Genomic DNA, 72,089 nt, shown 5'->3' on the forward strand with positions numbered 1-72,089 from the left:
TAACAAAACAAAACAAAAAAGAAATTATATTCTTTTCATTTCTGGTTGTTTACAGTGGGGTTTTGCAGTGAAATGGGAATTTTTATCACGGGAGATTTTTTGGTGTCGATAACAAATTTTATTGAATGTGAAAATTTGCGAAATTTTTTTGAAAAAATATTTTTGTTTTTATTAATTTTTGAAATGTAGATTTTGTTGTTTTTTGATTAAAAATTCACAATTTTTTGATTAATTTATTATAACTTGAAAATAAAAATCGTTTAAATAATATTTTTTTTAAATTTTAAATAGAGAATTTTAATAAAAAATATTTTCTTAATTTTTATTTTCAATATTGTAAATTTAAATTTTTAATCAAGTTAAATTATTTTTTTTATAATTCATGAATTATTAAAGTTTTACATTTAAAAATTTTTGAGTACAATAATTTACGAATTTAAATATCTTTCAAATTTTTAATTTTAAAATTTTAATTTTTTAATAAATTTAACATGTTTAAAATATTAAATTTTCAATCTTAATAAATTTTTTACATTTAAATATTCAAAACATTTCCATTTTCTAAATTTGATAATTTACAAATTAATGCATTTTTAAATTTTATTTTATTTTTCAAATCAAATTTTTAGGCAGTTATTAAAGTTTTCAATTTTAAATATTTAAATTTTAACTTTTTTTGAATTATTAAATTTTTCAAAAACTTTTATAAATTTTCATATAAAAAATTTGTTGAATTTTAAAATTTTAATTGAATTTTAAAATCTTGTTGAAATTTTAAATTTTTTTTTTAAATTTTTCAATTTTGACATTTGATTTTTGATATTTTTTTAGAAATTTTAAAAAAATTCCAGAATTTTCAAATTTTGTTAAGTTTTTTTTTGTTCAAAAATTCAATTTTTTTTACTAATTTTTAATTCTTAGAATTTTCAAATTTATTTAGGTAGGTAATTAAAATTTTCCAAGTAGGAAAAAATTTCAAAATTTAGGCCTAAATTTCTAAAAAAAAATTGCAATTTTCAAGCCTAGAACCCCTAGCCGTACACAACAAATCAAACTGATGCTGATGATGGTGATAAAAGGAGGACTTACTTCTTATTCCTCCTTTCGATACACAATATTTTATTTTTCTTTAGAAAATATATTTATACAATATATATACACAAAGTATAGCGTAAAAAATCATGATTCAATGTGTATTTATTTGCTTTTTATTTAATTCAATTTTCGTTAAGCACACGAAATTGAGTAAACATTTCGCAAAACATATAACATAATACATAAACGAGAGGAGTGAAAAATTCTTTTTTTATTCCATATATTTCGTGAAATTGTTCGAAGAAAAATTCAAGTTGAGTAAATTTGAGCATTCGTGCATACTACATAGTGCAAATATATGTATAAAAAATTTCATTTTCTCGTTATTCTTTTTAAAAAAAGAAATAATAATGTTAATAATGGTAAGATTTGTCTTGAGTTATGCATGCAGCAGCTCAAGGATCGGAAGTTGTTGAGTTGCAAAGTTTTTCAACGCTTCAGGATTTACACATTTGAATTTTAAAATATCGCTGCTGAACTTGCTTGTTATATGTAGATTTAAAAGGATTTTTTTGAGATTTGAGGAAGGAAAATAGAGTTTATGGAAATTGTATTTGAGGAAAATCAAGCTGAAAATTCAATTTAAGTAAACTTGATTTGGAAATTTCTGTTCAAATAGATTTTTAGTATTTAAAATTATTATTTTTTTTTTTATTCAAAATTAAACTGAATAGTTTGAAATGATTCAGAAGTGATGCTAAAATATAAGAATAAAGATACAAAATATTGTAAAAAATATCCAAAATATTGTCAAAAAGATTCAAAAAATTCAGTACAAAAATTTAAGAAAATGATGCAAAATATTATGTAAAAAGATGCAAAATATTGTCAAAAAGATGCAAAATATTGTCAAAAAAGATGCAAAATATTGTCAAAAAACGAGTGTCATCGACAGATATCCATACATCGTAAATAATTTAGATTAAAATTAAGTTTCATTTTTTAACGTATTTTTGAGATTCAAATTTTAACGATTTTACAAAATTTAAATTGAGTTTTTGATTTTGTGTGTGTGAAAAAGTAGAAAATTATTTATTTAATTTATTTAGTGGATTTAAGATTGATTAATCAAATGACATTATAGTATAAAAGTAATGTGAAGTATTGAGAATCTATAGTGAATCGAAAATTAATGAGAACATTTATAATTTTAGTGAATTTGAGATTTTAAAAGTTTGTTTACAAAAAAGATTGGCGCAAAATTGAAGATAATAATTTATACCTGGTATGAATTGCTTTTAAACTGTTAAAGAATGATTGTAATTTGATTAATTTATATTATGTATATTTTAACTATAGTTTCGTGATCAGTTGTAATATTAGAGATTAATTTATGTCACATTAGTTCTCGACGGCTAAACTGTTTGTAAGTGACAATTTATTTATAATTAAGACACAATTTTTATTTTATATTTTCCATAGGAAATTTTATTCCGTTCAACAAATTGTCAATAAATTTTTGTCAACATTAAGCTTGAATTTGCAGTTTTTATTGGGGAATCAAAATACAGCTGAAGCCGCCGTGACATAAGATAAAATTTCAAACAATTTTACTGGAACTGGAAGTGAAGTTGCTGTAGACTGAAATTCAAGATACATTGAAAGATCCAGACAACAAGATGAGCACCAGCAGGAAGAATAAATTGTGTTCTGAATGTCAGAGCATTGACGTTAGCGTAGTTTGTGCAATAGTCGAATGCAAAAGAGAATTTTGTAGTAATTGTGCTGGAATTGATACGAATGAATCAACATTAGACAAATGGGTGTGTCAACGTTGTGCAGGATTCTTGAAATCTGAGAGGACATTAAGAAGTGCTGCCAAGAATAGACCAGAACAAGCATTTGCGCCGCGTCAATTGAAATTCGATAATTCCAAGGCCACTAAGAAAGAACACACACGACTTCAAGTAAAGGGCAATGATGATGAAAATAAGAAACTGAAAGAGGAACTTGAAGAGACCAAAAGGCAACTGGAACTTATTCAACAACAACTCAAGGTTCAAAAGCATGATGAACAGTTCCATGATGGCGATCCAATAATTGCTGAAACACCAAAACGAACGACAGCCCAGTTGAATGTCAATGATAGACAGTTTGTGATGGAACAAACTGATGATGCAACAAGTGCACAAGTTATTGAACCAACGAAAGATGATCCAGCGGCAAATATTGTCAAATATCTGGCAGATGCAATTCGTATGTTGCAACCGAATGTACCTGTCAATACGGTGCATAATGGATATGATTATGACGAGCAATTGAAGTTAACCATGATACGTGCTTCGCTGCCCGACTTACCGACGTTCAGTGGTACATTTGAAGAATGGCCATTATTTGAGCGAATTTATAACACCACAACTGAGACTGGAAGGTACACAGAAGAGCTGAATCATTTAAGGCTGATTAAATGTTTGGATGGTGAAGCAAAAGTCGAATGTCGACTACTTTTGAATGGAATGGCAGGTGGAACTGCTATAATGAACCACCTTAAATCTGTGTATGGAGATCCAGAGAAAATATTGACACGCCAAGTTAAAAGGTTGTTGAAGATGCGAGCTCCGAAGGACTTAGAAAAGTATCAATTGAAGGAATTTGTTTGTGAACTGGAGTCATTCGTCATCAATGCTGAAAGTTTTGAAAGAGCTGATTACTTGTGTCAACCATCGATTATTGATCAATTAGTTTTCAAACTACGTGATAGACATCGAGATGCTTGGGGTGCAATGAAACTCGCCAATCAGAATGTGAATCTGAAAGACTTGTGGAAATATTTGGCGGAGAGATTGAAAGATGCTTCAGCACAGCCACCGACTGAATCTTATGAGTATCGAGCAGGAGATTCAAGAAGAATGCACACACATCGTGAAGAACGATTTGAATGTTTGAAATGCAAGAGTTCATCGCAAGACTTGCAACATTGTGGTGATTTCAAGAATCTGATGTTGGCTGACAAGAAGAATTTTTTGCGTTCGAGAGGATTATGCAATTGTTGTTTGAAGCAAGGGCATCGTTGGAAAGATTGCAAGACAAAGAGGATGTGCAATATTGATAATTGTAGGGAATTTCATCATCGAGTATTGCATTTGAAATCACAATCCAGTAATGTTAATTGTGAAGCTGAAAGGGAATTCAAGCATTCAGAGCCGGTAATTCGAGTTGGATCTTCATCACAGCCAAATCCAGCAGAATCAGAGAGATCGAATTATCACAAATCAAGTTCAGTGATGTATAAGATCTTGCCTGTAGTATTGCACGGCAACAATGGAGAGCTAATTGAGACTTATGCCTTCTTAGACGACGGATCTTCAGTCACATTGCTTGATAGAGAGCTTTATGAGAAATTAAATGTGAAGGGTGTTCATAGGCCATTGAATTTAAGATGGACTAGCGGCATATGCAGAGAAGAAAGTGAATCGTACATTTTTGATTGTCAAGTATCCAGAGGAGAACGAGGAAAGAAATTTCCATTGAACGGAGTGAGAACTGTTGAACAACTTGACTTAGCATCGCAAACTGTAGTGGCAACTGAGTTGCAAGAACGATTTAAGCACTTGAGAGGAGTTCCATTGCCAAGTTTCAAAAATGCACAACCAAAGTTGCTGATTGGATTGAAGAACGTTTCATTTTTAACCAGCATGTCATGCATTAATGGTGCTGATGATGAACCTGTTGCTATTAAGACGAAATTAGGCTGGACTGTATTTGGTACTTCAAACGACGCATTAGACAATTGCGCTGTTCATAAAATATTGGATGAGGAACGATTGATGTCAATTAGATGCAATGAGACATATGTTGGAACAACAAGGAATGAACCAATGGCTGTTGATGATTTAAAGGTCATGCAAGTGAACGAAGATATTGTACTTTCTGATAATGGATCGATGGGAATGAGAAGATTGATAGATCTTGATAAGTGTTTAGAACGAACATCTAAATTGAGAAGCTGTTCAATTGAGAAATTTGACAAGCTTCAAGCTAAAGGCTATGTGAGAACGATGAATGAACTCATAAATGAGAATAAGTTCTCGATGAGAACTCGTCGCGTGTATGAAGCTGCTGCAAAGAATCGCAAGAAGATTCCAGACGCTGTCGATGAATCGAATATTAGAGAATTGACCACGCATGAAACGTTAGCATCAAAACGAGTCATGAGATTACAAGAAGGATGGAGGAATTGTGCCAGTGGAATAAGGATGATTTTGAACATGTTATATCGTGGTGCACAGCATTTGACAAAAGTATTTATCAAACGCTATGACATTGATGTGATTATAAATCCAACAATGATTAGTAGCTTGCGGATGGAAAGATTGAGAAACAAGCAGTTCATTATTTTATTTTAGCTGTATTGAATATTAAGTATTAGAAGGTTTTCTTCAGTAGATCAGAACAAAACGGAAGGGAGCATGTCATCGACAGATATCCATACATCGTAAATAATTTAGATTAAAATTAAGTTTCATTTTTTAACGTATTTTTGAGATTCAAATTTTAACGAATTTACAAAATTTAAATTGAGTTTTTGATTTTGTGTGTGTGAAAAAGTAGAAAATTATTTATTTAATTTATTTAGTGGATTTAAGATTGATTAATCAAACGACATTATAGTATAAAAGTAATGTGAAGTATTGAGAATCTATAGTGAATCGAAAATTAATGAGAACATTTATAATTTTAGTGAATTTGAGATTTTAAAAGTTTGTTTACAAAAAAGATTGGCGCAAAATTGAAGATAATAATTTATACCTGGTATGAATTGCTTTTAAACTGTTAAAGAATGATTGTAATTTGATTAATTTATATTATGTATATTTTAACTATAGTTTCGTGATCAGTTGTAATATTAGAGATTAATTTATGTCACATTAGTTCTCGACGGCTAAACTGTTTGTAAGTGACAATTTATTTATAATTAAGACACAATTTTTATTTTATATTTTCCATAGGAAATTTTATTCCGTTCAACAAATTGTCAATAAATTTTTGTCAACATTAAGCTTGAATTTGCAGTTTTTATTGGGGAATCAAAATACAGCTGAAGCCGCCGTGACAACGAGGTAAAAACGATGCTAAAATTTGTTAAAAAGATGCAAATTATTGTCAAAATGTTGCAAAATATAGTCAAAAAGATGCAAATTATTGTCAAAATGATGCAAATTATTGGCAAAATGATGCAAAATATTGTCAAAAAAAGGAAAATATTGTCAAAAAAGATGCAAAATATTGTCAAAAAACGAGGTAAATTTGTTGAAAAGATGCACATTTTTGTCAAATAGATGCAAATTATTGTCAAAAAGATGCAAATTATTGTCAAAAAAGATGCAAAATTTTGTCAAAAATGATGCAAATTATTGTAAACAAGATGCAATGTATTGTCAAAAAATGATGCAAAATATTGTCAAAAAAGATGCAAATTATTGTCAAAAAGATGCAAATTATTGTCAAAAAAGGATGTAAAATATTGTGGAAATGATGCAAAATGTTGTCAAATTCAAAATATTTTGAAAAAGCTCCAAAAGTTGAAGCAAAGTCAGATGCAAAATAGAAGAATGATGCAGAATTCAAAAAGAATTGATGCTAAAGCAGTAAAAACCTATAATAATGAAGCAAAATTCTAAAACAGATGATCAAACCTAATATAAAAGTAACAAAAATTGACTTTTGCGATAAATGACATATTAATAAAATATCATCTAAACTTGTTTAAAATTTCATATTTCTATCCAATCACCAAAGTGAAGAGCCAATTTTTAATAAAAAAAAGAGAGACACAACTCAGCTCAGCTCAAACAAGATATTAAAAATTTACAAGCAAACTTCCATTCCTCTCCATCGAGTTACTTTTACTCTGTAAAAGATCGTTTAAATGCCAAAAACTTGACAGCACATGTAGTGAATAGTAGAGTAGTTGCTAAATATGCTCTAGGCATCGAGCTGCTCATGAGTTCACTTCTGGTATAAGTAATAATAATAGATAATAGTAATACTCAACAGAGATATTTAATGTCAAACTAAAATATTATGTTATGTGACCTTTCCATCCCGAAAATAAAGCAACAGAAATAATGAAATGAGAAGTGAAGATGATGAAAAGTTAAAGATAAGCATAACATGCAATAATTTTGCAGACATTATTCGATTTTTAAAGCTTGTAAAACATCAGTACTGTATATATTTTAAATGAAAATCACTTTCGTGGCGAAACACCTTCTTCGTCAGCTTAAAGCTGTCGCTCTATGCACAACATGCCATGTCATGGGAAAGAGAGAACTGTATGGATATGGATATGAGATAACAATATGCAAACTTTCACGCGCTTGAAAAAACAGTCAAACAAAAGAATTATGACTTCGTTGGCTCCATAAGCCCATTCAGCAGAAGCAGCAGCAGCATCAACATGAGCTAAATTCGCTATTATCATCATACAGGTATATTTAAATCTTTAGCAATTACTTTTATGAAAAAAAAAAGATGTATGGAACCTCTTTTTCTCTCTCTGCTGTTGCAACAGTAGACTCCGGCAATATCCAGTGCATATATTATGCGTAAGAATTGCAAAAATTATAAATTATTTATTAAAAAATTAAATTATAACGCGGCACACAGCGCATTTCCTTTCTTTATGCTTCTTTCTTCTTTTTTATTCAGCTCTTTTTTTTACGAATCTTCAACATAAAACATAAAATAAATGCTTGAGAGTGCCAATGGGATGTGGTAGGTATGATTACATATTTTGCTACAATGGTGAGCTCAGTGACAGGAGATGGAGCAGAATTTAGCATCAAAAATGAGTTCAGTGAAAAAAAAGGACGCAGAACAGTTTTGCTTCAAAAGCGAGTTCAGTGAAAAAAATGAGGCAGAAGAACTTAGCTTCAAAAGTGACTTCAGTGAAAAAATTAAGCAGAATAATTTCGCTTCAAAAGTGACTTCAGTGACAAAAGATGCAGAAAAATTAAGCTTCAAAAGTGACTTCAGTGACAAAAGATGCTGGAAAAATTTGTTCAAAAGTGACTTTAGTGACAAAAGACACAAGAAAATTTTGCATCAAAAGTGACTTCAGTGAAAAAATGATGCAAAAAAGCTTAGCTTCAAAAGTGACTTCAGTGACAAAAGATGTAGAAGAATTTCGCTTCAAAAGTGACTTCAGTGACAAAAGATGCAGAAGAATTTTGCTTCAAAAGTGATTTCAGTGACAAAAGATACAGAAAAATTTGCCCTAATATGTGAGTTTAGTGAACTAGATTAAGAATGCCTCAAATGCCACTGAAAAAAATATGCAATCCAATTTCTACAACTCAACAAAAGTCTTAGCAATCACATAAAAATCCCAACAATTTCACTGCTACCGGCACACCCCGACATCAAAAAAAATAAAAATAAAAATATTCATCCATGCAAGCATGTTTCTCAAGGTAAAATATCGATGTGGCATTGAATAATGCTCGCACATATATGTACACACATATGAATTGTATGAAAGAAAGAATGTTCAATTAAGAAGCATCAAGACAGAGAATATGCATAAAGAAAATAAAAAAAGAATCATCAAAGGCCCGTTTAACTTACTAAAGGATTCACAACATGTTATACGCTCACAACATGCTGCTGCCTTCATCTCTTCTTTCAGCTTATGCTTATTTTTTTTGTTAATAAATAAAAATATAAATAAAATAAAAAAAAAATGCATTCATAAAGAATGGTAAGCACAAGAGTTAAAGGAATCGTTTAATGTCTCAAACAATATTCATAATGTTAACCGCACAGACAAAAAAAAAAATATTTTTATTGCTACTTCTTTTCCTCTCCTGCACTATTGCTACTCATTTCATATTTAGCTTGTTTGCCTTTATATAGTTCGCAATTGTGCAATTCTTAAGCGCATAATGCAAATATCATTGCAGGTCTTTTAATAAACTATGTTGTTCTTGTCTATAGAGATTTGTCTGCTTTTGTTTCTGTGTGCAGCAGAAAGCAGATTTTTTATGACTACAGCAATAAGTTCATATTATTTTGTGCAGAAGTCATCATGTGAATATGCCTGAAGGATTTTTATTTTATGGTAAAGATTTTTGAGATTTTGGCTATGTTTGCTTTGTGAGAAAATATTGCAATTTATGTGGTGTGCTTGGATGGATGGTGGTTCATATTGATGGTAGTTTGGCTATATGTTCTGTTAAATGAGATTTGGTGGTGATGTGTATTGGTATTTTTGGTATGGTTAAGGTAATTTTATCTTGAACAATAAGTGTTCAAGTGGCTCTAAAATGGCGTCTTGTTAGCCACTTTTATTTCAATTTCTATGTTCTGGTCTCAATGTTTTTGGTTTAAATGATGTTGTCTTTGTTGGATTTACAGTATGTTCCAGAAGTATTACCTGTGCAGAAAGCACTATATAGAGAAGAAGTATTAAATAAGCATTATGCCACGCTTCCAAAAACCCACGTTAGCTCAGTTGGTAAGAGCACTTAAAATGTGAATCGAAAGAGCGTGGGTTCGATTCTCAATCGAGTTATAGTTGTGAGAAAGTAGTTTAGGTCGATTAATTGACTCAAAATCCAACACCAGACAGGCATGGATCTAGCAAGGATTCGATTTAAATCCGGCACAAGGCTAGAGCCATCCCGACCTAGGGCAGGATGCCGAATTAAAATCGAATCCAGCACCAAGTCAGAGCCACGACCTTGAGCAGGGCACCGAATTCAATCCAAATCTTTCACCAAATCAGAGTCAACTCAGCCTGGAGTCGGATTTGTGATTTATAAATCGTTTCAAAGAACTCATGGAAAGAAGCTGTCGATAGAGATATTATCTCACTTGGAATTGGTGATTGGCAAGCGATAGCCAGCGTTATAGCCCGGAACAGAGACCTGTTCAATCGCTTTATTAACGCCCTACGATTCACAGTGGATCAATAGGAACCGATCATCATCATCATCAAGCGGTAGCCAGCGATAGAGCGGACTGAGGGAGGTCATGGATCACACTTGATCTGTACGGAAAGCGAAGTAAGTAAGTAAATAAATCGTTTCGTGCTATTCTGGTAGTAAAGTTCCGAACAGTAGATTCTGGCCTTGAATGGTCATATAAGAGATGTCACAATGTTTGTAAGTTCAAAAACCAGAAGTTGCATAGTAAAAGTCTAATTATGTCTTATTATGTCTGCTGCGCGGGCTGTAGATACAAAACAATTAAAAGACAGCACTAAAATCAATGCTTAAACTTTCTGCAAGTTAACCTTGACTTCCAATAATTTATAACATCTTTCAACAAAGTAAGGAATTCCTTAGAATTATCTTGAAGATAACAAAGTTCCCGCTAAACTCATCCAGCTCTCATATTAATTAAACGCCAGCATGAGGCATAACATTAAGTTAGTTAATTTCATGTAAATCATCATACATTATTGCAGAGCCATCCATACCTTCATGCCTGAATAATAAATAAACAATCCTGATAATCACAAGATAATCATCAAATTTATTAAATGCGCTATCATATTTCCTAATTAGTCTTAAGTCTAAGTTAAAAAATCACCACAACTTGTTCTGTGCTCTTTCCGTTCCTACATTTATGAATAAATGCTGTCGACAATCGACGAGGTCTTTCGCTTAAATTGCCATTTATACACTACTCTATTCATAATAAAAAAATATTGAGCTTATGCGAACGATATGCATGTATATACATGAAACAAAAAAGCAAACAAGAACAAGCTCGTCGAGAGCAAACGAGTGCACCAGGCACAAGAGAGCAAATAAAATGTATTTAATATTAAAATAAATGTTTATGAAAACCGAGAACTATACCGAGACTATAACGTTTAAAAATGAAAATGAAATCAATATCAACAATAAATAATGTTGCAAAAACAACAACAAAAAATATTATTTATATTTTGCAGCCTCACTCGACATGTGCTCTAACAAAGAAAAACACAGGAACAAGTCGAGGGATTTTTTTTTCTGTTAAAATAAAAACTTTATTTAAAATGAGCAAATTGAATTTTTTTTTGTGCCGTTTCAATTTCGTGGTGAATGAAATGTTGTCAGCATTAAGAGATCGCACAATGTGTTATTAGCATTCCATTCCTTCCTCATTTCTTTTCTTTTTTCTCGCTTACTTTTTTTGCTCCACTGTGTTCATTTACTTCACTGAATGCCACAAAAATGACAAATTCATAACATTTAGTTGCGCCTACATGAATGTATGTTGCGCTTGCTTAAAAATTCCTACTGTCTTACACCGTTTATGGGATGATGATTGAGTTTTTGGTATGAGGATGTGATATGTCCGATTGGTTGCGTTATGGGATGTTAGTTGAATTGAATTTTTAACGGATTTGTCGATTTCAAAATTGAACGACTTTGCAAATTCAAATTTTAACGGTTTTGTAAAATTCATATTTAATCCGTTTTGTATGATTCAAATTGTAACGGTTTTGCAAAATTCAAATTTATTCAGTTTCAAATCATTCAAATCGCAACGGTTTTGTAAAATTCATATTTAATTAATTTTGTATGATTTATATTGTAACAATTTTGTAACATTCAAATTTAACCAATTTTGTAAGATTCAAAATTTAACGGATTTATAAAATTCAAATTTTAACATTTTCGTAAAATGCAAATTTCAACAGTTCTATAAGATTCAAATTTTAACGTTTATGTAAAATTCAAATATAATCAGTTTTGTAAAATTTAAATTCAGACAGTTTTGTTACAATTAAAAGTCTAACTTTATAACTGTTGCTAATCTATTTAAATATCAACTTCTTGAATGTTTGAATGTTTAATGTCATACATTATACCTTATTCAATACAGAAGCTAGTGCAACGACCATGAGAAAGAAATGAAAAAAATCTTAATAGATAGATTATGCATGTACATATCACACGGGCAAGAACGGGTCATTTTATGAAGCAAATATTTCTTATTCTGCATAAAATGCCTTTATTAATTCACCCATGTACAGCATTTACTGAATATATAAAAATATAGACATAAATGCAATGATGTTATTATCCAGCCTTTATAGATTGAAAAATATTAATTTAACTTAACAAGTTAATAATGTATGAGAAAATCGCACCGGCATTTTAAAATCAGTCTATTTATGGATTTTTAATTACAATGTGAAAAAGAAATTAATTAGCGAGATTTTATGAGATATAAAGTGTGTAATTGTGTGTAGATTAGCCATATAGTGAGTTTTGTTGTTGTTGTTTTGTTTTGAGTGTTTCCGACTGAACTCTGCGTAAATGTTTGTAATTTTTCCATAGGCATGAATTAATTAAATGCTTTACAGAATATATACAACATGTGTATTAGCACTTCTGTATTCAAAAAGGGGTAATCTATTCATTTGAGTTGTAGTGCGATAAACTCTGATTTAGTTTTTTAGTTGCAAATTCTAATTAATTGTTTAAAATTCAGCAGTTTTAATAATTTTGAATTTTTAAAAATTCTGTAAAATTTGAATTCTTAATGGATTTGTTGAATTTGAATTTTTTGCGGTTTTGAAAAATTTGAATTCTTAACGATTTTGTAGAATTTGAATTTTTTGTAATCTTGTAAAATTTGAATTTTCAACAGTTTTGTAGAGTTTATAATTTTTACGAGTTTGTAAAATTCGAATTTTAAACAGTTTTGTGGAATTTGATTTTCTTAAGATTTTGTAAAATTTGAAATGTTAACAGTTTTGTAAAATTTGAAATATTTAAGATTTTGTAAAATTTCAATTTTTACAATTTGTTGAATTTGAATTTTAAACGGTTTTATACAATTTGAATTTTAAACGGTTTTGTAAAATTTAACTTTTTAACAATTTTGTAGAATTTGAATTTTTAACGGTTTTGTAATATTTGAAAATTCAACGGTTTTGTAAAATTAGAACTTTTAATGATTTTGTAGCATTTAAGTTGTTAATTTTTTTGTAGAATTTGAATATTTTTAGGTTTTGTAACAATTTGAATTTTAAACAGTTTTGTAAAATTTAAACTTTTAATCGATTTTGTAGAATTTGACTTTTCAACGGTTTTGTAAGATTTGAATTTGAAGCAATTTTGCAGTATATTAAATTTTCAACAGTTTTTTGGGAGATTTCAACGATTTTGTAGAATTTAAACTCAAATTTCAACGATTTTCATTAATTATTTCATCTTCATGTCCGGCATTGATTTACAAAAACATGAAATAAAGTTTCACATGCTCCGAAAACGATTGTCTTGCATGGACTCGACACATTATATGCATATTATATGATTGTCTTGCATGGACTCGACACATTATATGCATATTATATGCATATTATCTGCATATTATCTGTATATTATCTGCATATTATATGCATATTCTGTGCATATTATGTACATATTATGTGCATATTTTGTGTATATAATATGCACATAATATGCACATAATATGCACAAATATGCACATAATATACACATTTCTCTTTCAAAATTTCTAAAAAAAAATTAAAATAGGTGGATCATCTTAACTGGATGTTATGATCACAGACTTTCTGGATCTTACTATTATGTACATAATGTTACTGGTGGTCCACTGGATCTTGCTATTATGGTCAAATAATTTCATTATCTTAACTGGATCTTATTATTAAGGACCTAACATTAAAAATGTTCACTAAAATTTAATAATAAGTTAGTAAGATGAATGTTTATTAACTTTTATTATAAGTATTCGAAAGCCTCAGTAATCAGTTACTAAAATTTTGTATGAAAATTTTTTCTCTAGACATGCTTTTTACTGTACTTTACAAACAGTAAGGAGCTTGTGGAGGACTTAAATCCAGAGTTGGCAGGACTTTAAAGTGGAGAGAAAAAAAAAAAATTTGTATGGGACTTTACGGACTCCCAAAGTCCCAAAGTCCGGACTTTTGGGACTTTTAAAGTCCGGACTCCAAAGTCCTGCCAACTCTGCTTAAATCTGATCATATCACAAGGTTTATGAAGAAAGGGAACATTTGACACCATTTGTATCGCATAAACGAATTTAAATTTTATATGACTTTGAATGAAAACTAATCTTCATGGTTGTACCAGTCATTTATGAGTACGATTGTGAAGTATATAAAATGTACTAAAACCTTACTAATTTTGCATTTTGTGATTAGAAACCTATAACAGCTTAAAATGTCAAAAAAATTTAATAACATTTTTTAAGAATTTTATTAAAATTTAGTAAACTAAAATAAATAACATTTCAATAACTTTATTCATCTATATTATAAACACCCAATTCCTCTGCTGATACAAGAACGGAATCCATGTGAAGCCTTTTTGTGAAGCCATGTGAAGCCGAAAATTCGTATATACACAAAATGTGCACAAAATATGCAAAAAATATGCACGAAATATGCACAAAATATGCACGAAATATGCACAAAATATGCACATTATATGTACGAAATATGCACATTATATGTACGAACTTTGGGCTAAACTATACTTTTCTGGACCCGCATATTTTATGCGCGATTTCTTCGAAATTTTTTAATGAAAATATAAAATATATACTTCACAAGAAGATATTTCTTCATAAATTTTTTGTAAAAGGAAAAATTATAGTGGATACCTTAAAATTTCCTCCTGTGAAGTATATAATATCCTCTTGTGAAGTATATAATATCCTCTTCTGAAGTATATAATTTCATACAAAATTTCGAAAGAAATATCCTCTTGTGAAGTATATAGTCTCATACAAATTTTTTGATGTAATAATGAATATTAACTTTAAATCTATTCTTTAATTTGTGAAAAAATAAAAAGTAAAATTTCTTGATATTTATTATAATTAAAATAAAATATCAAATAAATATTTATACATCTATATATATGAAAATTTACCATCACTCGAATATGAATTAATTTGTATTAATGGCGCAACGGTTATAGTTAGTGGTTTTGTAACATAAGGTTATGGGTTCAAGTCTTGGCATGAGCGAATTTTTTTTTTTGATAAATTATGAAAAGTTTTCTACAGAACTTCTGTCGACGTAAAAAGTCACTCCCATCATAACATCCAGTTAAGATGATCCACCTATTTTGATTTTTTTTTTGGAAATTTTGAAAGAGAAATGTGTATATTATGTGCATATTTGTGCATATTATGTGCATATTATGTGCATATTATATACACAAAATATGCACATAATATGTACATAATATGCACAGAATATGCATATAATATGCAGATAATATACAGATAATATGCAGATAATATGCATATAATGTGCATATAATGTGTCGAGTCCATGCAATTCTCCCATGTATCACATCACTTTAATACGTAGAAAGCCACAAAATTATTCAATTAATTACACATCAATAGCTTCTGGCAACAGATTTTCTTCTATGCTTAATTCCTCTATATGCACTTGACATTCATCTTCTTCTTCCCATTTTCATTTCTTTTAAATATATAATAAAATATTATTGCAGAAATGTTTTGGTATGACATCTGGTCAATTTAACATCAACATTGTCACTTTTACTTGTGACATGATGTTTGATGTGTAAGAGCAAAACCACTTGATCATTTAATGCGATTTTAATTTTATTACTTCACATTCATTCTGCTTGTTGTTTCTGTACACTTTTTTTACTTTTTTTACTTTTTTTTTTTGCTTACATGTCTCTTCATTTAATTCTCTTCTTCTGTTTCTTTATTTCTTTTACTAAATGACTTGATGCCTAGCTTTAAGATGGAATAAGAGGAAGAAGAAGAAGGAGCTGGATTAAAATGTGTCTTGGATAATGAAGGAACTAAACGCATTGAGAGTATTTTACCTAAGAACTTGAATGAAAATTTCAAATTTTTGAGAACCGTTGAATTTTGAATTTTTACAAGCCGTTAAAATTTGAATTTTTTAAAATCATTAAAATTTGAATTTTTAAGAATCATTGAAATTTGAACTTTTAATTAACGTTAGATTTAAAAATTTTCAAACTCCAAAAATTGAATTTTTAAAAACTGATAAATTTTGAAATTTTTGAAATTCCATATTTTTTAAACCCTTATAAATTGAATTTTCAAAAACTGTTAGAATTTGAATTTTTAAAAATACTTAAAATTTGAATTTTATAAATGCCAATAAAATTTGATTTTTCAAGAATTATTGAAATTTAAACTTTTAATAACCGTTTTATTTTGAATTTTTAAAAACCAAAAAAAATTAAATTTTTGAAAATTGTTAAATTTTAGATTTTTCAAACTCCAAAAATCGAATTTTTAAAAACTGATAAATTTAGAATTTTTGACAATTGTTAAATTTTGAAACCCGTTAAATTTTGAATCTTTGAGAAACGGTCAATTAGAATTTTTGAAAAACTTAAAATATGGATTTTTGAAAACAATTGAATTTTGAATTTTTGAGAAACGTTAAATGAATATCGTAGAAACGTCAAAATTTGAATTTCGAAAACCCGTCTAGTTTTGAATTATTCAATACCATTAAATTTTGAATTCTTGAAAAGAAATAAATTTTGAATTTTTGGAAACCGTTAATTTTTGAATTTTTGATTTTTTTAAATTTGAATTTTTAAAAACCGTTAAATTTTAAATTTTTAAGAACTAATTAAATTTGAATTTTTCAAAATCGTCAAATTTCGAATTTTCTAACACCGTTAAATTTAGAATTATACAAAACTATTAAATTTTGAATTTTGAAGAACAATTAAATTTTGAATTTTAGAAATCCGTTCTATTTTAACTTTTTGGAAACCGTTAAAATTTGAATTTTTTGAAACTGTTACGTTGAATTTTTGAAAATTACTCAAAATTTGAATTTTTGAAAACCGTTGAATTCTAAATTTTAGAACGCCTTTAAAATTTGAATTTTTAAAAACCGTTAAAATTCATGAATTATCAATAAAAACTTAATTACATAGTCATAGCACCAAACTGACAATTCACAGCTTCCTCTCCACATAAATATTTGCACACATAAAACCTTATGCATTGGCATTCATTCAAAGATAATATTTACCTCTGCACGATGCATCATCATTATAAGAAATTAAAAGAAACTAAATCTTGTTTTATCATCAACTCGTCATCTTGACACATTCCACCATCGCTTGGTCATTCTAAGTAAGAATAATTTTTTTTCTACCTCTTCTTATTCAGCCTTAATATTATGTGTATGGGATGCAGTTGCAAAATCGATCGTTGGATTGATGCATTTTGTCCTTATTGGGGCTACTGAATTATTCAATATTTATTAATATATGATGATGATGAAGTCCCATTGCATCTCTAAATGGTGTTTGAGTGTTACTGTTTTTGGATTATTGATTATTTGAGGTGTGAAGTGGCTATTGAGTATATTTAGTGATTATTTATTTGCGAATTTTTGACTGTTTTATGGGAGAATTACTGAATTAAATATTATTTATTGTTTGGATGAGATTAAGGATTTTTTAGGTGGACAAGTGGTTACTGTTATTTTAAGAATGTTGAATTGATTTGGGTATTTCAATTTATTATTGAATTTTTAGGGAAACAGAGGCATGCAGAGGCCATTTTCATGAGTATTTCATATTACTACTCGTACTTAGTTTGCTGACCGTACAGATCTCCAGTGATCTATAGCTTTTCTCAGTTGACGTCTTAAACTGGCTCTATTTCTGGCTGCCTTTTGCAAATTGCCAATACCAAGTTCTACACTGTTTGAATCGACAGTCTCCTTTCAAGAAAAAGCGGCAGTATTTCATCACATGGAATAATTAATAAGCGATGGTCGGCAATAGATGCATTATTAAGTGCTATCGGAAAGCGGCTAAAGGTTGATCTTCTTCAAGTAATAACTGCATCTTAGAGATCGCGAGAAAGACTGGAGAAGTCTTCGATAGAATATTTTGAAGGATATAGCTGTCTTTAGACACTCCTAACCAAGGAAGAAAGAAAGTAAGAAGAATCAACCTCTGGCTCATGATTAATGTTCATGTGAAGCCTAGTTATATAGACAGCACTTCCGAGCGACACACTAAACCGAGCAACTATATTATTAACACTAAATGGAGTCCACGTATATTTTTGGTGTCTATATGGTTGCTAAACGGAGGCGACTTTCATTTGGTATTAGTAAAAGAGGTTTAGCGAAGCCTTAAAAACTCCGTGATAGAGACCTTTTTATTTGTGTTGCTCGGGACACTATATAATGAATTAAGATATCAGATTCTGATCGGAATCGAACCCTAGTCCTCACAATAAATGCAGATATCCAGTCTATTACCTAATCACTCAACCATAGATGCGTTACCCTAACTCGGGCAAAATCACCTTCAAAAATGACTAGATACCCCCAGATTCTATCCTTTTTCCAGACACCACAGTAGCTAAAATGCCAAGAATCTTCAGAACACATATTTAATAAAAATTAAAGACCAACCGATCAGAACTGTCGTAATAAAAATTTAAATATTTTATTGAAAAATTATTAAAATTATCTCGACACCAAAGCCATTCAATTAATTTTATATTTTTTCCATAAAAAAATGCGTCCATTTCAACCATTCCCGAGTGAAATTCCCTTCATTATTCAATTATATATTATACGCATTATTATTATTATACGTTAAATATAATACATCATGATATTGGAGAAAATGTGAGGCTTAAGCACTTTTGAAAAACTTTGAATATAATGCTTAATATCACTTCTTATATTTTTTTATATGATGTGAAATGTTCATGCGGTAAAACTGGTTTAATTTGTCGCCCGTTCTCATTCTGTCCTGTCTTATTCTGCAATAATAAAATAAAAAATTATATTCTACCATATATGAAGGAAGAATGAGAAAAAGAACTGCAATTTGAGCTTGCTTCTCTTATGGAATGAATTTACATTAAATAATTAAATATTCTGAGGCATAAATGAGAGGAAAGAGACACACAGGCAGTCATCAGTAGTAGTTCTGATGGAATTGAAATTCGAAGAGAAAGAAGTAAGAACTTTGTGTGATCTGAAATAATGGAAAAGGATTAATTTTAATGTGTTCACATGTCACCTTCAAATGGATAACTTTTTTTCTGTCCGAGCAGTACAGGGTGTTCGTTAAGAAGCTGGTAAGTTGACGTCACTTACAGATAAGTGAGCATACTTATCTTAATGAGCGTACTCATGAGTATACTTAATTAATATAATTGAACATGCTCAATTTTTTAGGCACATTCATGAGTATGCTCTTTGTCTGTTCGGACATATGAACGGTAAGACGTAAAATTGTCCTCTCGACGCCGAGACGGCTAATTTCGATTCATTTTTAAATGGCCAAAATTGAGGTTCACTGCATTGTGCATTTTCCAAATTTGAAAAGGACCAACCTTATGAGCTGGAGACATTGTGATCAATAATTTATTGGACTACACCCTTTAGAACTCCATTTACACTTGGAAGCTCTGTATATTGCAAAGACACGAGGACATCCTAAGACTTTATGTATGTAGACCTGCAGTCCCCTGCAATGCACCAAGTTACACCTAGCAGTTTTCGAATCAACAATGAAACCTCGGATTAAAGACTTCCTATGTAGGCTAAAGACAGTAAACTGATAAAAGCGTCGTCAAAGAAGTGATTCTGTACCCAATTTAAACTCTAGGTCAGCGATGGGCAACCTGTGTGCCATAGTTTGCCGCCAAAAGTTCCTAGAAATCCCTATAGTCTTACCGAGTGCAGTGGTCTGCCTCATCAATGATCTGAATAGCCAAAGATTTTTTTTTCACCACAATGTGCTGCTCGGGTATCTTTTTTTTTCCTCCATCTCTCTCACTCACTCATTCACTTCGTCTTCTTCGTTTTTATTTTATTTTTAATCTCGTCATTTGGCACATCTCACACATCACATATCGGAAACAAAACCAGATATTGTGGTTGACGATGAGGTTATAGACACTTTCGTTTCAATATATGATGTAAAATGTGTTTATATATATGTAGACATGGGAGAAAGATGTAGAGGAAAGAATTTAATATAAAATGGAAATCAATTTATAATAAAATAAAATAAAAAAAATATTCGAATAATGACAAAAAAATTTTTATATTTCTAGCACACCCAGACTACCTCATAACTCAGAGTGTTATCAGATTAGTTTTTATATAAATATCGGCATTTATTCCTCTTAGTTCTTTTAAATTTAAAAGAGAATTTTTTGCAATAGATGAGAATACAGCTGAAAAATTGACAATGGATGTTGTTAGGAAATGCTGTGCAGGGGTGGCATTTTGGTGAATTTTGTCCCTTTTGTATCCCTCAAAGCTATCTTGAATACCTTAAATAATTTAATGGCTTTTCGGTGAATTTTATTGACCTTATTTGACATGAAAAAGGTTTGAAAAATTTGAATAGGAATTTGTAGACTAGTTATTGGTATTTATTGGGACATTTTCAGGCTTTGGATAGAATTTTATTATTGGAATTTTAAATCAGGATGGATTTAAAGGGTAGTTTCATGAATTTTCGGGTATAGTCACTTTTAATGGTGATATAGTGTCTAATAATGATGTGGGAGGTCAAAGAACTTATCGATGGAGACGGATACTTACTTAATTAGGTGGACGTGCTGATCAGCTGTGATCTATATTCTTTCATAGTTGCAATACTTGAAGTCGACTTGGATTATGTATGGAATAAGCGACTATAAAATTCAAGTCGACTTCGAGTTCTGCTTAGTTCATGCCTGAAGCTGACTTTATCGCTGGCTGCCCTTTGCCGATTACCAATACCAATATCAAGAGTTCTATGACCGCACTCGAGTTCTTTTAAAGGCTGTTAATAGGTATAATATTTTACTTTTATTAGCACTAATAATTGACAAGCGGTAGTCAGCCTCAGGCGATATGTTAATTTTCATTGACTAAGGTAACGTTCGGAAATTACGAAATGCTAAAACTTGCATTTTTATGGCACTTGTTCCTCATTATAATGCTTTATAGCAAAACTATGAACTTACATGGCGAATTTGTGACTCTACTGCTTACTTCCTTTATTCACTGATCGTACACATCATTTGTGATTCATAGCCTCCCTCAGATGACGTCTTAAGCTGGAGCTTTCACTGGCTTCTGTTGCCAATTATCAATACCGGCTTCTCATGCCGACTCTCGAACTCTGGATCGGTGTTGCAATAATTATGTACCGAAGTACTAAGCTATTCCGCCATCGAGCTACTTCGAATCACCGGCTTCCCTAAGCGTTACATAATTTCCGTACATTCCCCAACCTGATGACTAATGAGCAACTTCCACATTCCTTCCTAAAACTTCCCTAAAATTCCCCAAAAAACAATAAAAATATCCATTAATTTAAATTCAAAATCCTCAAATCTCATCAACAACTCCAAATCACCAAAGCCTCCCATCCCATCACCAAATCTCCAATAAAACAAAAGCAAAAGAAATCAATAATCTACATCGATTTGAGAGATGATGCCTAATTACATTTGAATATTTTTGCCATTCATTTAATATTGATCAACCTTATGCTGCCTTATGAGTAAAATGCGATAAAATGTGAATTTTTTTTCGTACATAAATGGAACCTAATATCAATTTATACACCCCCATGCTCATCATTTGTCGTCACTTAGAGTTCGAAGTGGAAATGAAAATTCATTTTGATTCTATTTTCCACATCTGATGATGATTATGATGATGATGACGATGGTTTATATTGATGAGTTTGGATTTTACGGAAAAATAAAATAAAAAGTAGTTCAACTTCCAACAGTCTTATTTTTTATTTTTGTTGGTGGCGTTCATGCTCATTGAAAATTCTAAGCCAAATTCATATTTTATGCTAATCGTTGTGAAATATATATAAAAATGTAAACCAAGTTGAATGTCAGTCAGTGTTTATCAGAAAGGTGAAATAAGAAGGAAAAAGGAGAAAGATTTTTTGTTTAGAAATTATATTCTGGCATGGAATGTTGGCGGTTAAGGCGCATATGTTGACTTGTTTGAGCTATTGATCTTACAAGCATTGGTTCTATCTTAGCTAATTATATTACAATATTCAGCATTTTCAGTATAGCAGATACCAATAGAGATGCTGTTGGAATGGGGTTCCTGTAATATGCATACAATATGTCCAAAATTGCAGTAGTAAGGGATGAAACAGAAGATGTATAATTTAAACACGACACTTTGCCATTTAGTCGAATAACCCCCCAATAGCTCAGTGGTCGGAACATGCAACTGCAAACAGTAGGTTATGGGTTCGATTTCCACTTCGGACTCCATTATTCGAAATTTTACTTTTCTTGTAAGATCAACAGAGATACTTTGTACCATCTAAAGTTATGCTTATTGGGATCGAAATCGGGACATCCAAGAATTTCCCGATCCAGAAAAATCGCGGATCCCATAAAATTCTAAAAGTCGAGACCGGGATTTCGAGAAAGCAAAGCTGAAGTGTCAGCACTTCTGAAAAAATGTACATTTTAAAATGCAGGATTCGAACCTGAGTCAACTGACCGATTGCTCTAGTAAACCACTTAGTGGTATTCAAACTAAGTTACTAAGAACGTTTAAGACTGTAACCTTCTAAAATAGCATTGTAACTGTATTTTGTAGGAATTCTTAATACTTTGATGAATTGCCTTCTTAAGTCTTAAACAATGCATTTATTACTATTTTAAGTATGAAACTCTGCACAATTGTTTCTATGGAAATATTCAGCATAGATCAAGTATTTTATATTGAAAGTAATGTACAGCAATCCTGGAACGTTGAAATGTCCGAAATTCCGGAACTAAACCCACTTGACTCTGTCTTGAGACCAGATTCAAAAGAATCAAAGTTAGGGCCAAAGTCACACTGTCCTGAAGCTGGATTATCACATATTTCTAGACCATTCATTTTGAGGAAGCATACCCAATATCTAGATTCTAGACCAATAGTCAAAACGTCCACCACAACGCACTCTTTCATCAAAAAGAAGCCAAGAAAAAAAATATATAATAAAAAATTGTGCGCATTAATTTAAATATTTCTCGTTATAGCCCCGTAAAAAAGTCTCTGAATGAAGACATAACAACAGCAACAACATCAGCAGCCGTATCAGAAGTAAAGCGGCAGTGCGGCAGCACAACAAATATCATGAGAGAGATATAATGACGAGAAGAACGATATTAATTTTGAATGGGCACATATATACATGTATATGCATACAAATATGTATTTTATGTTATTGGCAAGGTTGAAAATACGAATTGTGATAAAAGTCGAGCACTGTTTTATTGATATTATGGTCTTTTAATGAATTAAAGAGAGACCATTCGATTATAACTTCCATTCAAATGTCAATTCACTGCCAATGCTCATAAGTTTTACTCTTTTTTTTAAAAAAAAAAGTAGCAAAAATTATTATTATTTTTTATAATGCAAATGTCTTTTGATTTTCTAGAGCAGGTACTCACTTCAGCTCATTTCTTCTTTTCCTTTTTATACATTTCCGGTTAACTTTTAATAACACAACAATTGTCTTGTCTTTGTTACCCATAAATGCAGTTAAATGCACGCGTTTTCTTGTTCTTTTTTTCTTGCTTTTTGTTTTACTTTATGTTCTCTTGCTGTTGCCGTTTACTTACTTACTACTTATATTTTTTTAATTTTGATAAACAGTTAAGGGGTCATCCTTAAATTAGGTTACATTCTTAAGAATTGTGGGGGTTTGAAGCTGTTCAGGACTATTTAAGCAGTTCAAATTAAGATTTTCGTGTTCGAGATTGAAACTTACCAGAATTACCTTATAGTCACTGTGACCATCTTGGTATAATTTTCGTTAATGATTTCGATCTCGATGTCGGACTCGCTTCGGTTTTCGTTTCGGATTCGGTTTGGGTCTCGGTTTCGAACTCGGTTTTGGTCTCGGTTTCAGTTTCGAACTCGGTTTCGGACTCGGTTTCGGTTTCAGTTTCGAACTCAGTTTCGAACTCGGTTTCGAACTCGAACTCAGTTTCGGTCTCTATTTCGGTTTCAGTTTCGGACTTGATTTCGGACTCTATTTCGGTCTCTATTTCGGTTTCGGTTTCGGACTCGATTTCGGTCTCAGTTTCGGTCTCAATTTAGGACTCGTTTTCGGACTCGCTTTCGGACTCAGTTTCGGCTTCGGTTTCGGTCTCGATTTCGGACTTGATTTCGGTCTTGCTTTCGGACTCGATTTTGGACTTTGTTTCGGACTCAGTTTCGGAATCGGTTTCGGACACGGTTTCGGACTCAGTTTCAGTCTCGATTTCGGACTCGGTTTCGGACTCAGTTTTGGACTCGATTTCGGACTCAATTTCGGTCATGTTTTCGGTTTCGTACACTTACAATGGACCCAACAAATGCCCAGACCCCAATCATCAGCTACACCATTAAACGACACATCATTTCCAAACAATCCATAATTTTTACAACCAGCCACCAACCTAAAGAATTAAATTCAAATGCATTGAAATAAATAAAAATTGAGAATCGGAATTCAAATGGTAAAATAGCAATTTTTATTGAGGAAGAATTTGACATTTGTCGATTAAATGAACTTTAAAGAATTGTTTGAAAATTGGTTGAGTGCATAAAAGTTGCTGATGTGGAAACATTTAGTTCATGAATTCATGTTGATTTATAGAATTTTTTGGAAGAACTTTAAAATCATAATAATTTATGAGAGTTGAAGTAAGCACATATGGAAGGGGTATGGGAATATAAATTGTGAGAATAGCACTTAGTAGCTATTTGATGTTGAAAATGTTTGTCACTGTTGATGCACTAGTAATCGAGATTGGATATTTAAGCTGAAAAGATAGATGGACTTAGGGAATATAATTCAAGCATTTTATGCTAAGATCAGAGTTGTCCAAACTGTGTGCCACTAAATGCAATTTTTCACATGTCGTAGAGAAGGACGCAGAGCAACAGCACAAGAATCTAGAAGTAGTAGCCGTTTTGACCAAGAACAGAAACTAAGTCATCCGCTTAATTAATGTCTTACGACTCACAGTGAATAAATACGCGCTAATCATCACATGTCGTATATGGTTTCGGTCGTGGCTCATGACTCCATGAGACAATAAATGTTGCACATCGCTTGCTTAGGTCCTGATGAATTGAACCTATTAGTATACTATGTCGGGCGCGACACCTGCATGACACACTACCGAAGAAGAGTTATGCTGCTTTTTAACAGCACCTTAACAGAAATTACCAGTGATATATGCTAAATGGGAGTCTCGATGGCCATAATATAGGCACTAAGCCAACTTTAGGTTGCCATTTCGATAGACAAAAATGAAGAAGGCTCCGTTAAGCCTCTTTTACTAATACAAAATGTAAGAAGCATCATGTGGAGGCCAACTGACGTCCAAATGCCAAACCGACGTGTCTTCCATTTGGTACTAATAAAAGAAGCTTAACGGAACCATCTTCATTTCTGTTGATCGGGCATGTTGGTGTAAAATTGTCAAAATTACGTGAAACTGTTCTGATGGCACCTTGACGGGAATTTGATGACCGATTGCAAGTCAATTCTTTAGGTGGTTTGGTACCAAAGACCTCAGTGCTACATATGCAGTTTGAAACATAGTATAATCTAAAATAGTATCTGTACGACGTCAATTCATCGAAGATTCATCCAGAATAGTTGAGTATACAACCTGAAATTCCATAGTAATTCCTAACACACCCAACTTTTTGATATGATTCCATTTCAATGCTCAATATTCAGAATCACAAATGAATTCACAAAATTCATTTTCCCAAAAAAAAAGTTACATAACATAGAAAGCATAAGGCTTCCTTTTCATCCAACCAACAATTGAAGCATCATTGAAGCTTATTTTTGTGTTACAAAAACTGATCTAAATTTCAACAAAAAAAAGACAGCCATGATTAAAGCTATTGATTCACAAATAGATTTATTCAAATTATCTAAAAATATTTTTTTTTTTGCAAACTATTCAATTCCTCCTTCATTGTTCTGCATTTCCTTTTGTTAATCTCAAACAAAAACCACTGACTTGAATTGAATATTTTTTTTATTGCAATTGAGCATTTCAATTAATTTCCTGATCAGTCATGCAATTCGGAACAACTGTACTTGATACTATTGTACTAGTTTTACATCTTGTAATAAATTGTGCTGCACATAATGGATATTTTTAGGACATTTTGTGAATTGAGTCTTTAAAAATGGAGATAACAATTGCAAGTACTTGTTCTTAATGTAGACTATAGAAGCCAAAACAAAAGAACTTGTGCACCTTAATAAATTATATTAAAAAATATTCATATGAGTTCCCCCTACCCGAAAACCTATATTTCATGATATTTTATGAACCATTTCTTGCACTTCATTCACATTATAATAAAATTTTATTTTTATGATTTTTTTATAATTTGAAACTTTTTTTATTTTTACTGAATTGAGCTTCTATGCATATATATTTTATTTTATTCTAATGCCAACCACAACAATGCGAACAATAATAAAATATAATTATTATATCATTGTATCTACATCTCATTCTATTTTAAAGTTCTTTTGATATTCTAACCGTATTAATTGAGTTTATGACTGGAACGTCGGTTGTCTATCAATGGGATTTGAATCTGATATTTGTTATTGACGTCTTGGGGTAATGAAATTGTGGTTTGGAATGGTTTGGAATGCCATAGGGATATCCTGTGAGGGTTTGTCTCTCAAATTCAATCTATGACTACACTATAGTAAACTCTAGACATATATTGAATGTACTCGAGCATTTGACCTAAATGATGTATTCCTAAAGATTATGATACTGCTTTGATAGTCCAAGTTTGAAGCTTAGAGCTTAAGATAAGGCTGGGTCGTATCCTGATTGATATATTTGGGTCAACCTCTCATATTTTTTTTAATCCTGGCAAACTCACTCATTTGGTGAATACCTTATAGTATACTTTATGGTGGAGATAATGAATAGGTGTAGTGAAGATGCATGGTATGTGATGGTAGAGGTAGGATAGATGTAGGGTAAATGGAGAATCGGTGTAGAAAAGATGTAGAGCAGAAGTATGGTAGGAGTAGGATAGGAGTAGGATAGGAGTAGGATAGGAGTAGGATAGGAGTAGGATAGGAGTAGGATAGGAGTAGGATAGGAGTAGGATAGGAGTAGGATAGGAGTAGGATAATTATTGAGTATGTGTTCTGAATGTGTAGATGTATACCGAGATTCCAGCCAATGGAGTAGGATGTATTCAGCCAAACTCAGCAACTTATCCCATCCTATCTAGTCTATTGTCTTTAGTAACACTTGCAAATTTGAATTTTAAACTACCAAATAATAAGAAAATAAGCCACAGAATCTATCGACGGTTAGAATACACATCTAGAAACAAAGCCATCTTCATTAAAACTTATCGTATGTTTCTATAGTAGCAACAACTTTACCACACATACAATACAATATACAATTTCAAAACGAGAATTAATGCTAGACAATGTGCAACATCTTAAATATATGTTGTATAATGATAATGAAAATGAATATAGCAATAATAAAAGGAAAGAAAAAAAGGTGAAAACAATTTCTCTCATTCTAAGCTCATACACAGTCGTACATTCGTCTATACAAAGTGTGGATGGTTTGTCTTTTTTTATTCTGATAATAATTCTATCATTATATTGTACTGTTATCTTCAACACATAATATTTTATTTTTATTATCATGAATGTGAGCATTTTTTATGATATTTTCTTCCATTTCTGTTGATTCTAAACTCTTTTATATATGTATTTATTTATATTTTACAATTGCTTCTGCCGGATTTTACTCTTTCTTTGGAACAAGTTATGATGGCAATTTTAGAAGTATTTTAATTTTAATAGATGTGTAATTTATTTTTAAAGATGTATGGATATTAATAGAGTATGTTTGTCATAATTTAGATGATTTGGATTTATTTAGATAGCAGTGGTATGAACTGGGGATGATTAGGAAGCGTTACAGAATCTAGCAACAAATATTAGAATCTGTGGACAAATTAATATAAATTGAGCAAAAGTAGACTAATCTCAGTAACTATGGACAAATACTGATCAACAGTAGACAAAAAAGCCTGTAAAATTAACAACAGTAGACAAGAACTGATCAACAGTTGATAAATCTGAGCTACAGTAGACGAAAATTGAGCAAAAATAGATTAATTTGACTAACTATAGACAAATACTGAGCAACAATAGACAAAACCTAATCTAAGCTGATTAAACTGACCGAGAGTAGATGAAAAATGAGCAAAAAAATTAATTAAGCAACTGTAGACAACAAATTGAGCAAGAGTAGACAAAATTGAGTAGTTTTAGACAAAAATTGAGCAATTTTGGACAAAAAAAGCATGTTAAATTGAGCAAGTATACAAAAATTTACCAAAAATAGAAATAAATTGAACTACAGTAGACACAACTGAGCAAAAGCAGACAAAAACTGTTTAAAACTGAACTACAATTAACAAAAATTGATGAACAGGATATAAAAAAGCAAAAGAAGACAAAAATTGAGCAAAATCAGACAAAATTCAGTATCCGCAGGAAAAAACTTAGCAACAAAAAACAAATAGCCGTGTAAAACTGAGCAACAATAGACAAAAATTGATAAACAGTAAATAAAGCAGCAAAAGGATTCAAAAAAAAACAATTTAACATAAAAATTGAGCAACAATAAACAAGAACTGAGCAACAGTAGACAAGAACTGAGCCACAGTAAACAAAACTGAGCAACAGTAGATAAGAACTGAACAACAATAAACAAAACTGAGCAACAGTAGACAAGAACTGAGTAACAGTAGACAAGAACTGAGCAACAGTAGACAAGAACTGAGCAACAGTAGACAAAACTGAGCAACAGTAAACAAAACAAAGTAGAACTAAGCTCAATAACTAAGCAAATGCAGCTAATTTTCTGGATCTTTAATTATTTTGCACATCAAACTCCCAACACTGACTTGGAATGGTACCTCCAACAGCGGCAATTTTCCATGAGTTCTATGATTACCCTTGAGCAATCGCTAGATCTATAAAATAGAATTTAAAGACCACATTTAATGAAGCTTCCCAAAGGCATCAACTTTATGCTCAAATTAAATCCATCGTCAAGACATACCGGCCAATACCAAAAAGATCGCTAAACTCAAAAGTGCATTAAAAAAAGTCTCATCTTTATGCTCTCATCTCCAGCTAACGAACAAATGATTATGAAAGTTTTATAGTTTTTATGTCGCTATGAATAAAAAAAGAAGAAGAAGAAGACAAAAAATAACAAACAAACTAACTAGCTATCTATATAGCATGAAAGATAATGGCACTCAAACATGGCATACGTAAGGCCATTATAGATATTGAATGTAGGTAACAATACATAAATATATAAAAATAAGCAAAATGCTATGCATTTGACTTTGTTTCTCTCCTTTTGTATGGATATACTTTTGATAACGAACGAGAATGTAATAAAATAACCATTTCTATTTATTTCCTTAGACTCTCTTTTTTTACTATTTTAGGGTTTATGGGTACAGAAACAAAAAAAAATTGTAACTCTCTGTTGATGATGATGATATTTATCGATTTATTCGACTTTCTTAATCTACACAAAAAAAACAACACAAAATTGTTATGGGACTATACATTAAATTGATTTAAGTAGATTGTTTATGGGGACATTCAAAAAATTTCCTATTTTAAAAATGGAAACAACAACAAAAAAAGAGTCACAATGGCTAATGGAACGACAAAAAAGATGAAATTTAAAAGAATTTTATTGGATTTTAATTCGTTTTTAGTGAGAAATGGAATCTTTTTTTTATATCGGCGAGTATTTAAATGCGAAATGTGCTGTATTTTATTGGAAGCTATTGGTATTGAGAGAAAGGAGTCGATTTTGTAAGATGAAAATTGTGGGAATGATAGGCCCATTGGGTAAGATATTGAGGAAGAGATTTAGATAATTTGATTTGGATTGAGTTCAATTTTGATCAGTTTTGGGATTTTGAAAACTTATTTGAATTGCGATGTGTAGATTTAGTTTGCTTAAAGCAGCATACTAGGTCAATTAAGGGGTTTTCTTAGTGGGATTGAGATCGATACATACCAAAGAATCTGGAGAACTAAGACTACCTACTAAGACTTATGTAACCAGAAGATAATGTTTTAAAGACGTATTTTGATGTCGTTATACAAGTTGTGGACAACAAGTAATGTGCCGTAGCATACGAAATTTTATAGAAATGCCATGAACCGTATTACGTTCCTGGCTTTGGTCAAGGCTTACAACTAAGGTGTACCATAAACAAAGTCGAACTGTTTGCTGGAGTGACTCGAATGCATATTGGCTTCATTATTCAGGACTTAGTCAGAGGTAGACCAAAAAGTTCATGGTATTGCTGTGTGAGCAACGATACAAAAGTGGTGGGACGATACAAAAGAAACTGGCAGAAGTTATCTAGAGTCAGATCAAGCTTTCGACGAATTCAAATGGGCCCCCGTGCGCCTTCGCCAAGGAAGTAAGTAAGTAAGTCAGTTCAATGCTGACTCAGTGATCATGGGTTCGAGACTCGGCATAGGCTTAATTGTATGAAAGTTATCAAAAATTTAATCATTCCTAAAATCATCCATAATAACCTTAATAGGCTAAGAATATGCCTTCTAGGAACAGAATGTCCACTACAATACTTAGTTCCTACAGGTCTCTTTGTGTTTTAGATATTAACCCCGTTATCCCTAATATATCCCCTAGTACTTATAGTAGCACCCCAAGTATAGCAAATATCCCTTGTATACCTAACACCTCACCCCTATAGTGCCTATAGCACATCAGTAATCCTCTAGCATTTCAAACATTCCACATAAATTCCATAAATTAAGCATCAAATTCACATAAAAATTTGCAAATGTCAACAAAAAAATGCACCATTTTTAGCACGAAATCCATATTCATTCCATCAAATAAGGGTCAAGTTCAGAGCATTTCCCTCTCATATTGCCCATATTTTAGCAACATGACCGCAATCTGCTCAACCTTTGACTTTGTGCTCATCTCAAATTTCTCACATAAATTACGAAAATCCACTTAAAACAAGATGCAAATTCCTCACTAAAAGTATCAATTTTTGAGCTCCTTCACAAAAAGGACAAAACAGATCAAAAAATATAAATTCTCAAATTACAAAAGGAAAAAATTTGTTCTCGTTCAAAGAAAATTAAAATCTGGCCTTCAAATTCCATAAGCTAAAATTTCACAATAAATTTCTTGTTGTAACAGTTTGCCTTTCTTTTTTCCGTTTGATTATTTTCGGAATTTTCAATTACATCTTATGAAAGGCTGAGTGGGGGTTGTGTGGAATTGATGTCTGTAAGGTTTTGGATGTTCTTGGAATTTGGGTTGCTGGTAGAAAAATTCACAATTTTGGACAGATCCCGAAGCCGACTATAATTTTGTATAGAGCCGAGTCGACTTGAGTTGACTGTTTTATGCAAAATTCAAGTCGATTTCGAGTTCAACCATTCTCTTTTTCAGATTGGTTGACAATGAGGATTGAACTGTTGTTCTCACTAAGCAGAGGATTGCTGATTTTAGCAATGTTTTTAGACACTTGGTATGACCAACTTGCCATCCTTACACATGTGAGAATCCGTTTACAAATGACTTCATAGTTAAGATTTTCTATAGCTGCATAAATATCAAAATGTTCTAGATTCTGAGGTGGATTCAGACGGATGTTATAATATACATTATGGCATGATATGGTTCAGCTCATATAGAATCTTGGTATGGTAGACTTCGAGTAACAAGACGAGATTTTTATCCCCAGATCCCCCAACATTTTCTCGATCTTAATCCCATTTTGATCTCGAAAATTTGTCGAAAAAGACATAACCTTCAAATAACCTTAAGTGTGTCTATATCAGTACATTTGGAACCAAACTTTCCGATAATGTTATGACTCGGCGTAGGCGCATCATCGGAAAGATAGACTCAGATGTATATCTAGTGTTATAAATTGGTTCAACTATTATGTATCATACCGTATGCGTCGTTATCAGCATCCGTTCCAGTTAAAAAGATATTGATCTTTGGCACTATGCATGCAACCACTATGTACGCCCAAGAGCTCGTTGAATTACTGTGTGAACATCGGTGCCAAAATGCTGAAAATTAGAAAGTAGCAGAAGTTATCTAATGACAGATCCTGCCTTCAACGGACTCTAAATACGTCAATGGGCTTACAAGCGCTTTGCCCAGGAAGTAAAGAAGTAAGAATGTAGCCAAAAAATTGTCATTTACTGTTTAAAAAAATCCAATTCTTAATAAGAAAACAGCCCCAAAATTCCATACCATGCTTGACGTCATAACCAAACAACCTCCACAGCAAGGACAGCAAAATATGCTTGGCTGAATAGGAAAAAGATCTTCAGCTGTGCGACAATTTAATCACCATTCAATATAACAGAGTTTCTTTTTTATTCAATTGCACGATAAAAAAAGAAGGCAGCATAAAATGGCAAGCGATTCTGCCAAATGTTTCCAAAAGGTCTAAATGGATATTATCATTACACAAACTTTACTTCTCTCACTGTTTTTGAAAACTTTTATTTTTTTAATTCTACAGTACTTTATGAAAAAAAACTTCAAAAATTGGTTCCATCAGATTTTATGATTTTTGTTGCTTTGTTCCGTGCTTCTTAAAGCTAATTATAGTCAATAATTTTCGTTTCGTTTTCTTTTACAAATGAAATCATAACTGTATTACTATTATTTCTTTCTATTTAGATTCTTTTGCATCTACAGTCGCGAGGTTAATGCTGATTAATTTCCATAGACAGCTGCAATCATTTACTTCAACATAAAAATGAAAATATAAAATTTTTTAAATCAAAAAATATTTATTAATATTTTGTTTTCGTGATGAAAAATATTAATGCATAAATCTCTTTTACTCATATTAAGGTTTGCAGAGTTGAAGGTTTGGGGTTAACAGAAGTGGATTCTGCAAAAAAATTAGCAACCGATCTAAAACATAATTGTTCCATTTAATTTACATTTACTAGGATTTGAACCTTAAATTTCGTCAATTTCTCTGTTCTTGAACTCACTAACTTAACTTAGAGCTGGAAAATTTCTTAAATATTTTACGAAAATTAGCCTTTAGCCCACCAGATCCAGAAAACTCAGAGCTGTACATAAGCAATACACAACTAAGATCTAATGACTCATTCACTTATTATGTTCGCTTCTTTACTTACTTTCTAGGCTGGGTCGCACGTAGGTCCATTGCTGCATGGAAAGAACGCCTAAAGTCGACTTTATCCTTCTAGAATTTCTACCAGTTTGGAATGTTAAGGACTTTAGTGTAGTACACACCAAATCCAGGAATTCGCTCTTTATTGAAAATAAATTTACAATAATTTGGATAATAATCTAAAAATGATTTATGAAATGATCAAAAAACAGTGGTGGGCAGCCTTATAATTTGCGCGGCACTATGGTGGTAAGCCGCAACTGAAACTGCACACGGCATAAGATTCATGACATTTCCAAAGTCTTTTTACGCCACACTAGGTTGCCTCGACTCACAAATCGTCTACTCCGAACCAAATTTCAGATTTTTTGTTTAACTTAATAAGTTAAATTATGATAAAGGATGATAATAAGGATGACTTTTCCGGAAATACGTTCTTGATAAACGATATTAAAAAATGTAAAAAAAATAGTGTAGAATTCTGTTCATGTATCCAATCGTTTTATTTCAGAATTTGGGATTTGAACCCTCAATCACTGGGTTAATACAAGAATATTGTCCAGCTTTTACCATTGTGATCAAATTTAATTTAAAATCTAGTCACAATTCTAGCAAATTCTTATTATATTCAGTAGCCCTAATAGTCGATGAGCATACTCACCTGAATGATTGTTCGCTCATAAGCCTGTTCAATTAGTATAGTCGACCATGTTCAATTTTATAAGCTGACTTATAAGCATTCTTCTTGCCAGTTCGGGTAATCATCTTTTTAAATATCCCAAAACCACCAACCCTGCCAACATACTCATTTTAAGAATAATGAAGCTTAATTTTTCAAAATAAAAATAATGCAAAAAATTAATTTATGTATTTATGCGCAGCATTATGAAAATGAACATATCAAATTACAAGTGCAGCATCTTTAATACAAGACTCGAACAAAATAATTTAATAATTTTTAATAAACATAAACGTGTTACGAGCATCAAAAGATGTGCAGACCAACCAATTCATAAAGATACAAAAAAAAGTGTGTGTAGAAGAAATTGCCGCATGCTAAAAATATTTCATTTCTCTTTTTTTTCATCTATGTACAGCACGTTCGTAAAGGAGAAGCAGCAGCAGCAGAAAATAAATAAATATACGAGCAGATGTTACATTCAATAGATATTTTCACCTAATGTGACTATCTAAATAGCCTTAAAAATATTGATATTCATTCATTATTAAAGTTGACATACTCTCTGCTGTCGTTTCTCCTTTAACAAGGCATCAAACAATAAAAATCTCAACATAAGGCATTGTCAATTGTATTTTTGTGGTTTATTTCTCCTCTTTTTACATTTTTACATTCTATTCAGTCATTCAATGACTAATAAATTTAATGAATTTGCAAAAAAAGAATCAAAAACACACATATTAAAATGCATGCATGGACAGCAGGATATCACGCTGAATATAATAAATACATTGACAATTATCAGACATGATTTGTTTCAAACCCAGTCTAAATATATATCTCTAACTGTGACAAATTGCAAAAAAAAAAAAATTTGTGGCCATACAAAACATTTGTGTTAATTTTATGAGTTCCTTTCCGAACTGGGGGCATGTGTGTGTGTGTGTGCTCATGTTTCCGTAGATGATTTTTGTGAATAGAAAAGTTTTTTCGAGTGGAAAATTTTTAGGTCCAATTTAGGAAGTAACTGTTGATATAATATTCTCTGTTCCTTTTCAGATGATGATGATAATGATGAAATTAATTTTGATAAAATGAGTTTTAATGAAAAAAGAATGATAAGGATGTTTTTAGGACAATTTTAATTGATAGATGGGACATGAGAGGGTTGTGATGGATGTGGAATGGAATTGAGATGTTTATTAATAGTGAGAAAATGGAATTAAGTAATTGATAGTGTATTTGATGGCAATTTTTGACTGAAATGTTTTTTAACGGAAATCTTATTTTTAAATTTTGTAAAATGATTTATTTGGAACCAACATATTGTTGGTTCATAAGGAAAACAACGTCAAGCTGAATATCAATGTGGACAGACTCAAGCAGAGGCAACAATATTTCAACGGAAATTTTAGATTTAATTTTGTAGAATGACTTGATTGTAGCGAACTTCATGCTGGGCATTTTTGAATTTTTTAACGGTTTTTGATACATTTTTAATGCTTTTGATATTTTTACTAATTTTTCAACTGTCTTAATAGCACAAAAGGCCAACAACTTCAGTCCAAGGTTGAATAGGTTCATCCTGAGGTTAATGTAGTACCAGTGTTACCCTAATTCGGTACAATAGGGCATAATTTTTTTTATATTCTAGATTTTTTGTAATTTACGGTAAGTTTAAATATTATTCGAGTTTTGTCTTGATTTCTAACTAGTTTCACGGACAAAAAATCGAATCGCGACGACATAAGTAGCTCTTAAAACACTATGCATAAAGGACAAATACAAACCTGTCTACAAGAGATAGATTTTGCTTTATTTTAGGATTCTTACAGTTCCTTATTGAAAATTATATTAGTAATTTCAATATTCAGTCAACATCTCATCACTTACTTACTTACTTTGCTATTCGATCAAAACTGTTGACCAAGACCTTCCTTAGACGTCTCCTAATGTTGACACTATCCCCTAACAGGCAAAGAGACCCTTTTTATGGTCGGTGATAGTCTTTCCGTGACTTAAAAGCATGATTTTTCCCTAAAAGGGATCGCTAATTATCGTCTGCCAATCACCGATACCAAACGTAATACTATCTCTCAATATCTCATCCAAATCTTCATAATATTCCTTAAAACATCCTCAAAACCCAACCAAAATCTTCAAAAACTTCCCTTCAAGCTAAAATCAACAATATTCCAACAACAACTGGACTTATAAAATTTTAATCCCAACCCCCTCACAAAACAAAAAAAAAGAATAAATAAATGAAATGAGACAGGACAATGAGATACAGCAAATTCAAATATCCTCCCTACTTTTCCTCTCCTGTCTCATTTTTAGCCATAATATATTAATTGAATCAAATTAAACAAAATCCATTGTTTGCATTTTGCTAATCTTTCCCCCTTATTTTAACATAAATACGAGAAATTTTTTTTTTCTGTTCCTTTATTTCCATCCGTGTTTTAATGTTAAATATTTCCCTATTTATCCTACTGACTGCAACATCCCATCACATCACATTACTGTACCGTCCATAAAACACATGTATATTTCATTTCATTTCGGTTAGTGTTTTTCGAACGAAAGCATAAAGGAACAAAATAAAAAAATTATTTTTTTTAACATGTCATTTTCATGAAAATTATATTCAATAGGCAAGAAAAATTTGCTCGTCTGGAAATTTTCACTATTTTCTCTTTCTCTTTCCTTTCCTCTATTATTTTGCTTTAATTGTCCATTAAGCAATTGGACATTTTTCAACCTTACTGAATGAAAATCAATATCATTTACACGACCGAAAAATATGTTCCTGTTAATGAATTAATTCAATCATTGGGTGAGCTTGCTTGATGAGACCTTTTCTATGTCTTTTTACGCTCTAATTTTCCAATTTTATGGATTTTGGCACATTATTCTATATTTTAAGAATGTGGAAGAAGATGGAACAATTAAAGACGTTTATGTTTGAGTTTAAGGAGAGTTTTGAGCGCAGTTTCTAAAATAGATGGTGAGGGAGATGATGTCTGTTTGTGCTAATTAAGGCTTATACTGGATTAGAGAACAGGGATGCACTTGTTATTAGGGATTGGGTAATGGTTGCTAGCGATATTGTCTAATGAAGCTGGCTGATGGATTAGAATTGATTTTTACTGCAAAAGTAGTAAGCATACCCTGATTAGATGTCAATCATAAATGATGTCAAACTATAAGGGGGTTCTGATATTAATTTTCTTTAAGCTTGTCAATCATTATTTTGATTGGATTTTGAATCAAACTTCATAATTATAGTGTTGTAGATCGTACAATAAATACTCATTGAAGTCACTTTTGGACTATATGGAGTCGAGTCGTCTTGAATAGGCCTATCCCATACAAAATCCGAGTCAACTCGGAACACTGGATATTAATGCTAGGGTTTGGAACCTGAGATAGGAATTATCCTGTCCATCTTGGCACAATTCAATTATTTCAATCCATCAAAGTTGGAACTTAATGTTGGTATACTTATCAATGTAATTCTTGACTATAAAAATTAAAGAAAGATAATTTTCCCAATAATTTGTTCCGAATGGGAGTCGAACCCACGTCCTATTCCTTCCGGTAGTATGCTTTAGTATGCTCTTACCACTAAGCTATCGAACTTGTTTGGAATGCTTTGCAAAATACCAATTTATACTATTATTCTTGTCTGTAAGTTTCTAGACAGTATGTATTGTAGATATTTATTTCTGATCCCACTATAAATTGTAGGAGCTGAATGCAGATGTCTGGCGTACCCTCACTCGTTGAATAATCATTAGCCGCAAAACGCCTTAGAGCAGTTCTGTATCTCAATTATCTTAGTCAGGTATGCAAAACTGACACTTGTGACAGACCAAAATCATACAATTTCTTAATAATTTGTATGGTTTTGTAAGAAATTTATCAAAAATTTGTACGGTTTTTGACTGTCACAGGTGCCTGTTTTGCAACTCTAATCGAAATAGTTAAAGGTTGTTGTTTTCAATACAGATATTTACCGCTACTTTGCTTTGGAAACTCCAGCTAACATCCTAGTCAACTCAACATCCTAGTCACCAACTTCAAGCCCATTAAAATGCGATAGCATGACCAGATGCTGACATTGTCCACATCTCTCCTACAAAAACCAGCTAAAAGGAAATGAAGGAGAATTTTTTTTGTAAGCTGTAAAGATAATGAATTAAATATTTAACTGTGCAAAGGCAATAAAATGAAGCACATTTACTTTTTCGTATGAAAATAAAAGAAAGGAAAATTAAATTTAATTACCTCCATCCTCCATCGTCCAATTTTGAATTTCCACTATGGTATTTGTGTCTGTGTGTGGATGTGAATGGTGTTGGCCAAATATGTGGAAACGGTTAGCCACTCTCAATATAAGGACATTAAAGGAGACGATGGAAGTACTGTGAAGAATAAAACAAATCACAAACACACACACACATACAGACATACAGACACAAAAAGGAAAAGCAAAGTGAATCTCCTTAATGAAAATTATTGTCAATTTTTCGATACATTAAGCAATCAACTGCTTTTTACAGCCATTATAATGAACGAAGTGGAAATCGGAAGGGTATACAGATGCACAATTTACTATTTTTAATGTAAGTGAAATATTTTATAGCTATTCGGATGAATTAACATCGAACAGAGTGAATTACGACACTAGACGACACAGCAAAGTGATAAGAAATTGAAAAATTATCTTCTGGACTTTTTATTATTATGCTTCATGGTGATATTTTTATTGTTTATGATGTTAATGATTCAAAGTTTGCGGAAATCAATATTTGGAAGGGAAAATGAGTCGTATCTGATGGGCCTTTTGAGTCATTAATCTTTGATGCGAAATAATAATAAAAATATAAAGTTTGAACACAGAAGTTATATCAATTTATGAGGGTATCGCTTCCAACTTTGCCAAGAAAGGTCAAAATTTTTGTATAATTGTATTGGTTTTGATTACTTTAAGGATGTTATAGACAATTAATGTTTGGAGGATGGTTCATGTTGCGGATTTTTTTAAAGGAACATAAATAGCTGTGGGTATGGGATGCTTCATAAGTGATGACTGATGTTCTAAGGAATATCGTGATGACCTTCTACGATAACGGCCCGGATTAATGTTTTCCCAGAGTTTGAGGTCAATTCGGATTTTTTATGGACTTATGTCGAATTGAGTCAAGAATTTCATACAAAATTCGAGTGAACTTTGAGCTCTATTTGATCTTAAAGAATGTCATTAAGTGAAACAGACTGTAATTAGTATGACATTGATTAGACAGTCAAGTCGGATTTAGGTTCGTTTTCGTTGTTCCAGACTTTAGTTTAGTTGCATTTCTTGGAACCTTTTGTCAAATAAACTCCAATACGGAGTTAGGACATTTGTCCACTGCGATTTGCCTGCTAGTACATTTGCCCTCTTGTATATTAGCTCACTCCCGAGTGGACAGGCATCTAGTTAAAGACTTGCCATTTACTTGCTTATCAATGGCTGGTTACTTTCCAATAAACTAGCCTATGTAACTAACCGTATCTGAGACTAATGACATTTTTGGAACGTTCCATTTAACTAGACATATGTACAGTACTTATGTATAGTTAATGTCTAGTTAACCATAACCATTTAACGTACATGAAAAAATCAAATTTTGCTTAGTAATTTTATTTGTGGATAATGAAGACATTTATTAATTTAATTATTTTGGAAAAATCAGAATTACACGTTCGTAGCTGGAATAAAAACATTTTAGCAAGTCACATAGTAACTAACTGTTGCACTTTGGCAAAAGTCGTTAAGTGCACACCATTCATTGTATATAAATGTATTAAAAAAATTCCAGAAAAAAAATTGCTCTTATAAAAGTGATTTCTGATTGCTCTTGTGAAGTATATGGTTTCACACAAATTTCTATTTGCAATTTCTGCTTGCACTTGTGAAGTATATGGTTTCAAACAAATTTCTTTAGAAATCAACTTTCCATGTGTCAAGTTAAAGTCTCGTTAATGTCTTGTTACGTTGTCGTGTATATTTTTGGCGAAATAAATGGCTAGTTGAATGGTGTCTAATAGTAGACATTAACTAGCTGTGTCCACTCGGGACTGGTATATTATCCTACTGACTAAGGGGGCTACAGACAGAAATACCATCAAAAGAATGGTTCGGATCTCTTTATAATCTGTAGATCTATACTTGAGCAGTCAACCTCTTTGGACAAACTCGATGCATATGTCGCGACGATCTTAAAAGCCCGAACAGTTTACTTTTTTATCTAATTCATAGATTGACATCACTTACAAACGAAGCCTATTTGAACAATTTCCAATAAAGCTCTTTAAATTAAAGGACGCGGATGTCATAATGAAAATTTGTATCTTTAATGAAGATTCATTCGAGGAAATATGTTTTAATTCAGGTCGGTAATTTTATAGGTCACTCAGATGCTCAATGTTGAGTTTTTTATGATTTTACACTTGAAATAAAATTTAATGGCATTAAAGTAGCTTGACGGTTTGATGTATTTTATGATTCCAAGTCATAATGCAATTAATAAAGTTGGGTTGGTTTGAAAATGACGTCTATATTTTCATATGTCTTTAAATTCAATGCTGACACGGAATTCTCGTAAATTATCATATAGAGATACTCAACTCCTGTAACCCAAGCAATACAATCTGGTCATCAGGGCACTGCTATGTCGCCATATTGTCAACAAGGTATGTAGCTTCCTGACGACACTGTGATGGCTGATTGTAGTCCATTTTTGTGTCCGTATCATATAATTGAGACAAAAACCCAACATCACACATGATCGACTCCCAAAAGCAATACAAGCAACAACATGAACAATATAAGTAATCACCAATGAACACGATAAATTTTTTTATGTTTCTGTTGGAACTTTACAACAAATTAAGTCTGAAAAACAGTCAGACACTGAATTCAATTATGTACGTAAATTGATCGTGACAAATAGTTTCGTGGAATTAAGGCGGCAATATCACGACTCTCAAAGAACTTTGTTATGATTTACATTGTATCCACATTATAGTCAATGATTCAATTTGCAGATTGATTATTTATTGGAAATTTTGTGATGTTAATACATTGTAATGACATTTGCAAATAAGTTTTTATTGATTTGGATATTTTTTAAATTGTTTCAATGTTGGGAAAATCAGGGATCGTTTGAGGCTGATGATATCATAATAGGAGGATAGTTAGAAATGTGGAGACAATAAGATAATGTAGGGGAGGAGGAAGTGTATGTCCACGAACTGCCTGCATGACCTGTATTTTAAATTTGTACTTTCCAACTGTACTTTATAGTTCATCCAAGGAAGCAGGTCTGCAGATTTTGAAGAACCCTTGTTTATTTAGGTGCATGTATAGCGAGGTGATAGGAGGTCCAGGAGGAGGTCATGGATCACTATTGATCTGTACGACTAGCGAAGTAAGTAAGTATAGCGAGGAAAGGATGCAAGGTTGGTATCAACCTCCTGCATGGACAAAATTCTTCAATTTGCTAGGATTTTTGAGACACAAACTTCCCAAACAAAATTTACTAAACTTTTGCATTCCAATCAAAAATATTCAAATCCCTCTCAAAATATTACTAGCTTCTCCCCCGGAGTTCAATGCTTTGTCTTGTGCTGTTTATTCATGATACTCGTGACTAAGACCTCGATATGTTCACGTCACACCTGTTGAACTCTCACGGCTCACTAGCTTTGCTGCAGATCATCAGCTTGAAAGTCTCTGTCACAAATGAATGAATTTTGGTCTATATTGTCTTGAGACAACAGTTCTTGTGCAAGCAAAGCAACTTTTGTTCATTTTAGCATTGATGATGATGATTAGTTCCTATTGATCCATTATGAATCGTAAGGCGTTAATAAAGCAGTTCCTGACTAAAATGGCCCAGATTGAGAAACTCCGCGATATTTGCCGGTATTTGCATGGAAACCGCGGTATTACCGCGCAGTTTCTCAGCCTGGAAAAAGTCTATTTCTGTTAGTTTCTTATCTTATTCTTTGCATCCTTCTCTACGGTTGTATCCCATGTGATTTAGCATTGAAAGTCTAGCTGCAAAACTCCCCCAAAATCAGACGACAGCTATGCCTACATATGAGGTCAAAGGATTACGATAATAAATACAAAGAAAATCTAATAAAATCCAAAACAATATTTAAATGTCGCACATTTAAACCTCATGGGGGTTGCCAAGTATAAATAATCTGCATGCGGTATCTAAACACAATTTACCAAAAAAGTAAAGTCTTAAACATTTATTTCCATGTATCATTTTAATACGAGATAAAGACTCATTCCATTAAGAAAATTATTCTGGATAAAAAAGCATTTTAAAACCTTTAAATTACGGATAAAATCCGATTCAAAACAATAAAAATAAATTTCTAACTATTTAATACCTCCTAACCATGACACTTTTTTGTTCCTTTTTCTTATAACAAAACAAAACTAAATCTCAACCATTAAAAATTATCATTCATCTTTGCATTCATCCTATGCTGCTTTTTTTTTATTTATTTTTATCTCTACACTCAACTCACTAAACCTCAGTTTAAGCTTTTACTGTAAATAATGCAATGCAGTAATGTGCCAACTTTTTTTTTGAAACATTAGTCAAAAGAAGGAAAGTGTAGATGAGAAAAAATTTACATGAAATTGCTCCCATTCTATCTTTTTTTTATTATTTTTTTGTATTCTTTTTCCTTCTTTTTGTTTGCAATTTTTTAAAGATGCAAGAATTGATGGAATGTAAGATGCAATTGTGGTTCATTTTGGTTTAAAACATAGTTGCAAGAGTTGAATTTTATTGACTCTTAGAGATTTGAATTTTAACGATTTTGCAGGATTTAAATCCTCACGGTTTTAAAGAACGTAAATTTTAACGGTTTTGTATAATTTAAATTTTAATTGCTTTGTAGAACTTAAATTTAAACGGTTTCGTAAAATTTTCATTTTTAATGGATTTGTAGATCTTAAATTCTAATGGTTTTGTAAAATTTGAATTTTAATGGCTTTGTAGATCTTAATTTCTAACAATTTTGTAGAATATGAATTCTAAATTTAAACTTTGTAGAGCTTAAATGCAAACGGTTAAATTCAAACAAAATTTAAATTTGAATGGTTTTATAGAATTTAAATTTGAATGGTTTTGTAGAATTTGAATTTGAAAAGTTTTGTAGAATTTTAATTCTAACGATTTTGTAGAGCTTGAATTCTAACGTTTTTGTAGAATTTCAGTTCAAATGGTTTTGTAAAATTTGAATTCGAATGGCTTTGTAGAACTTAAATTCTAACGGTTTTGTAAAATTTGAATTTCAATGGCTTTGTAGAATTTAAATTCTCTCGGTTTTGTAAAATTTGAGTTCTAACTGCTTTGTAGAATTTGAATTTTAACAGTTTTGTAGAATTTGAATTCTTATGGCTTTGTATGACCTAAATTCAAACGGTTTTGTAAAATTTGAATTTAAATGGCTTTGTAGAACTTAAATCCAAACGGTTTTGTGAAACTTGAATTTTAACTGCTTTGTAGAGCTTAAGGTCTAACGGTTTTGTAAAGTTTGAATTCTAATGGCTTTATAGAATTTAAATTTGAATGGTGGGTGATTCTCTGGATAAGTCAAATTCGTCTAATTCGTGTCTCAAAAACTACAAAATTTGCTTCATAGAAAAACATTACTTTAACTTATAAAACAAATTAACTAATTGTTAATTTCGTTAAAATATTAATTATAATATCTCAATCTGTCTTTATTTTGTATTGTTAGTCTATAATTCCTGCAAAAACATAAAATCAAAAAATGAATTTTCTCACGGATTAGGAAATAAGTTTCTCGGAATCACTAAAATTTCAATTTTTCTCTTTAATTAAAGATTTTTGCAGCGTTTAAAGAGCAACAAATGATAGTTTTGGGTGTAATACACTCGAAATATTAACTCAACCATAGTGACAGGTAGAATAAAGTGAAAAAAATTCATGTTGGAAGTCGGAATTTGATATTTTGATTCCGAGAAACCGGCATAAAAATTGAAATATTCAATTAAATAAAGCATGACGGTAAAAAATAATTGTACATAAATAAAGATCTGCACAAATTCTGTAAGTGTATATAAATAATGGAGCTATAAAATTGCCAGATTATGAGAAAAATTAATTCAAAGTCGAAAATTTTGAAAAAATTTATCCAAAGAAACACCCTGGTTTTGTAGGATTTGAATTGGAAAAGTTTTGTAGAATTTGAATTGTAACAGTTTAGTAAATGCGTTCATGTCACCCAAAACTTCAACAAAATCCATCCTCCAAACAATTCTTTATGTACATACATTTTCAAATGTGCAAATAAACGTTGTCATAAATTATTTCTTCACATTTGTGAGAAACAGTGAAAATAGCTTTAGCAGCAAGCAGTAGAAAGAAATAATAAAAATAAGTTGAAAGAGATTTTTAAATATTTTATGATACACTTTTTCCTCATCACAACTCCTTCCATCTTCACAAATGGCACACAAAAAAAAAAGTTGCTGGCTCGGTGCAAATGAATGAATGGAACATAAAACAACAAAATAAAGTTTTGTCACTGTATATGTGTGAATAGCATGTAGTTTCAAATTGTGTAGCAAGTGTTTGTAGCAGAGACACAAAGCATGGATATGGGGAAGTGCACATAATTTTGAATATTAAGATTTATTGCTTTGTTTGTTGAGAGAGTTTTCATAGTTCCTTTATACACCGTGTAAATAATGTCTCATCGTAGCATACGACAAATTATTTGTATTTTACTAGCGCTCGTTCCAGGCTTCTTCACTTGTTTGCCTTCCATCTTATTGCTTTATTATGCTATCAAAGGATGCTACCCAGCTACGTCATAAAATAACTTTTGTTTATGGCTTAAAGTTTATGGATGAGATGAAAAAAAATTTGTCAAGATCTTCAAGTGTGTATGACTAATTAAGTAGCAGATTAATTGCAAATGTGTGTCGAGGAGGTTCATGCTGATGCAGAGTGATGTCAGGATGGAAAAGTTTCGTGATTTTTTGTCTTTAAAGGATAAATTAGGTCATAAAATTGTTGATGCTTGATGCTTTAATTAAGGAGACCACCTTGTGCTTTGATATTTTGATAAAATAGGACAGATTTAGTAGGAATTGATCAATCGTACTAAGTCAAGTATGGTTCATTGGTGACGGTTTAGTCAGAGATCTAAAAAATTCGACCGATCGATGCATGCTTTGCATGGCAGCTGAATGACGACCACCTGATTTCTAAGTGGCAATTTTTATGGCTGATAATATGAAAATTGCCAAAATTTTTATGGCAGATAACTTAAAAATTGCCACTTGGACGCCATGTGCCCACTACTTGGCAACCATTGATAGTATGTGTCGACTGGGTCAGTTATCTTTGCATTCACAATTGTTTGACTATCTAACCGGATATCTGAATCAATCCTTTTGTAAGTGCATAGGTTCGATTCCCACCAGAAACCGACCTCTAAATCATTATGTAGAGTGCTGTCGAAATGACAAGCATTCGCACAGTAATCACGACATTCCACTAGTATCCATATATTATCCTTCTTACCATACTCTACAGTTCATTCAGGACATAATGATGGTTAGTTCCTTTTGATTCACTTTGAATCAAAGAGCGTAAATAAAGCAGATGAACAGGTTTCTGTTCCTGGTCAAAACGACTACTTCTGTTAGTTTCTTGTGTTGTTGATCAGTATCTTTCCCAACGATTCCACACGAGGATAGTTCCAAAACAGTCCATAGTGCATCATCCTTAATATCCCATCCAACTGCAAGTGGAATCACAAGCATAACTAGGGATGTTATACTTAATTGTAAATTATTGTTTTTGAATGTGAGAAAATATCCCATTTTTGTCCCATCGTGCAATTAATTAAGAATTTAAAAGGACATTGTGACCCACTTTAACGAGCTATGCATTTCAAATAGCAATTTTCATTCTTTTCTGCATTTGCAACATATAGCGAAGTCATTCAAATGAGCGTAATTCAAATTAATTATTTAATGGCAATTTGGAATATAATAGCATAATAACATACAATTGGAACATATAATCAGGTTTTAAATATAAAAATAAAGGCTGCCTTTTTGTCACAAAAAATATACACAATATCGTTTTCGCGGAAATTATACGCTATGCCAAATACCCACCTCAAACCTCTCTTGATGAATTGGATAGTATAATACCCGACAATAATATTTGCATGTTGAATATAAATGCATGAATACACGTTTAATTAAACACTATCAAATGACATAACAAATCTCTAATGAAATGATGATGCTTAAACTCAAAATTGCTTGTCGTTTGTCCCGAACGGTACAGCTTTGTGTGGTATAATGGTTTAGATAGGGAGGATAATGAGATGCAAGGATATTGTACCATTTTTATGTAGATTTGCTGCGGAACTGATTATTTGTCCACTATCACAAGGGTGGTCATCTCCTGTATTTTTTCTAGGACACTCCTGTACTTTTCAGCCTTGCTGCTGTGTCCCGACAAAGCCTCAAAATGTTCTGATTTTTTAACAAGTCAGACACTCCAAAAGAACCCCAATGGTGCCAAACTTAGAAGTGTCACGATGTTTTCCTAACTATCATGTGATTGTGCTGGCTAAGCAACTACATTGAAAGACTCTTGGTTGATGCTATTTTGATATTCTTTAAGGCTGTGCGTATTAGGATGGCTTAGTAGGTCCTGATTCTCAATCAATCCTGAAATATTCATCTTATTTGTATTTTTACAAGGAGAAAGGTCCCTCATTTGGTTTGTTGTCACACAAATGTAGCAGTGCAGTGATGGACAACATGTGTCTCACACTAGTGTAACAGGGGAGTGGTGCAAAACTTGTGTGTGACGGCCCACAATCTCATTTTGTTTTAAAAATTCTAGGTTAACAGAAGCAGCGAAAAAGCAGCAGTGGCATAGTGATTATAGTGTCAAACTATCATTCTTACGAATTGGGTTCGATCCCAGGGAAAGTCTAGTCGGATTCGTGCGTTTTTTCAAAACGGACAAAAAACCGTCATCACGTCGTCTAGGTTCAGAGACACAAAAATAGTTGCGACTTGTGTATCGAACAACAAAGTTTGAGAAGGACTGGTCTAAAGTCTAAGTACGACTAGTGTCATCGGTATGCAAATTGTAATCCTTAATACAAGACATCCAAACAATCAAGCAGAAGCCTATCTATTCATTATCACATCAATCACCTGTCAGTTGACATTGAGAATTGCGATGTCACTCGGGCACTGCTGTTGCTGAATGAAAACATTAAATCTCATAATTTTAAATTAAATTGGCTTTTTATTTCTCATCTCTTAATTTTTAAAACAAACATAATTTCCACGACCATAGAAATATAATATTCATACATTTTTATGATTAAGCATTATGTGTCAGTAATCATAAAAAAGGAACACAGAGCAAAAAAAAGTATTTTTAATTTGTATACAGCAGGAGGGCGAGCTGTAAATTAGAAAGCCAAAACAACCACAAAAATATGAATCACGCGTAAACATGGCTTTTATGACTTGTGCCATAAAAAAAGTGCTCACTACCGAGGAATTCATTCATTCCCGACTTTATTATGGCTTAGGTTTAATATCATAGATGTTGATCGCTAAAATACCTAACAGGCACAACAAAAAAAACTTTTTCCTGACATTCATACATTATTATCATCATTTATAATACAAAACATTTTTAATAGCTTTTCATCTAACCCCCCACGCACACAACACAGACATGATTCATTTCATTTACTCACATATATATAATTTTTGAATGGGGTAAGACAAATCGACTTATGGATGATGCTTGTATAATTGTACCTTGGAGCTTCATGCATTATTACATTTTTCATTTTTTCTGATTAAAAAGTTTTGTCATAAAAACATTAGATGAAATGTAATTCATGAACATTAATGCGTGTGCCTTCTCTGTTTTAATGTGATGCGCATAAACATATAATTAAAAGAAAGTTGTGAATATGTTTTAATTTTTTTTTTCTTTCTTCCAAGTTTTATGGTGGGTTAGCTAGAGATTATGTGAGATTGAGTTTGATTGTTTGTTGTTTGACTTGGTGGGAAATGGATTAATTGCTCATCTGTTGCTTGTATAGACTCTAGAAGCATTGTAGAGTGATGAATCTATTGATTAAGTGATGTTGAATCTAATGACAGTTTAACAACACGAGTTGTAGTTTTAACGTATTTTGGCCAATTCAGGAAAATTAGGTGTCGTCCAATTATAAGCAATGACAATTATGACTAGATATTCAATTTATAGTTGGATTCGAATCATTCTCTTGATCATATTGCTTAAACTCACAAAATGAAGCCACTTCCCTCATTTTTAGTACATTTGATTTAAAACAGGACATGTAAGTAGTTTGTCATGTCGAGTTTCGCATCAATGATCGCTGGGTTATAGTGTAATAATTGAGTCCTGACGAACGAATCACTACAACACCAAGCGAATAACAGAACATGAAGTAGACTCGGATATTGTGTTTAAAAGTCAACTCTCACTTACTTATAGTAGCAATGCTCTAATTGGAGCCTAAGTTACAACAAAATGCTTTCCATCTGACTATGTTTCTGTCTTTATCACCAAATTTGTACAAATTCTTGAGCTGGCATTCTTTTATCAGTGTTCTGCGCCAAGTACCTTTAGGAGCTCTTGATCAATTATGCTTTTTATAAAATGTGAAGCGATACAGATTCTGATTCAATACATCTAGATCCAGGAAACGAAGCATGTAAACTTGATTTTTATAAGATCGACTGCTTAGGAACTCATTATCATAGCCGGTTCATCAACTGATTCACGACTAAAAATTATGTTTTCCCGATTTCCGGCTCTTGGAAGATTTTTGGTCCCCGTATATATAATAGATAGCATACTCCAAGTTCGCTGTTCAAGAATTCTTTGACTCATACATAAAACTTACTTATAAAATTAAAATTAAAATCACTACAAAACTCTGCTAATTTTTCAATCTCATATATCCAGTTTCAGATCAATGAACAACTGAAAAACTCACCTCTTGTTCTCCATACTGCATCAATCAGTCTCTTATTGCAGACATAAGTATGTTTTACCCTTCCAAAAAATATATTTATACATAACCCCAACCTTAAATCCAATAAATATTGTCTAAAATTACCCAAAAAAAGTATTCATGCACAAAAAATTGCGTAGCAAATAAAGTACATCAAGTTTGTAATTTCAAACTTTATTTTTTACAATTTTACAATCCAACCCCTCATTCCATGTCAATCCCATAGCTCCACAAAACACAATTTTCATGCACAACTCACGCAAAGTGCTAAGAAACGTAACTACTGTGTATATATGTGCGAGATGTTTCACAATAAAGTTAAATTAAGCTTTATGTTCATTGCGAGAGAAAAAAAAAAGCAATTAAAATTTTAATGAAAAATTTTTTCTCAGATTTCGTCAGCCTTACCTTACCATTCCATTATCATTTCATGTCGAATTCACCCTTGGCATCCATCTCCGGTGTACTAACGCTTGTGTTGATGCTCCTGTAATGCTCATAAAAAATAATTCGTCATAAAAAAAGATTTTTTTATTTGTGTGATGACTTTTTTTTGGGGGGGAAGTGGGAAGGAAAGCAAAGAAAGTCGTTAGAGTAATGAATAAAAGTTAACATGATCCTTTTTAATTAATTATCATTCTCATGTACTGTCTGAAATTAAATAAAAAAAAATATAAAATTTTTAACATCAAAAAATTATTAAGATTATATGCATGCATGTTTATGAAATTCTAAACTATTCATGTGCAGATTAAAATATATATTCGGTTCAACTATGCTCTATGTAATGTTGATGTTTTCATGAATATTTTGGGGATCTTTTTAGGGAGGGAGATTATCGGGAATCATATGGATTACTACTTAATGGCTTAGTATTTCAATTTTAAAACTTTTCGAAAAATTAAGTTTACCAAAAGTTTTAATTTCGAATTTTCGAACTAAAAGATTCAAGCTTTTGAATTTTTAAATCTTAACTTTGAATTAAAAAAAAAATAAGAATTGAAAAGATTTCATTCGAATTTTGAATTTTTAACTTTCAAGTTTTTAAAATTTAGTTTTTGAATTTCGAAAATTTCACTTTCAAATTTCGAAAAATTTCACTTTTGAATTTAGAAAATTTAAATTTCGAATTTTTAGATTTCAACCTTCAAATCTCAAAAATTTCAAATTCTGAACTTTTACTTTTAGAATTTCAAAAACTTGATTTTTGAATTTGAATATTTTAACTTTTGAACTTTAAGGTTTTAACTTTCAAATTTAGTTTTTTGAATTTCCGAAATTCGAAATCTTCTGTTCGATTTATGAAAATTTAAGCATTAAAAATTGAATTCTGATATTTTAACTTTCGAATTTTGAAAATTTTGCTAAAGTTTAAATTCCAAATTCAAAAAATCTCCAGTTTCAAATATTTAAATTATTTTAACAGAAGTCCACCACAAAAATAAGATTATTTCAATCCCAAATCTCCATCACAGCTCATTACCATTCTTACATCCTAAAATAAACAAAAACAAGATTCCACCAACCCCTATGCCCGTCAACATACTAAACATATTCATGTTGCCAAAAAAGGAGTCAACAAGAGTTTTATTTCGATGGTAGTGGGGAAATGAATAATGTTATATGTGCGATGTTATTTCAGATGAGATGAGAACCGCAGACATTTGTTAATGATAATAAAACCATCGTTCTTTCACTCTTGCTGCTATTGCTGCTGATGCATATACACATCTATTTTTCTTTATCTCCTTTTTTGCGCTCATGTGATGAAGGGAATTTCAAAAGTAATTCCAGATGCTGCTTGTATAAATATGTATAAGATTTTTGAGTAATGAAAGATACATGTTGCATGTAAGAAATCGTTGGATAATAAGGAGTTACAACATTCAGACATGGGACAATGGAAGGATGTTTTGATATTAGAATTTATGGATGATTTTAGAAAAAGGATGGATTTAAAAATTGCAAGCACGAATGAGATTAATGATTATACATAAATATATGTGGATGGGATTAATTTTTTTCTTTAATCTTAAGATTTAGATGGGTGAGTGAATTTATTGGTGGGTAGATAGATGGATCCTGAGCGCGTTAAATGTATGATCATAAGTTACTTTGGGATAACTTAAAATGTAACTGGCTTTTAACAATATGTACGGAGCAAGGATTCATAAATATACTTAATGATTTTAACTTTTATCTGAGGAATTACAACTGGATTTTGGATGAAGGAATCAAATATTTCATTTGTTAGGGTTTTTGGGTAGAACATGTGTTGAATTTTGACTTGTTCTTATTAACAGTATTTATCAAATGTTTTCGACCATGACATAGTATGCCGTAAACTCATCTAACTGACATTATTCTAGAAAAGTCTTACTTGATGTTGTTTTTGAAGTTGCAGGGCGCATTCTCGCTTGTGGGTTGCATCCTAGGACGGTAAAACAAATTTGGGATTCTACCCCAGCATTAACCATTCTTAATGTACTGCATTTTCCATGTTTGGAATCTATCCAGCTATTATTTCGCATGAATATCTCACAAATAATGCCTTCCTAAATAACTTTTCATATTTATGCATTGTTTAATAGCCAATCTTCCCTAGAAGGCAATAAGCATTCTTTCATGAGCTTGCTTTACTCAAATATACTAGCAAGGTACCCGCAAGCGTGTTTTGAGCTTTTTCTGCTCTAAAAAGAATGCTATGTCTGCTAGGGCTTCTGGAATCCCAGTCCAACAAATTATGAGAAGAAAAGGCGATGAACCACTAAAACGAAGCAAAAGTGCCTTGATAGCTCACTTAGCAAGGTGCAGGTCACGAAAGTTGATCCTGAATTTTAACTCCCGGGTTCGAATCCCATCATCAAACTAGTTATTGTCCCGAAGTTTAGATACTTCGGCTTCTTTTAAGTAACAGTTTAACGATTAAAACCAAGAATTAGGCAACGTTAGATGTAAGAATGGTTCAAGAATGATGTTGTCAAAAATTAGAAAGACACAAGAGCTGTTAATATTCCGTGGAAGGGACCAAATTACATCAATTAGATATTAATTTGGCATCAACCAGCTAAACAGTATTTTTGTCTCCTCGGGTTATATGGTTAATAACCTAAAATTTGTCCGGAAGATACTTTAAAATTGGTTTAATTAAAACTAATTTCTTCAACTGCCTGGTTATCAATAATCCACAAAACTCATTATTTTAAGTTCCCAATCCACTTAAGCTTCTCAAAAAATTTCCGGATCTCCCTAATTGATTTCAGTCACACCAAACTAATTGAATTCTACATTAACTCTTTAACAAATTCTGCCTCCCAAGACTAACTTCAAATCTTAATGAGTTGAACATGAATGTAACATAAAACAGAGCACATAAATTTATTAATTAAGATTACACGAAATATCCTCCGTCTCAAAAATCACAGACAAATGTGTGACTATCAAAAAATCTTACGAGCTCATTATTCACAAAAGATTTACATGCTCCCTTTTTTTGAAAGGAATGAACCAACAAAAAAGACAACATATTGCCCTAAACTTGTCCCCGCTCCGCAATATGAGAGAATCGAGACAGCAGAGAATGAGTAATTAAGGTAACGAACTAATAAGATAATTTCTCACATAAAGCATAGCTAGATAATAATGCAAGAACAGAGGCATCATATGTTTTTTCATCAATTTTCAGTCTTCTCTCTCGTTTCTAATAACAGCCATAAAATTATGTCATCTGTTCTAAGATGCCATGCATATGTATCCATAACGATTGAAAGAAGAAGAAAAAAATGTCATAAAATTTAAAGCATTTAATTTATTATCGAACTGTCGTCGTCGTTGTCTCATTTTTAAGATAAGAAGGAATTTAAGAAAACATCAGGCATGTAATTGAAACCTGTTTAACTGGCGACTGCAGTCTGCATTTATAATTCTATTACTCTCGAATCCCCGCAATATTGGATTTAAAAAAAAAAGGACAACTTTTATGTTGTCAATTTATTTTTTTAGATCCTTTTTCATCACATAAATGAAATCCTTGTAAAACGGTTGCTTGTCGCCGACCATAAAAGCGAAATGAGACAAAGATACGAGATGTTTATGAATGGGTCTGCCATTCATACATACACATATACGTAAGAATAATAAAAGAAGGAGAGAATGAACTATCAAGAAGGAGAAAATAATGCAATTTTAAAACACACATTGTGATGGAATAAGAGGATGCCACTTTTTGAGGATGATATGAGGCTTAGGTAGCGCATTTTTTTGATGTTTTATCAATGGAATTTGATAGGATGTATTTAAAGGTGCTAATTGATTGCTAGTTTGGCTACCTAAGAGGAGAATTATATGAAATTGGTCTAATGGTCATTCAGGTAGATTTAACATTGTGTCTAAGGCTAGGAATACAAAGATAGGCAGCTAAATATGATCACTAGAAGCTATGAGAAGACGACTTTGTTTGCAAGCCCGATTGGAATGGACGATCGCATCCCGAGTGGACGTTTGAACTGGTCAACGGCAAGTTAATGTTCAGTTGATCTCTAATTCTAACGTATTTTTGTCCATTCGAGCATGCCTTCGTGTAAATTTGACATTTCATGAACAATTCTACAAATATCAAGTTTATAGCTAGGCATGTGGTTGACAAATCGCAGCCTGTTTCACTCGGGAAGGCACTAGACCCGTGTATTGAGTCATTTGCACCATCACTGCAGATAAACCCTCACAAACCCTGCCAAATCTTAACAGACAATGAGCATACTCACCTAAATGAGCATGCTTATGAGTACTTTTACTTACATACAGATCAATTGGGATCCTTGGCATCCTTCAGATGCAATATGAAACTGCCATTATCGCTGGCTTTTGCTTACCAATTTCCAATACCGAATGCAATAATGTCTCTCCTTACAGCTCTTTCCATAAATTCTTTAGACTTCCTCGTGAAAGTCACAGAACAGCACAAATGATTACCAAGCAATTTTTTCATGCTTCTTCACATCATCTATTGCCATTTTCATCTAATTTATCTCCATCGAAACAAACACAATTGTTATTATTGAAGACCTTATTTAAAGGAGCATCTACAAACCTTCTTACAGAATGCCCTTACTTACTTACTTCTTTGGCTGGAGCGCACGAGGGCCCATTGCCGCGCGTAGGAAATGTCTGAAGACAGCTCTACAGCATGCCCAAGCCTTCTTAATCTTTACATTAATTCGTTCAATATAATTGAGTATCCTTAATTTTTAAAGCATATTCATGAACATGCTCCTTTGCCTGTCAGACAAATCAGTAGCATTATCATTAAACTACCTAAATAGCAACCTCCCAAGCATGACCAAGTCAGACAATCCATAACTTGCATCTCATTATCGCAATAAATAAGCCTTAACAAGACAAAGTGAGAGATGGGCCATAAACTCACCATTAAAATGAGGATAAAACAGGAAGAAGAAATAAGTTTTTTGGCGTCAACAACAAAAGAAATTTCTTTTTAGTAAAAAAGGACGCTCTTGTTGTTATGTTAACAAGATATGTAAAAAAAAATGAAAATATTCTGTGTTAAGGATGGATCATAATAAATTATTACATTTCTTCCTTTCTTGCCTTCTGTTTATGCATAAATTTCTTATTCTTATTCGGACGGTCTTCAGTCTCGTCCTTTTTTGGCTTTTTTTTTTATTTTCGGGGCGTTTCAGGTTTTGAATTTTTTATGATCAAATTATATTTCAGTAAATTATAAACATTTATGTCAAATATCATGGCTGCATCAGAATCCATTGAGGGGTAGTGAGGCATATAAAGTACAAATAGAAGTTGATCCTTCCATCAATTTTTTTATTGTATCCATGATATAGCTTAAGTGTCAATTGAAGAAAAAGAACAGCACAAATGATTACGAAGCAATTTTTTCATGCTTCTTCACATCATCTATTGCCATTTTCATCTAATTTATCTCCAACGAAACAAACACAATTGTTATTATTATCTGCAAACAATCATCGTATGTGCAATGGATTGAAAGACTATTGTTTATCCATTAATATTTGATTTTTTGGCTTTTTAGTCGATGTGGAATTTCTTCGTTCCATCCCCAACATGAGTTGTCTATGTTTGTGTTTGTGTATCATATTTATTGTCATATATTGTATGGGGTTATGCAGTTATGGTGTCACTGAAAAGCACAGGTTGGCTGATTGATTCAAAACCCGTCATCAGGCTGGTTTGACTTGGTGTCGGATTTGGTTTAAATCCAGTAAATGACTCCAACATGATACTTACTTACTTCACTGGCCGTACAGATCAGTTGTGATCTAAGAACCTCCCTCAGATGTCATCTAAAACCAGCTCCGTTTGCCAATTTCCGATTCCAAATGCAATATTAAGACTCTGACATGATACAGAATGTAAACCGAATCTGGCACCTAGTCACAGTCATCCCGAGAATTCGTGCAGTTGTGCTATTCGTGATGTTCTTCGTAGAAATGGATTTATATTCTTACACTGTAACATAATCTAACAAAATTTCAGTCATTAAGAAATTAGCAAGGAACCGAAGCCGACATGACAGTCCAGAGCTTGAAGTTGAATAAGATTCTAAATTGATCTTTGTCATCATTAATAATCCGAGCAGCACAATGTGGTAGACTGTATTTTTTTGCCCAAAAAATGATCAAATTCCGCGCATAAGGTGCTCTCAGACTACGTTGTGTCGTGCCGTCAATACGGCGACGCAGTGCTACCTTAGTGAGTATTGTATGCTGCTAGCGAAAGTATGCAAAAATCTTCAATTTAGTCCAGGATCTCAAAAACTCTTAAATTGAAGCACCTATACAAAATTATTCAAAATATCATACAGCCTATCAGGGACAGCTTAATATTTCGGCATACAGGACCTTCCACTTCCTTCCTTAAATGTAGGACGTCATAACTAAACAACCCCCATATAAGCGCATAAAAAGTAAAGTGTAAACAATGAGATTCCCTATTTTTTGGTACACATCTTACCGTGTGCTGCCTTTTCATGTCTTAACGTCTTTCTTCTCCCTTCAATATATGCGATGTGATGAATGTGCGTGGTAAAGAAAACATGTGGATGTAAAAATGATTGAGATTGACGTTATTCTAAGTCTAGAGGAATTTGGCATAGAAAATAGAAAAAGGAACTGAATAGACATGATGATGATGATGATGACAGGATGGGAAATAAAGGGGAGCAGATGATAATGAGGAAGTAAAAAATTTAAATTTGATGAATTTTTTTTGTGCATGCCAATTTAAATTTCAGATTCATTAATCGCTGTCATATGGATACGTGCAATTTATGTCTCATTTTAGGCATCACAGTTCCTGACAGGATAAAAGAAAGTTGTGAACTTTTTATTTTTTGTTCCAGAATCCCCAAAAGATGTAAAAACTTTTTCTTACTTCCAACAAAAATTTCCACCCTTCTTTTTCATGTCAGTAAACTTCCACACGCACGGATATACTTGTGTATCAGTTCATTAAACCTTCATACACATTATTATGATATTATTATCAATCCTTAAAGGCAAGAAGAAGCTGTTAGTTCCCCAACTGATGTATGAAAAACTTTTAAACAGTCAGCTTTTTTTAGTTAACTTTGTTGTTGTTGTTTTGACTTAAAACTTGATGTTCCAGCCACACATACAACCCCTCAAAACAAACATCGCGATGTGAAAATTTTTCAACGTCAAAAAAGTTTTAATATTTCACTTTTTTTCGAGTGAGTGAGAGATAAATAGTTTTGGTTGTTTATTATGCATTAAATTTTTTTTTGTTCATGCTGTTTACTGTGGAAAAATGGGAAAAATTTTATAGGTAAATTCTTCTTTGGGCTGTTTTTTATGCAGTATAGTGAGGATTATTAAGGTGTATGTGGAATATTTTTTTGGGTTTATTAATGGAATTTTACGTTGATATGTTTTTTAATGTACTGTCAAAAATCAGAATGTCCGAAGGGGGTGGTTGGAAATGATGTTTACTATTAACTGAAGAATTTATGTATTTGAGGCTAGTAAGATTGTTGATTCATGAGAATACAACGTGTTCGCTAAGACATCGCTGAGTTGCCGCATTAACAGGAAGACGTTAAGTTGACTTAACGACACCGTGATGACGCATTTTGATCGATTTTTAAAGAAAAAATGCAGTTCGGGACATTGTTTAGCTCGGATTTTAAGAGCCGGACAGAAAATACCAAGGAGTATACAATGGAGTAATGTCCAAAATCAAACCAAAATTCGAACTTTGGACATCTTGATTGTAACTCTGCAACATTGGATTTAAAATCATGGCAGCAACTTCAAATGTATGTATCACGATGGGTTCCATTCCTCCCAAAGACCATTCAATCATTATGCAAAGTGCTGTCAATATGACAAATATTCGCGTAATGCTCATGAAATTACTTTAATATTTCTGAATTATACAGCCATACCAGATTGTCACTCTTTGAAATGTTGCCACTACGGCGACGAGATGGTAGTATACTTAGAACCAAGTGATAGCCACTTGGCGAAAACAACCGGATTTGGCAACATTTCAAAGAGTGCCGATCGGGATACTTGACCTCTGACTTAGTGTCAGATTCGATTTAAATCCGGAAATATGCCTGAATAACATCAGCCTGGTGTAGGATTTTGGAGCGATTAGTCAATTTGACCTAAAATGGATGTTCAAATCTTTCACCAAACCAAATCTGAACCTTAAAGATGCCCAAAAAAAGACTTTAATAAAATCTAATAATTCCATATCGTTATGATTGATGCTCGCTTTGCATGACTGCCTCCGATCCACATAATCAAAATAAAAAGAAATGATGAAAACATGGCCTATAAAATTATTAATACAGAATTTGTTCAAATAATTCAACCTCCAGGCTAAATTTGTATTGAAAAATACTTCCAATGTTTGACATTAATAAGGAAAATTTTTTGGATACGCAGTTCATGTTATGTTTTTAATGAAGAAACTGATGGCTGATGGAGGAGAAGATTTTTATTATTATTTTCAGGATTTTCCACTGCCGATGGATGTTTTACGAAGGATGTAATGAATTTTTAAAATTTTGATACAAATTTGTGTTTTTGAGGAACCATTTAGGATGGGATGGATGCTGTACATTTTGTGATTAAATATTAATTAAAAGAAGACAGACCTTGTGTCTTAATATATTTAAGGAAAAAGATGGAATAACGATTGTTTTGATGGAGATTTTGGGTTAAACATAAAAATGACCTAATTCTGCCTTGTTCCTGTGTGATGCTTAGGTTACAACAAAAGGCTTTCCATCTGACTCTGTCCCTAACAAAGATCATGCTTTTATGACACAGTCATTACTACAATGGTACCTAAAAGCGGTCTCTTTGCCTGTTAGGGTGTTGCTGACTCTGTCGTCTAGTTTGTACAAATTCTCTGTCCATATGCATAGCTGAGCTTCTTTCATCACTGTTCTGTGCCAAGTAGCTTTTGGAGCTCTTGGCCATCATTTTCCTTGTGGATTTCATCCAAGGGTTGTGTAGCAATCTTGTGTTTCTGTCCCAGTAATGTCATTTTATCTTGTATTAAATATAACCAGATGAGATCGTTCAAAAATTACGTAAATCGACGTAAATCATTCAAAAATGACAATAGGATATAAAAGCTATCCATACCCCAACTCAGGAAGTCAATATTTCACAAAACTTTTCTTTAAGATTCAACTTTTTTTTCTAAAAAAATTCAAATTAAATCTTCACAAAATGCAATCAAGTTTCAAAAACTTCCTCTCAATTCACAAAAACTCAGTTCTTTTGCCACAAAAGCATCATGATTGAAAAATTAAATTTTGCCATAGCACAGAGAGTGAAGATTTAAAGCAGCTTTGAGCCAAAAAAAAAAAATCGTTGATTGTATTTAATGCAAATTAAATGAAAATATTTTGAATATAACAAAAAAATAAATTTGTAAACGGTTGTAATTTCATATACCAACAATTCTTATTGCTGTATTGATGTTTATTTTTTGTTGAATAATTTCGGTGAAGATTGTTGGAGTGAATGGAGCAAATTTGTTGATGTGAAAGTTTTCGGGAATATTTTTTGGCTCTTAGTTCATTTTTGAGTTTATGTTTTGCTTAAATTTGATGGATTCATTGGAAGTATGAATTGATTTACGTCATGATTTTATGTTAATGAATTCGTACATTGGTACCTTGTTAAAGTTGAGTTTTGAGAGAGTTTTTGAATCGCAGTTGAGTTGGGTTTGTAAAGCGAGCAACCTACTTTACCTCAGTAGTGCAATTAAAAGTCGTAAACTCAACATTCTAGAGCTGGATAAAGCCATAAATTTTGTAAAACCTTACATGGCCATTTAAGTATTTTCGAAAATGATGGAAATTAGGCGCTGGAAATAAAACTGGCAGAAGTTATCTAAAGACAGATCCAGCTTTCATTGAAAATGCAATGGGCTCTAAATGCAGCAATGGGCAAAGTTGCGCTTCAAGTAAGGAAGTAAAAAGAATTAAGTATAAACAGAAAACGAAGTCAAGATACTTGAAGTAGGGTCACAAAAATGAAATTATGTTGACTTTGAGCTCTGCTTTAATAAAATAATTTTAAAAATTGACCAGAAAAGCACACAGAAAATGATCGAAAATACAGCTCCAGAGTCCGGCTAGTGTAACTCTGATGATCAGACTCAATGGAATCTGACTTCATTTCCAAATTAAATCAATCATTTCTTAGCCAAGTGCTTTCCGTTTGAACTAAACCTTATTTTCGTGTTTTAAAAAGTATTCAAAATGAGAGAAATTGGAATTTTTTAAATATCTTAAACATTTACAAAATAGAATCTCTTGAGATGTCTCTAAAATTAAAATAAAACAATTATTGCAATTCTCAACCCTTCCAACTCTTCTTAAAAATTCTAAAAATTTCAATTCAACAATTTTTTACATTTCCAGACTATTCAAAACCTCAAAAGAACCCCCGAGGTCAAATAATTCTTCTGGAATTCTACCCAAACGCACAATTCTATTACCAGCATCCCTAATCCACCCTTCCCAAAAATTGCACTCAATTACCGCACCAGACTTCTTTAATATTTTATTAGTATGAAAAACAATTACTTGAAGAATTTCTCTAGTTAAACATTGACACATGAATTCGTACCTAGTAGCTAAATTAAAAATAAAGAAAAGTAAAATGAATTTTGTACCTCATAAATTATTAATTCCAATTGAATAAAAAGGATTCTCAAGAATTTAAATCAATTCCAAACGCAAACTCGAAACAAATCGATTGAAAAAAAAAGGAAGCAAAGTGAAGAAGCCTAGCAAAGGCAAAAAGGAATCCAGAAAAAGGACAATTTCTGATACAATTTTTTTTATCATACCCTAAAGGAATTAATGTTAAATATTTGTTCCTCATGATCGGAAAAAAGACAGTAAAATTGACATTTATAGCTATGGAATATAAAAATATTAAGTAGAATGGCAAAATGTCGACAATAAGAATAACAAAAAAGAGAAATGCTGAAGTACTTCTTTTATGCAAATACAGTATAAAAATTGTTTAAAGTCCCATTACTCCCTTGCCTCCAATTTATACAATTTTTCCATTTTCCGTCCCCCATTCCATTCCGTATATCCCTTTCACAACTCGTCTGATGATATTCTGATGTTCTTATAAGTAGAAATGTGCACAGCAGTCAAATATTCTCCGTTATTCATTTTTATAACAAAAGCATAATGGAATGATGGAATTTGTAGGATAATAAAATTATATTTTATTTTTTCATCCCATCCCCCACACGCCCCCGTACGTATAAGAGAGAATAAGAAAGTATGAAATGTATGTTTATTATTTCGCTACATGAAAAATGTATTTTTGGAATATAATTTTCATATTATATCAAACTCAATGAGTGTATACATGTATGTATGTATGATACAGGAGCGTAGTCAGACTAGGGGGTACCCGACCACTTTTTTTAAGATTTTTTGAATCTTGTTCTGTTTAAAGTTGTAGATTATATACAATTACTAGTATTTTTAAGTAATTTCTGAACTCTTTCTTACTCAAGAACTGGAAGTCGTACTCCCAATCAATACCGACCCCCCTCGCTGACTATGACCCCCTCCCTGGCTATGACCAACTCCCTGACTACACCTCCCTCTTCCTTGCTTTGACACCCTCCCTGGCTATGCCCCCCTCTTCCTGGCTTTGACCTACTTCCTGGCTATTTCCCCCTCATCCTGGCTTTGATACCCTCCCTGGCTATGCCCCCCTCTTCCTGGCTTTGACCCCTTTCACTGGCTAAACCCCCTTCTTGGCTATGCCTCCTCCCTGGCCTCCCCCTAGCTACACTCCTGGTATGAGAATATATACATAAAATTTTAGACTCTTTTTTTTTATTCAAGTATGAAGTACAACAAAATATGCTGAGGATTTTCCACTATTTATCTCGCATGTTTTTGTTAATATTATTCAGGGCTTGACGCATTACTTGGTATGTGATGGCATTCTACTTTTGAATTTTAAGTGAAAAGTTATCACACTTTGGTATTTCCATGGAGTCATTGACATCGGGAGAGATGTTGATATAAAATAATATTGAACTTTAATGTTTGTTTGAAAGTAAACATAAAGTTTCATAAACAAGTTGGTTAATAGTTTGATGACTTTAATAAGTTCATTGGAATATCCAGCAATGAAAAAAGTGCTATAAATTATAATTTTTTAAGTATCCTATTAAGTATTCGGAAAGTATACTTAAATTTTAATATCAATTAGACAAGTTTTGTAATAAAAGTTTTAATTGCAGTAATTTTAAGGATGATTGGAAGGTCATCAATGGTGAATTAAGAAATTCTCAGAAATCGATGAAGCATTTTTTGAAAAATATTGTCTAAAGTTCAGCGTGACTCTTGATTTGAGTCGGATTTGGCAAAATTCGATCCAATGTCAAAGAGCGTCACGCTGACCAGGATTTTTAGACTTTTTTAGGTCGTTCGAGGTACGGAATGGAATTTTTACTAATTTTTTGGAGGTTCTAAAACATTTCAAGTTGGTAAAAACCGGGATTTTCCGATTACCAATTCACCGTTAATCAATGACCCGTTCAACAAGTTACCGTCTTGCATCGATGGGCTCGTACACAGGTTACCTATTTCCAGTGATTGAACCTTTTGTTGATTGTCTACTTCCACCAAATAGCAATTGACGCAAGCTACCATCTGCATTTGAAAATACTTTAGAAAAAAAAAAAAATAAAAATTATAAGTAGAAATAGATGCAGATGTTGGAAATGTACTAAGAAATCAGCACCTAAACAGAGATATACTGATGAAACACAAGAATTGATACCATTTTTTACAAATTTTATGTCATTTGAATAGCACAAGTAGGTTCGATCCAAATCGATCCAAAATCCAGCACCAGACCGACGTGACTCTAGCATGGTACCAAATTTGAACTGAATCTAGTACCAAGTTAGAGTCATGTCGGTTTGAAGCTGGATTATTGATCCATTACCCGATTTAAATATATTATTCGGGTAGACTGTCACACAGCATAAGTATCTATATTCCAGAAGATAAACACTTTATTATCCAATTTGCACTCATTTCCATTTCTCAAAAATACTTCCTTCCATAAAAATTCAACAAAAACAAAAAATACAATAAAACAAAAGAAATGGCAATAATTTGTTCCCTTTTTAAAGCCTCCAGGAAGTCGAGGATATCCCAAACACGTGTCATCCATTTACTTCCGCCGTAATGACACAAAAATCCATTGACTGAAGTGCATATCTTTAATATTACTTAACAAGGATCAGTATCTTCTTGAGAATCACCATGATCACCATAGTGATAAAACCCTGAATGTTGAGACAAGTTAAATAAAGAAGAGTTAAAAATAATTGAAAGGATCCTTAAAGGAAGTAAAAAATAACATACACAAAAAATTCTTTTCCATCCTCAATTCTTTTGTTTTTTTATTCAACAAGAAAGAATAACAAGGAACGGTTTTAATACTCTCATTTTGCATAAATATGTATAAGAAGTAGAAAAATGCCATAGGGAAGGGCACAATGCGTCTGGAATGTTAATGAGGCACTTTAAGTCCATGAAAAATGCAAAAGTGAAGTTCCATCGTGACATCAATCACTCACCGAGTAAAACGAGGCGCATTATGTAGGAAGGAAGTTTCTTCAAAGAGCTGTAGCTGTGGCAAAAGTAAATAGAAAGAATTTTTTCGTGTGTTTTATTCATGCACGATTCTATAGAATTGATAAAAACAAAAAATGCGGACGGAATCCCCTCTTTTTTTCCCGTTGACTTGAACAAATATCACAAAACGTGAGATAAGTGGAAGTTAATGTATGTATGATGGGAGTATGAGGTGCACTTATTTCCTTTTTTTGTTGCCCCATAAACCACTTCGTTTGTGAATGCAATAAAATACAAACCCAAAATGAAGAAAAACTATACACATGAGCCCATGCAATGGGTATATACAAAAAAAAAGAAGGAGGAAGAAGAAGCAAACTGGGGGAACAAAATTATTTTACAGAAGGGATGAAAAAAAGGGAAGAAATGATTACACGAAAATTACATAAAAATGAACCTCCCAATGGTACTTTCCAATGAGCTCCTCATTCCACTTTTTGACTTTTAGCTAGTTTTTATCTTAAGTTATACAGTTTGTCTTAGATTGAGATATTTTGGGGTGACACATGAGGTTTTTGAGGTTATGTGTTGAATAATTGTAGATTTATGGAATTTAGGGAAGAATTTTGCTTATAAAGTAGTTATGGATCGACTTTTGCCACTTTTTTCTACTCAATAAGCTTATTAGTATGTTTATATAAGTAGCTGTTGAAGTAAAATTGATGATTTAAAATTTGAAGTGAGAAAATTATTTTGTCTTACAAAATTTGAAATCAGAATTACCGTTAAATATATTTTGACAAGTAAAATCTTAATACCTCATCATAAATGTCCTCAACTTCAATCTAGAACACTATAAGATGATGAATCCTCAAATTGCGCTTTATAATCCTTCCACATCACCACTTCTCGTTCCATTTTCTTCTCCTAAAAAAAAGAAAAAATTGCAATATAGTAGAAACAGCGATGTGACTGACTCATTCAAGTCATAAATAAAAAGCGATATAAAATGAAACTTACACTGCATGTTTAATGTGCAATTGCCTTTTCAGCTGAAAATTACATTGCGTTTCACATATATAAAGTTGTAAAAAAAGAAAATAAGAGAAGAAATTTTCCAACTCCCCATTTAATGTTTATATTTCTTACGACATTACATATATTACATAGAGAGCTCTATAAAGTAAATTCCATTCTGATCCTTTTGACGTTTATTTGTTTTTACTTTCCACTTTCATTTCTTATGGTTTCAGTTACCTTGGCAATATTTTTTGCTCCCTTCATTCATTCATTCCTTTTTTTTGTTCTTTGTTTCATTTTTATAAGCTAACAGGTTGCACATCAAATCTCATTTTCTGTGTGCAGAATATAATATCTTTATACATTATACACAAACACACACCCACACATTCCACACGGTGAAGCATCAGAAGAAGTAAAAAAAAATTAGTTGAAAAGGAATTATATAAAAGACGGAGAGATTTATGTGAATTTGCTTTTGCTATATTGCACTATAGACTTAAGTAAGGTTTCATAAACTTTTTTTATATTTATATGTATGTATACATACAAACATTCATATGGCGGAAGAAAGTTGTTAACTATGAATGTGCATGAAAAAAAAAAATAGCAAAGAAAACACACTGAATAAAATGAAGGCAATAAACTACATTTGAAGGAAAATTCTTGCAGACAAGAAACTTTTTACTGTACACGACTTAATGAAAAAGAATTTTTAATGAATTTATAATGAAAAGGAAGGAGGGGGATGTTTATAAATGACGGATAATATTTGATTTGGATGAGTGTTTAGAGCTGAATATGTTATTGGATGGCAAACCCTAACAAATAATAAGCGTACTGAGCGAAATGAGCTTGCTTATGAGTATACTCAATTAATATAATTGAGCATGATCGATTTTGTGAGCATGTTCCATGTCTGTTTGGGATACAGAAGTTAAATTAATTTAGGTCTTTAAATCTGACTTTGTAGATGACAAAAGATCACGTAGGCGACCACTGAGCTTATGGAAAGAAGCTGTCAATAGAAATAATAGCAATTAGTATTGTGAATTAACAAGCGAAAGCCAGTAATAGAGCTGATTTCACACGAAATCTGTTAAAGCCAGAGCTGAAAGTCTATTCTAATTTTGTACGGAAAATTTGACTCAAGACGACTAAAAATATGATTTGAGTCAACATCGAGTTCTGGTTGGAGGTCGTGCATCTTGATTGATCTGTATGGTCAGTGAAGTAAATACGGGTGTTTATAGCAAAGTTGGCTCTACTAGGTTAGAGTTATATGTGGGATTCTTGATCAAGGCTTGTAATGAAAGTATTGACTGGTGATGGATAAGACATTGCACCAGTTCTAGAGTTTCCCAAACTTTTAGTATTTTTACTTTTAGTTTTCTAGTGTAAATCTAGCATGAAACCGTGTGAAGTTTTTGGAGACATATAAGAGTGTCGCAGAGGATACTATGATAATTGTAGATTTAAATTCTGATCAGCTTGACTCTGATTTAACAGAATCCTGTTAACACCAAATTCACGCAGGGTTCAGTCAATATTTTTAGTTTTTTGTACGTCTTGTGTCAATCAGCTTAATTTCCTATTAATCAACTAAATTGCAAAATTTCACGTAAAAGCTCTATTATAGTAGACGCAACTCGACCAATATTATAATAGACGCAACTTGTGTACAACACCAATTAACTGACAGTCTTTTGATAATTTCTCATGCTTGCCGTAATCATGAGTGTTGATGAGTGTTGCTTCTTTGAAGGCGAAAAGGTGGAAAATTGTTGAGGAAATTGCGGCTTCAATTATTTTTTGAGAGTTTCTTTTGAGAATTTTTCAATTTTTTTTTTTGTTCATTAAAGAAATAAGTTGGAAAAAATTTGGATCTGTTCCAAATATCATAGCATATCTCTTACAATATAAAAGAGGAACATCAATGACCAATTAAAAGTTTACCTCAAAAACTTAATTTAACTCCAATCAAACAGTTATTCACTCCGACTCGTTCCACTCATCTCTTCCTTTTGAAAAATTTATAACTTTCCTTAATAACTTTAAAGTTCTCTTCTTATTTGATTATAAAGTTTATGAAACTCAACTCCGTTCACAACTTGTCTGTCAATATTCCGACTGCATCCTTAGGATACATATTAAAATATCTTGTTGCAGACATGAAAATTGCGACTAACAAGGAGAAATAAAATAAATTATCCTAAATTTATTTATAAACTTTGTCTCAAAAATTTTCTACATCTTAATTGTCATCCTTTTTCTCAGAAATAAGAAAATTTCAATATTTATTATGGAATAATTTTTGTGGGGCGTGAGGCGGTACTAGAACATGAGACATGTTGAAATACAAGAAAACTTGGTTTCATTGTTTGTTGCGAATTTTGTTGGCGATTTAATTTGTATATCTTTTTAATACAAGAAGTTGGGACACTTTACTGAAAATACTTTTAAAGCGACTTTTTTCACTGAATGCACTTTTGACGCAAATTTTAATTACTGAATGCACTTTTGATGCAATTTTAATACTGAACGAACTTTTGATGCAATTTTTTACTGAACGCACTTTTAATGCAATTTTTTTTACTGAATGCACTTTAACTCCTAATTTTTTAACTGAACGCACTTTTGAAGCTAATTTTTTTTACTGAATAAACTTTTGATGCATTTTTTACTGAATACATTCTTGATGCTAAATTTTTTTCTGAATATTAAGCCTAACATTGATGTTTCTACACAGAGGTGTACATAGACAGAGTGTAGGGATTGAGGACAAACTTCCTTTCCCTCTTTTGGACAGAATTCTTCAATTTTGGTAGTTTTTGAGAAGAAATTGATCATCTTTCCTGAAATAGAACTCTATTACTAGCTAAAATCGCATGCTCCATAAGTTAACCGAACAGACAAAGAGTACGATCGAGAGCTTGCTTTCCTCAATTATTCTGGATGAGCGTGATTGGGAGCATTGTTTTCACATAACTCTGCTCTTGAGAGCATACCCTTTGCATTTTAGGGTTAGTTACCCTATTCAGACACCTTCTTACGAATTTCTAATTAGATGTTCTCTAATTCTATCAAGATTCCAGTACAGCGCTTTCAAAAAGACAGTTCCTCGCATAATCCTTTTATGCTGTTTAAGAATTGCTATTAAAGTCACTTCTAAAGCTCAGTTGAACATCTTAACGCCCTTGCATACCTCACATCTAATCAAATCCTCAAAGCATTTCCATCACACTTTAAACAAAAGCAAGAATTTCCATTTAAACAAGTTAATTAGCACAAGCTTGTATCATTTTTCAATTCCTCGTCATAAATATAAATTTAGCAACTTGAAACTACACATAAACAAAACCATTTTTGTGGTATTTGTCATTCATGTAAACAAACAATCCACAACATTTCAAAGATAACATCCTGAATTGTATGTTGAGCGCCTTGTATTTCTCATTATATTCACAATATCACATCACATGTGTCGACACAATTCATACTGATGATTGAAATCTGCATAAAACATAGCACTGTAGTGGTTTTACATCATTTGAAAAGGCTGTTGTCATAGTTGCACTATTTTGTTTTTAAAATATTCATGTTCAGTGATCAATAAATCACGACTTTTTTTTATCCTTGAATGTGAAACTAGGAGTGGATGGATTCAGCATTTTTTTTATTGAAAATTGATATTTTTTGAGCCATGAATGCTTTTTGTTGTTGAAATATTTAATTACAGAACAGCGACGATGATTTTTCACTCTCTAATAAATAAGATAATTGCTTAAGGTTATGTCATGATGAACGAGAAATCCTTGCTCAAGATATAATTTGTATATTTTTTCACCTTAGTGATAGCTCTAAATTTGTTTAAGTTTATAGTTCAAAAGTAAATTCTGAAATGATATTTTATTTTATGCATAAAACTTCTATATTTATAAAGATAGCTTTTTGCTCTTGTTGTTTTGAAAGATAAAGATAGATTGGGATACAGTATAACTGATTCACAATGTATTCTATTTGCATCATAATTTTAAGCAACGTTGTATCTTTGCGCAACTATTGTGTGTCACATAATTCTTACACACAACAGTTGTTCACCATATAAAAATAATAAACGCACAACAGTTGCATGTCAACTTGGTACAACAGCTGAGTATCATATTAAAAATTATCCTCTGCACAACAGTTGTGTGTCATATGAAATTTTCTCGCGCAACAACTCAATGTCATAAAAATGTTATCTACGCAACAGTTCTAACATAATAAAAAAATGTGGCAACTGTTGTGTGCCACATAAAAATTTCTCGCGCAAATGTTGCGTGTCATCAAAAAAGCTACACAACAGTTATGTAACTCTTGCAACTGTTGTGTGCCATATTAAAATTTTCCGCACTTTAGTTGTATGCCTCGTAAAAGTTATCTTCACAACAATTACATACAATATGAGGATAATTTTCTTTGCAACTGTTGCGTCGCATAAAATTTCCCGCGCAACAATTGTATGCAATACAAAAATTACATTTGCAAAATTTATGAATTTATGAAGCATATAAAAAATATTTTCCGCGCTACTGTGCCATACAAAAATTTCCCACACAACAGTTGTGCTACAGTCGCGTATCATAGAAAAATTTGATTCCTTTTCATATAGTTTTGATCCAGCAGTTCTGCAAAAAATTTATTGTTACGTTCTACCGTATACACCCCTAAACGTTAACATCCTTTTATTTCTCTCTGTAGAGTATTTGATTGGCATGTGCATAACATCAACATCGTTCGTATTCTTACTATCTCAACGAGCAACAAAGATCAGACTGGATAGAAAATTAAATATTTACTGCAACATCTTCTTTCAATTTGTTTGAGATATCTATGCGTGTGTGAACTAAAAGCACTTGTATGCTAGCTTTAAATTAAATTTTGTGTTTTTCATAACAAAAAGGTGATTTGAAGGTGAATGAAAATTTTCCCTCCCATCCCACTCACGTCACTGACATTCAAAAGAAATTCCACGTCAACTGACGAGCTGTACTGCAAAAATGACATCCTTAATCTATTTTTACTTTGACTTACGAGGGTGTAATATGGATTTATTCAGGACTCTCCTTTCCTATTTTGCTATGATTTATTTTTTTTAAAATAATATTTTTTCAGCTTTTTTTTTCTTACTTCCTCATTTCCTGACTGAAAGCAACTTGCAAACAACAAAATTCCTCCTTTTCATTCTTTTCTTCTGTTTTTCTTTTTTATTCACAACGAAAGAAAAATCTTCTTCACTTCTTATTCTTTTATACAATATCCGACGAGACTTTTTAATGCACAAAAGAGAGGAAAATTGGTAAGGAAGTCAAAAGATTTGAGTTTAAATGGAAAGGAAATGCGCATTTGAATTGATTTTTGGATTTATTAATTTAACGGATTTTTATAATTTGAAATTTAGAAGGGGTTGAATTCTGAAATATTCTGAGCTTAGTTGAGTAACCTTAATTGTGAAAAAGAAGCAAAAACTTCAAATTTAAGTGAAATTGTCAAATCCAATGGATTTAAGTGCATCAAAACTAGCAATTATGCAGCTTTAACAACAGAAGAAACTGAAGATATGATTAGATATCGAAAATTCCCACATTTTTTGGAATTAGGGAAAGAAAACCAATTTTCAAACATCCAGTAAGTCAAAAATATTCTCTAACTTTAAATATTAAAGAACCATATCCATTTATCCATCAGAAAATCATCACATAAGTCAGTCAAAGCGTACGAATAAACCTCAAAGCTACAATAGAAAAAAATCAGCGCTCAAAAGAAGAAAAAAAGGAAATGAAAATCTGCAGAAAATTAAATCCCCACTTGGGATAGATGTGTAGCAAGTAGCATTATGGGAGTATATACGATTGATGTCAAACGAAGTGAAGGAATTTTGTGGCTTGGAAAAAGCCCATCTGTATATTCAATGCATTATATATTGTATTTCAAGATTTTCACATTTTGTGGGTGCTAATGTGTAAATTTGTTGTTTGTTACTACATTCACGTATGTCTTATGCTTGATATTATGAAAGAAAAGAAGAAGATTGAATATAAAAAAGTTTACACTCCATAATCACAAGAGGATAAACGCGAGGAAGAAAAGAAATGAAATTTCCATTCGTACACAAAAGAAAAACATAAACTGACGCTATTCCTGAATCAATCCCTTAGAATAACATCGAAACAACATTTGCGGAATTCTCTTTTTTTTATGAAACTTTTATTTTCGTATTCATTTTTTGTTTTTTTTATGAAAAGAAAGAAAAGGAAGTGGAAGGAGTAAAAAAAATAATATAAAATACCACGGTGGCGGTGGTGAGTATGGGGAGGATAGACACACACAGAGAGCAGAGAACAGAAGTGAAGTGAAGTGAATATGCAAAAGAAATGAAAAGAAAAAAAAAGAGATTGAAATGCTTTAACATTGAATGAACATTTCACTCACTTCCATTTCCCTATAATATGCAGCCAGCAACATTGAAAATTGAGGAATATAAAATTGTTTCCCTCTGTAAATTATTAAACCCCCAATTGCACTCGGAAAAAAGCACTTTAGTGTTTAAGGATGGAAGAGTTCCTTTTTTATATAAACATATAAAAAAAAGTGTATATCGAAGGGGAGAAATGGAAGGTAAAGCTATGAGCTCTTTAATTAAGGGCAGAAAATGCAAGCAGCATAATTTTTCCTCTAAAGTTAATTTCCCAACTGTGAAATTTGCCAGATGTTTGAAGCCTTTTGCCTCCATACTGTTATGTTGTTATGTCCATGCTTTATTATTTATGCACATTTTATGTTTAATTTATGTACGAATTCTCTCACATAATTTCCTACCGTTGGGGTTGTTTATTACAAAAAAGTAGTGGAAAATTTCATTTTTTTTGACAAGGAAAAATTAAAAATGTGGAAAATTTCTCATTTTTCTTTGGAAAACTTTCTGAGCTTTTTAAAAACAATCAGTCGCTTAATTCACTCGTCAAAATTCATTACAAGTGCATTATACACTTCCACAATCTCCAAAGCTTTCTACATTAATTTTTACCGTGGAAATCACTTGAATTGTGTACCTTGATGTATATTGTAGTGAAATTTACATAAATTATTTTTCATATTTTTGCAAACTTTTGTGAGAAATGAGGATTTTGTGACTACTTTGACTGGCGTTCTTTTGAGTCTTAGAACTCAATATTAGTCCTCTAATAGGCAAATAGCATGCTCCCGAGTGATCGTTTACTTTAAATATTTTGAAAGCAGCTAGGGGTCGAAATCATCGGTTACTTACCTAGTATGCTGATCGTATAGATCAACAAAGATCCATGGCTTCTCTTATTTGGCATCTGAAGATGGTTCTATCGCTGAATGTCCTTTTGCCTTTTGTCGATGCCAAATGCAACGCTGTCTCTATCATCAGCCTCTTTCCAAATGTTTTTAAGCCATTCTCATGTTATTTTGACATCTACAAAATCAGACTCAAAGAGTTTATTAATGGGAACTTCGTTAACTTTATTAAAAATCGAATGCAATTTTTTATTGCTCACCTGATCGGCACAAGTTTTTCATGGCAGCCAGATGGTGGTTTTAGCAGTTAACACTTGAACATCATATGGCGGCTACTTAGCTGTCCTTTCTAAAATCTCCTTTCTTTTTTGGCTCCAAGT

Source organism: Chironomus tepperi, unplaced genomic scaffold (assembly GCF_022539635.2).
Source record: "Chironomus tepperi strain 1889 unplaced genomic scaffold, CSIRO-AGI_Ctep_v1 contig_472, whole genome shotgun sequence".
Lineage (NCBI taxonomy): Eukaryota > Metazoa > Arthropoda > Insecta > Diptera > Chironomidae > Chironomus > Chironomus tepperi.